The sequence below is a fragment of the Athene noctua genome, chromosome 2 (assembly GCF_965140245.1).
Source record: "Athene noctua chromosome 2, bAthNoc1.hap1.1, whole genome shotgun sequence".
NCBI classification, from domain to species: Eukaryota; Metazoa; Chordata; class Aves; order Strigiformes; family Strigidae; genus Athene; species Athene noctua.
Genome location: NC_134038.1, coordinates 139136417 through 139208505, shown reverse-complemented (window position 1 = coordinate 139208505; position 72089 = coordinate 139136417). Strand labels below are relative to the sequence as shown.

At 40.4% G+C, this 72089-nt stretch overlaps 2 protein-coding genes across 2 annotated transcripts; both read left to right on the top strand.

Annotated features, from left to right (window-relative positions):
* The first annotated feature begins 30610 nt into the window (after window positions 1-30610).
* NPVF (neuropeptide VF precursor) lies at window positions 30611-32686 on the top strand. The gene is made up of 2 exons (XM_074897503.1): window positions 30611-30751; window positions 32264-32686. The coding sequence occupies exons 1-2, from the start codon at window positions 30611-30613 to the stop codon at window positions 32684-32686; spliced, it is 564 nt and encodes a 187-aa protein (XP_074753604.1).
* Window positions 32687-41903: 9217 nt separating this feature from the next.
* On the top strand, window positions 41904-71871 carry SPMIP4 (sperm microtubule inner protein 4). The gene is given in 11 exon segments (XM_074897502.1): window positions 41904-41999; window positions 43498-43906; window positions 44001-44138; window positions 58450-58519; window positions 61126-61238; window positions 68321-68406; window positions 71047-71158; window positions 71306-71371; window positions 71374-71457; window positions 71460-71786; window positions 71789-71871. Coding segments are annotated over 11 exon segments (1584 nt in total).
* Window positions 71872-72089: the final 218 nt, after the last annotated feature.

Genomic DNA, 72089 nt, shown 5'->3' with positions numbered 1-72089 from the left:
GAGGGCGATGAGGTCTCCCCTCAGCCTCCTCTTCTCCAGACTAAACACCCCCAGTTCCCTCAGCCGCTCCCCGTACGACCTGTGCTCCAGACCCTGCACCAGCTTCGTTGCCCTTCTCTGGACACGCTTGAGTCATTCAATGTCCTTTTTGTAGTGAGGGGCCCAAAACTGAACACAGGAATCGAGGGGCGGCCTCACCAGTGCCGAGTACAGGGGTCAGATCCCTTCCCTGTCCCTGCTGGCCACGCTATTGCTGACACAAGCCAGGATGCCATTGGCCGCCTTGGCCCCCTGGGCACACTGCTGGCTCCTGTTCAGCCGGCTGTCAATCCACACCCCCAGTTCCCTCTCTGACTGGCAGCTCTCCAGCCACTCCTCCCCAAGCCTGTAGCGCTGCTGGGGGTTGTTGTGGCCCAAGTGCAGCCCCCGGCATTTGGCCTTATGGAAACTCCTCCAGCTGGGCTCAGCCCATGGCTCCAGCCTGTCCAGGTCTCTCTGCAGAGCCTCCCTACCCTCGAGCACATCAACACTCCCACCCAACTTGGTGTCATCTGCAAACTGACTGAGGGTGCACTCGATCCCCTTGTCTAGATGATCAATAAAGACGTTAAACAGGAGTGGCCCCAAAACCAAGCCGTGGGGGACACCACTCGTGACTGGCTGCCAACTGGATTTAACTCCGTTCACCACAACTCTCCGGGCCCGGCCATCCAGACAGTTTTTTACCCAGCAAAGCGTGTGCCCATCCAAGCCGTGAGCAGCCAGTTTCACCAGGAGAATGCTGTGGGAAATGGTGTCAAAGGCCTTACTAAAGTCAAGGTAAACAACATCCACAGCCTTTCCCTCCAATAAGCTGGTCGCCCTGTCACAGAAGGAGATCAGGTTTGTCAGGCAGGACCTGCCTTTCATAAACCCATGCTGACTGGGCCTGAGCATACCTGGTTGTCCCCCATGTGTTGTGTGATGGTACTCAGGATGAGCTGCTCCATCAGCTTCCCGGGCACCGAAGTCAAGCTGACAGGCCTGTAATTTCCCAGATCATTCTTCCAACCCTTCTTATAGATGGGTGTCTCATTGGCCAATTTCCAATCTGTTGGGACCTCCCTGATCAGCCAGGACTGCTGGTAAATGATGGAAAGCGGCTTGGTGAGCACCCCAGCCATCTCCTTCAGCACCCTCGGGTGTATCCCATCCGGCCCCACAGACTTGTGTATGTCTGTGTGATGCAGCAGGTCACTGACTGTCTCCTGGAATGCGGGGCGGGGGGGTTGTTCTCCCGGTCTCTGTCTTCTGGCTGAGGAGGTTGGATTCCCTCAGTGCAACTAGTCTTGTTATTAAAGACTGAGGCGAAGAAGGCATTAGGCACCTCAGCCTTTTCCTCGTCACTTGTTGCCATGTTTCCTCCTGCATCTAGAAGGATATGGAGGCTCTCCCTGGTCTTTCTTTTGCTGTTGACAATGGAAATATAAAACCTAATTTTTGTCTCCTTGTTTAAAATAGAATGGGGTAGATTTAGGTGACCTCTCCAGGCCCTTTTGGCCCAATTTTCTATAATTCTATGAAACCAGGTAAACATGAGACATACCCAAAACCACAAACATGTTTTTCCTACTATGTTACAAATGGGTCAATACTTGCATATAGATTGAATCATGAAGGGCAATAGAGAGGAATTTAGATTTAAGAAATGAAAGGAAAGGGAAAATTACAATAATTAACCAGTTGAGACAAAAACTAGAGTCACTACTGAATGTTTATGTAATGCAAAAAATCACTTGGAACAGCCAGAATACTATTATTTTTACCATCAAATGTCATACTTGGGAAATGTAGTTATTAAAGTCCTGTGTATGTAAAAATTTTTTAAAAGCCAAGAAAAGGTTAAGAAAAGCTTTGAAACCTCTTCTCAAAAAAAATTACAGGAAAAAAATTAGATGCTAAACTAGCTCAACTATTACTGTGCAGCTTTGCCACTGGAGTACAAAAAACAATCTCCATGAATTGTTTTAGTTGCAAAGAGTTAGATCAGCAATTGTGATTATCAAAATCCAAACCTGTGAACACAGGGAGCTTTTTAGCATAGCAAGTGAAATCATTACGAATTCCCCACTGCCAAAATGTATACTTCAGCATGTGTGTGAGCATGGCCTTTCACGTAGGTTTTTCTTTCCCAGTAAGATCTGGTAAAAAGCTGCTTCACTAGGTTTTAAAGCCCACTAGAGGTGCTGTACATTAACTGAAAAGACTGATCAACCTATACAGTATTAAAAAGACATTTGTAGACTCATTTAATCAATAATGTACAGTATTAGTGTGCAATTTAGATCGAGGGAAGACAGCTGTAAGACTATGATACATCAGCTAATGAAAAAGCAAAGAGAGTGTGATTCACATAAGTAGAGAGGCCAAGAGACAGCTCCTCAGCTGCTGGGAACCATGACAGTAGCACCCTTGGGTCTCTGAGACCATACCCCAGCTGAGGATTGCTCCCAGAGTGAAGGGTTGGGTGAGCTCTCTCTCACACAGAATCCTTTCCATGGGTATAAGCAGGAAACTTGCTGAGCCACAAAGGCACCAGGCTTCTAAAAAAGTCAGACAAGACAATAAAATGGCCCTATTTGACCTTGAAATGTTTTCAGAAGTTGACAGCCACCCAGCATATGCCTACATACATATGTGTCAGCCTGATCTGAAATCCTCTTGGATTTCAAGACTCCCTCAAGCAAGAAGGATTTCTGTGGGAAAAGGAGCAAGAAGAGGAAATTCTGTACTGTCACATGAATTACCCTAAAGCTATATAGCAAACCCGTATGGTAGCTTTCAGTGTCATTCTACAGAAACGGTTATCCAATCCTAAGGGCTGGGCTGTTCTTTAAGATTTGGCCCTTTCTTACTGCTAGAAAACTCACAGTTCCCTTTAGGTTTAAAATTCCCCCTCATTGGCAGAGGTGGCCTTATGCCCTCGTTCCTAAACCAGTTTGATGTAATGAGTGAGCTGCCATGCAGGGATTGGGAAAGTGTAGAGAAGCAGCACTTACCTGGGTCACCAGCCCTAATGCACTGTGCCTTGGGGTCAAAACCTGATTTGAGCTGCCCAGAAGTTTCTGCCAGAATTGAGACCAGAAAAAGAAGCAGGTTTAAATACCTACATCTGTGTCTTCTTCCCATCCTCCTTCCATCTTCTTCTTTACATCCCAGATATAAACCTCGCAGTCTGTTTACAACTTATTCGCAAGCATATATGGATTTTCATAGACATTCCCTACCCAAGTGCTTACTTCATTAATGAGGCAGATACATCTCAGCCTGCAAAACGTGCCAGGCTCTTGGCGGTGACAATTGCCTCATGGATGCACCATCTGCTGCTCTCTCGGTGTGACTGGTTACCTACTTTTCATGGCACATTTCTTTTTGCTGGCTGAATGACTCCCAAATCCACAAGGTGCTCTTTGGGAAAGCTGTGTAGAGTCTCCTGATGTCAATACTTATGCAAACACATATTTCCATGAGAACATTCTGCTTATCTTCATTTTCTCCTGTGGAATTGTGACACTTTTCCTGTCTGCAATTTTTGCTAACAGAAGTTCACTCCTTCCATCTGTAGGAAGGCACGGGTAAAAGACTATCTTCTACCAACAATGCTGAAGAAAGTAGCTTGATTACGATATATGAACTGACAGAGATGGGTGTTTGGAAAAAGGGAAGTCTTTCCAGATTTTCTTAGTCTTCTGCATAAATCACCACCTGTCTCACTATTGTGCCAAACATCATAAGTCCATGAAGGGTACCTTAAAGGGAGGTGGTGGGGAGGGAAGGTCAGCTGCAGTGAATGTTATTTGCTTGAGATGCCCAGAATTTGCTGAAGACAATGAAGATTTTTCCTGCATGAAGAAGCAGGAATTTCAACTGCTATTAATACAAGTTTAAAATAATTGGGAAAAAGAATCACATTCATAAAATTTCAAGTTTTCTGACATTTTCTGTAATCACTAATTCTTGGTAATGTTCACTGTCTTACTTTACATAAAATCACTGCTGATACAAGTTTAGTTTTATGTAATACTCCATATGGTGGATTCATAAAAACCTTCTACTGGGAATACCACCATAAACTACTATTTTCTGCTATAAAAAATAACCATTAAAGTCCAGACATGCACAAACAAGGTAATCTGCCATAAATTTTGAAATGGTAAAACACTACAAATGTAAATGTATTCAACTCCCATTGCAATGCATGTAATTTCCATAGCTTTATTAGAAATCCTGCAGTTGCAGTGGTTTGGCGATAGGTTATAAATATAGTATGAATGAGTCAGCATGCAAATCCCTTCTGTGGAAAACAATTTGAGAGATTTTATAGCCCAAAGCTGTTTATTATTTTGTAAGAATAGTAATGCAAGTTCATGTTCAAAACCTGCTGAGAGAAGAATGTTCAAAACATCCTATTACAGAACAGGCAGAAAAAAAGTATAAGACCTATGTAATAGCACTGGGCTAGAACATTTCCATATCCCCCATTTAGCTGTTTTTTTTTTCTCATGTACTTATTAGGGTCCTTGTGAGATTATCACTATAACACACCAATAAAATTAGAGTACATCTAAGTCTTGGGATTTCATTTTTCAGTTAATGCAACAGTCCTTAAAACCTGAGACACATGGAACAAAAATAAGGTTTCTGTAAGCCTGGTTTATATTAAAAGAGTTGAAATTCATTTTGAAAGATTTTTGTTTTCAAAATAATTTTCTGTTTCTGTGAATGATAATGAGAAAATAATATATTTCTGATTATTCCAAACCCCTTTATACCTAGCTGACTCAAACATTTCTCTGTTTTACATAATAGATTGCAATGAACAAATTCTATAAACACCATCTGATGATGTTGCCTAGGTATACTAGCAAGTGAAGCAAGCTATTCCCTTTCAAGGCTGTCTCCATTATGTGTTTCACACTGCAGAGAAACAATTACGATGCCAATGAATAAATAACAAGGCAGGTTCTGCAACTGGACTAGGGTTGGCAGCAGAGTCAGAAAGACATTTTCCAGCCTTCAGCGCCCTGTGCCAAGCAAAGACCTTCTCTGGTATGAGATCTGCTCAGGGCCTATACAGTGCAATGCTGGCCCAAGACCATATGGACCAGCCAGACTGGCCTTGACAAAGCCGGCTGTGTACAGCCACACTGTGTTACACACCTCACAAGCACAGAAATCTTAGCTACTCAGGGCTTTCGGACCTCTTGCAAATCTAGGCAGAGCATATGCATTCAGTAACTTTTGTGGATTGAATAGAGCTATCACTGTAGCTATAAGGATTACTTTTTATTTTTAAACAGGACCATCAGATCAGGACCATAAATTTGCTAGTAGAGGTGAATGAATTTTACCTGTTCAATTGGAATCTGGAGGAAGAAAGATAGTAATTACATCCAAATTTTTTTTTTAACATTTCAGTAACATTTTGATAGGAAAATGTAAGCAAAATGTGCAGTCTGGCAAGGGCAGTTTGCATGGAATGCTGTAGGGTTGTTTTTTACAATTCAGAAGAAAATATGCTATTTTGGATCAGTTTAAATTAGTGGGGGCTCAGCTGACTGCTACAATGCTTGATCAGAGTTGTCATTTGGGTTTTCCATATTCCTGCTCCTCTCTGTAGGCTGGACACCTTTGCTAAATTATCTTTCCTGTGCAGCCTCCCCACCTACCGACTGGCATCAAGGGAGTCAGACGCCCCCACTATATAATGACAGGCATGGCCTCAGTCATAGAAATCCACATTACAGACCTGATGAAATGCTAAATAAGGTTTGGAACATGACATACAAGTGGAGCCAGGAAAAAAAATTCTGATTCAATTTCATTTAAAATAAAAATCAAAATGTTGGGACTCAGGAATGCCCATGGTTTGTTTTCATCAAATATAGTCTGATTTTGAAATTTTGGGGCTATTTTGAAAACTTTCTTATTTTGAATTCCCAGACTGATTTGGGATAAATAGTAGAATTTTTTTTAAACTGCGTCCACAATGAACAATCTAAAATATAATCATTCACTTAGTCAAAATGAAGAATATAACCTAAGCCAGCTAGACAGTGATGAGGTAGAAGAAATGTCTATTTAGATGAAGACACTAATTTGGAATCCATGTATAAAGCAGTCATAGTTATCAAAAGGTAACTTAGCCAACACTGGAAAACACATTCCTATGGTATATCTGATTTCCACATTACTTACAAAAATTATTTTTTTACTTCAGAACCAGTAAGAAATTACCTCTTAAGAACTTTCAGTTCTGATATTTTTACTGTCTCAGAAGTATCATAATCATAAATCAAATCTAAATAATAATATTTGAGACTAAAATCAACAAGGGCCACATCTGTAAAATGTATCCAAAATGAAAGGGGCAGGAAGCCTCCATTTTCTATAAGCAGTTAACATTTCCCTGTCTAAATAACCAGTATCATTACTGTAATTTCCTTCTCCAGTTTAAAAGAAAGGCATATTTCCATATGCATGATAGAGTAAGTAGGATTTTTTTCTGTTAATAAGAATAACAGATTTTGGACAATTGCAGGCAAATGCTGGTCCCAAATTTAATTATATTATTATTTTTCTAAAAAACATAGTTTCCCAATAGTAGATAGATTTGCATGAAACTCTATTCTCCCTCATGGCAATATGAATGCAGACTAACCCCGTCACTACTAACAGGACAGGGAAAGTGCAGTAGCAGCAATCTACATTAAGAGCTGAAAGTCACTAAAATCATTGCCACTCAGTTTACCACTTAAACCCCAGCTCCCATATTCAATAAACTTTTGCCCAATCTTAGATCCATTATGCAATTCTGCACTTTGCTTATCACAGCCCCGGTATAAATAACCACATAAAATTCCTGTTCTCAAGCAGTAAAAGACATGAGGACACAGAAAGCTGCAGGTTAAAACAGCTCACAGATGATATTCTCCTCCAATTCCGTATTTTCTTCCATATAGCCAAACCCACTACAGCTATACGTAACCAATATCTCCTAGGTCTTAAATTTCTGAATAAAGTCAGGGTATGTTGGTGCTGACACTCAAAACTGAAACTTACGGAGCAAGTTTTGAGCTAATTGCTACCATCGAAAGCAGATGAATAGAATAGCAGAATTTAGGTTGTCCTCATCAGACATAAAACCACTTAAAATTACTTACTTATATTTCTAGAGCCTTTTGAGGGTGAAGTAGGCTGCCTGTGTAAAACATTTTAAAAATATAAGGCCTGTGGCCAAATCTTCAGCTGCATGAAACTGTCTTAGAACAGCTCAGGAAGAGAGAGAAGGCGGCAGCTTTGAGCCAGTTTTCACCTTTTTTCCCCTACAATATCCTGGACAGTTTTGTATGACGTTGTTGGCAGAGCTCCTCACAGGGACTGCCAAATTGGTGGAACACCAGGAGATGTGTTATGGTCTAGTCCTGCCTCGACCCTTGAAAACCACACTTCTCATGCACCTCTTGTAACCACTGCCCTGCCTCCCTGCAGGAAGAGAGGAAGCTGAGAGTGAAGAAGTGCCTCTACTGCCCTTCTTCCACCTCAGTGTCCTTCTGAACTGGGACCCAGCATGTGAGCTCTTCTTGAAAATTGTATCACAGGGTGTGCATTTGCAGGCAGACTCACAAAGGTACTGAAGTTACTGACACAAGCAACAGAACAATCTAGGCGCATGCATAAGGGTGCAAGATGCCTGAGGACAACTCTTTCACAGGTGTAGGCAAGGTTGCCTAGAGTTCTCCTGCAGATGTGGAAATGCCAACATACACTCAGAAATGCATTTGAGGATTGTCCTTTTAGGGTCTGCTATCAGCCCTGCTATCTATTAATGCTGCATCTTTCTACTGCAAGTCACTTTAGCAGAAAGCAAGCATAGACATATAGACATGAATCTGACTTAAAAATTTCATCTTGGTTCTCTGAGCTGGGCTCCACAATACTATGGCTTAGCAAACCAGCCTCTGAAATTGGCAGGTTTCCACCAGCCATGTATGTGCAAGTGTTTTTTCAGGCTTGTTTAACAAAAGTTGTGATTTCTCATTTCTTTCCTCTTCCACTGGATCATAATTTAAGATCTATCATTCAAGACTGCCTGATCTTGAGCCATGTCCATATATCACACAGAACATTAAAACCTGACCTTTATACACAGGATAATAAATACCTGTGAGTCGCTTACAAGGCAGTAACTCATGCTCACAGTTCAACAGAGAGTAAGGGCTGAATCTCAACACAAAAACCTTCAGTTGTTGCCAAATATGAGGGGGCTTATAATAATACTTTTACATTGGGAAGTCAATAAAGAAGACTAAATGTGTTTCAAAAGCGTGATGATACATTAGCAAATAGAAATGGGGCTGAGCAGTTGCCAAAACAACTGGAAAATCCAGGCTGCTGTAATCTCCACCTGCATAATGCAAGGAATTACTGGATTTGTGCTAGAAGCCGGGAGCATCTTCAGCCAACTGGGTTGATCTGACTTCAACACAACAGGCAGTGTGTCAGCCAACAGAGTCATCTGTCAGCATTTACCATCTGATTCAGCAGCCTATGCAGTGACATTGCTGCTGTAAAATTTGCAGAGCTTCTTGTCTCTCAAGCTCTGCTCCTTGACACCTGAGCCACGCCAGCTTTCTGAGGGGGTGGGTGATGCTCTGGTGAGCAGCCAGAGGGAGTCACAGGCAGTCTCAGAATCTGCAGATGTAGCCCTCAGACCAAAACAAAAGACGAGCCTTGCATTTTTTTAGGCTTCCATCAGGCAGCATACTCCGTGTGGGGCAAGTGCAGGCATAACCTTTAGAACACAGTGCAAGAAATATTATAATGATTTAAAGGGTTCACATCCCATGGCCAGGTCTCTTGAAACTCTCCTCTGCCTCTTGATAGCTATAGTTAATATTTATACAGAGACCTCTTGAATCAACACAGAGGAAGGAGAAAAAGAAGCCTTGATGATGTAATTTCAGCAACCAGGAACACTCAGTATGCTATTTTGTGCATTCATCAGTACCCAATTTCTATGTGACATTAACATTCTTACCTTTGCCCATTAAAAGGGACCAAGAAGCAAGAGGGCACAGACAGTACCTCTTTGCTCTCCAGTGCATTTCCCTACCTTGCAAACAAGGCAGTGGCAATAACAGGTACATGCCTTCTGTGACACCTGAGCCATCATTTTTCTGTCTTGTTCTTCTTCATGCCATGCAAATACAAGCTGAGATCACCAGCTAGTCTGCCATAATTTTGGCAGGAAAGTGGTAGAGGGGGAGTTACTGCTGCTCACCTGGCAGTGAATTACAAGCTTTTGCCTCATAATTTATGCTATCCTGAGAGAAAACTCAAGAAAAATTAATTTACAGAGCCTAGAGAAAAGACCGCTAAGGAGCCCCTGTCATGGGTCATGTACTGAATTCATTTACACTGGTGTAAATCCTACGTACCATGACCAAAATCAGGGGCACTATGAAAGGCTTATAAGTAAATGTAGACTTTGGTCCCTAAATACTAGCAGAAAAAAAACTTGGAAGGCCTGGAGATCGTTATTTTCAATATGGAAGGACAGAAAAGGAATAGCATAAAGTGAACAGAAGAAACCCTGAAGTGAAATAAAAGAAAACATATTCAATAAGAGGGATCAATGAGGGATTGAAATTACTTGCTGAGGGATGACATGAAACCATGTTTGTTTTGTTCCCTTCATTACTGGCCAGGGAACCTAGGAGATGCTCAGAGAATTCAGTGTTGACTAAGCCTGTGAGGCAGGCCACAATGCCAGCCTTTCCCTTGACTCACAACAAAACACCTCTGTCTGCTCACAAGGGCACTTGAGATCCTTGCTCATAGATGCCACCTGGTTGCTAAGGTGAAGGCAGCATGCATCAGGGACAGCATGCTGGCTTCCTCTCACCTATGGCGCCAGGGCTCTCAGGACAGACACCACAGGAGGGATCCCATCTCCTTTCAGACTGTTAACCAGCATTGCCTTTGTGCAGAACAAGACAGGCAGAGTCTCCACAAAGAACTGTTTTTTCACCTTACACAGTTTCTTTTCCACCAGCAAGGTACAAAACGTACCTTTTCTTCCTGGAGGCTTGAGCTGATTATTTCCTTCTGTGAGTGCCTTGCCTTCATTTTGTCAACAGAGTGAGAGCCTTTGGTCCAGGCAGGTATCATTTTGAAAAGGCAGCCTCTGGCATTAAAAGTTAGAGACATTTTAAAAACTAATGGAGAATTTTGCTTCATTAAGTAGCCCATAAAATTAGGAATTATTGAGCACCGAGGGGAAGATACCAGAACTAGTCAACATTATAAATGCCTGGTTTCACAAAGGAGCACATAAAGGTTTTAATACAGCTCTACCTGCTGATCTGCTGGCAGATATTTCTGAATGTGAACTACTCTCACTTGAGCGGGATCTTCATTCCTTTCAACACCACAATAGCAAACCTCTTTGAATTATAAAGGGCTTATTCTGCATCTAAGTGACAGTGCTGAACTTACTTATTAAACCTTAATGTAAGAAAGCCTTCACAGAGCTGCTCTTGGACTCTATCAAGCTGATGCCTTGCAAGGTACAGAAACTTTTATGGGAAACTGTGCTTATAATCTCCTGTCTTAAGAAATTCCATAAAATCCAAAAATGTATGCAGGGTGATTTGTTTCCCTTAGACTCAAAACAGAAACACTGTGAAACAGAAGAAAACCACAAATAAGACTATTACACACGTGCTTTTCAGTCTGCCAAAGTCTACTCTTTCAGTAGTCCCATAGATAGCTCTGCATGATGCTTTCAGCAGCAATGCTGAGGGAGGGACAAATATTTAATTAGGCATAATCTTTTGTTTCCTTTTTGTGTCAGAGAACTTATAAGAACTTTGCTTTACCCAAGTAATTTCACCAAAAAAAAGTATGGGTCCTAGTCTGCCGTGTCGAATAGATGTATATATACACAGTTCCATCCAATGCAACATAAAATAGCTTTCTTAAAATGACAGCAATATCTATTATTCTTTTATGGCACATAGTACTTAAATAAAGCAAAAAAAAAATCATTACCATTCATAATTCATTCTCTATTTATTCAAACTCTGTAGTAGTCTTGCTGGGCTACCATCTCTTTAGAATGACTCTTTTATAAGCTGGGATGCTCTATCTGCTGGCACCCCTGCTTTCTTTTGAGCATATAATGCAAAATAATAATGATCTTATGAACACAAATAACATTTACAGCATCAGAGAAATAGTTATAAAGCAGTTAAAAGAAAATGCAGACATTCCTTTTCCAAGCATGTTAGTCCTTTTCTATTCTTCTCTTCATTCTGTAAATTAACATTTTTTTCAGATAAAAAAGACAAATTCATAAATTACTGCATTTGGCAGTGGAATGTAGCAATGGTGGCAAGGCACAGCTGGAGAGTTTGAAATGTGGCAGCTTTCTTCGAGGCCATCATTTTCCTGCTCCTTTGGGAATTGCTGCTAAATGTGGCTACTGCTAATGTAATGAATATGAATCCATGTAAATCTCCAATGCAGAGCTGGGATCTGTTCCCTTGTGGGTAGAACAGAAAAATTATTTATTTCCAATGCAGATTTTTTGAGTGTGTATGTGTGTATAACTCTGACCTTACTTCAGCAGCTCACCTGCTCTTAAGTATCTAGGTACTGTCGAACTTCTCATTTTTCATTCTGCAGCAAACTAACAATATGCACTCCCTCCCTTTTGAAGATCCCTGGCAGAATAATACGCCACCTGTTCGGTCCCCCTCCCCACCCCCCTCCTTACTAATTAAGCTCTGAAACTGTTTCCAAACAAAATTGGATTTCTTTTCTTCTGCTCCCCCTGCCTTCATCCCCTGACTGCACCTTTGTAAACATTTTTGATCGGGCGTGAAAGGCACAGAAACAGCCACAAGTAAGAGGACCTGTCACTTCAGCCAAAACCATTAGTGCTGTGTGAAGAAAGCTGGCTGGGCTCATACTGAGAAACTGTGTGACATGCCCAGGGATGGAAAGCAACAGAGAGGGTCCCTAACTGGCATCCAGAGGGGTCGCAGAAATGATGGGGTGGACAGGACAGAGCTTCTTGGCTCCTCCTCTGCCCTGCAAAGGCTACTGGTTGACTGGCTCATTTTAAAAGTAGGACATATGAATAGCTGACTGACATTTTGAAGAGGGGGTGGCTCTGCAAGGTGTGCGTATTCTGAGTCTGTTTCAACCACAGAACAGGCAGCTGGAATTCTAATCTGTGTAACATTTGTCTTTGTGGTTGTACACTGCCTCACACAATGGGTCTTTGTCCGTTGCCAGGGTACTACTGCAATACATACCATAAATAATAACTGTAGTAACAGTTATAAAGCTAAGATTTTTTTAATGGTCTCTAGAGCTGGAAGTCTTTTCTGGGCAATTTGGCATTTTTCAAAATCAGGTCATCTAGTTAGGTTCCTAATTCTGAATGCAGAGTCTTAATTTACCATTCATTTTCTTTAAAACATAAGCCTCCAACTTGGCTCATGTAGATAAATATTAAGTGAGGGGGAAACAATGGAAACACTTGTCAAAATAAACCAAGAATAATTATTGGATTCCATTCACAAGTTTTTGGAGAGGAAAGCTCAGGCCAGCCATCAAATAAGAACAGCTCCAGCCAAGATCGACAAGTAGAGGGACATTGTTCTGCTTGACAGTTGTTCGCTGAGGTGATTAACAAGCCTGGCTGATGACCCTTTGGGCTCAGATGTACAGTTAGGGTAACGCACATCAGTTGAGCTATCAGCACACTTCCTATGTGCGTGGCCTTGCAAATATAAAAGTATGTGACTTGGCTACACCCCCTTCACTGGGACTAGTCAAAGTCATGTTGCCTTATATTTGCTGTCACTAAAACCATTCATGTAGATATTACAGGCTCAGCTGTGGTGCTGAAAGATAATACTGTCGAGTATTTAAAGCAACAGACTGAATACAGTTGGGATTCATGTAACCAAAAGTAGAGTTACTCCTGAGACAGTCTGGGTGCCATCCACCTTCTCCTGAGGTTCAAGTCTTGAAGTCAGAGGAATTGCCCCTGAAAAGTGCATATTTTTCTCTCCTGATTATGAAGGGAGACAAGTCAATCACCTCAGACAGACAACTAGACTGGAAGCAAATAGTGTTTTCTGGTATGAGTCCTGTCCTGTGTGCCTGAACTCTCAGACAATTCCTCTTCTTCTAACCCGAAAGTTCCAGTTTGGATTCCTATATCCAAGTTTATACGCAGCAATAAGAGCAGCATATAAAAAAGTGTTGTGGAAGTCCTTTGGTTCAGTCCAAAGAGAAAGTTCTTACTAGGTTCAAACTCCTCCAGGGAACCCCTCCAACACTTTTCTTTTCTGGACTAGGACAGAATTGAACTAGTGATCAAAGGAGAAGCCATGCAAAGGCAGCCTATTACAATCATCTCCTCTAACATATTTCACAAGAAGTTTTATTAGCTTAGCTAGGGTCCTGCTCTGCCTCACTTCCAAGCATACTAAATCATGGTTCTGCCACATCTTGATGCAGAAACCAATACAATCGATTTCATCTAATTATACATCCAACTTGTGATTTTGTAAAGGAGTTGTACAGAGCTCATGTCACCACGTATAGCTGGACCATTGCTGGAAAGCAGGGTTCTGACAAGAATATTTTGTGTGTGAAGACATGGTTTTAAATTTATTAATTTAGTTTAAATGTTTGTGGACCTACTTCTGCTTCCACTGAAATTAATAGCAACCCTGCCACTGAATTCAGCAGAAGAACAGCCGAGGTCTTCATTCCACAGAAACTCTAGCAGTAAAATACAAGAAATTCATTTTAGCTATTATATTTTGGAAGGCTGACAACAGCTGCATGAAGAACTGAACCTGCATCTCCCAGGGAGACACATAACACTTAAATCACTAAGCCATTTCCTTTGATATCCATGCTGTATTATAAAATTAATCTTTTGTGGCAATTAATTAGAGTAGTTATGAGGAAAGTCATGCAGTCTGAGACTCACATTTATTGCTCAGTGTGGCCTTGTTTGTTTAGTCAGATTCCCTTAAGCCATTAATAGAGGTTTATGTTAATTTCCTTAATGCTTCCGATCAGCATGCTCAGAGTTACAACTCCACTAGGGCTTCACAGATTATCCCAATACCTAGTACAAGTAAACAATAGATGCTACTTCCCTCTGCATGTCAAACTCCCTGGATACCCTAATGAGTTTACATCTATGCCAGTCAAAAATGTTAGAGATAAGTAAACAAAAGTCCTTGGGCTGTGACTGAACTTTCTGACACATTCAGCCCTGAAAAGGTTAAAAATAAAAAGCTGCCTGGGTTTGTTGCTGAAACCATGAATAAAGTAAAGAAAGCAAGAACATTCTTTAGCCAGATCTCTTTTCTCCAAAGGTATTTCTCTGGAAATGCTTGAAAAGCTGGGTATAGCACAGTCCCAATTTTCTTTAAAGGAAGTGAGCTAAGAGTAAATCTTAAAAATGCCAGACCTAAATACTGAACTGGAATTTATTCAAATGCCTTTCATGTCTAATGCATAAGGCCTGGTTATTCCATCAAAGTCGCTTTGAATCAACCCTAGGTGCTTAAACATGTGAAAAACCCTAAGCTCATGTAGGAGATTTTGAGCTTATGTATGTAACGTAACAACTGGGCCAAATCTCCCATTGGTCTCAGATTCCAGTAGTGATATGGAAACAGCCAGGCACTTGTCTCAGGATGACAGAGATCTACATTTCTTATGCTTTCCTAAAGAAATAAGCCAATGGAAAAATTATACACTACTGCGCTAAAAATAAATTATTGCACCCCTTAAAAACAATCAAACAAACAAAAATCCTGAGTTCAAAACAAGAGACAATCACTACACAGTGGCTGCTTAATGCACTTGATTATGTGTGTTTCTTCTTCAGACTCCAGAGCAGCTTCTCACAGCTGTAGAACTGGAGTAATGATCCTAAGTCTTCATTTCTGCAACTGTGACTGGTAAAAATGCCAAAAAGCCAGGAAGCCCTTGGAACAGCATGTAAATGGCAGCTTGAAGGCTGCAAATCTCACATAGAGACCAGGCCCTGCATCCCACAGGAGGCAGAAGGTCCCTGTGTAGACAACGTATCAGACCAGGGCAGGCCAAGCCCTCCCAAGCTGCTTCAGGCACAAGGACCATGGACCCCAGCATGGGCTAACTGACCTTCTCACCCAAGTATTTAGCCACTGTGTGTCTCCCCCCATCTCCTCAAAACCTGTAAGTCACCCACAACTGAACAGTCTCAATGTCCACTGATGTGTTTGTCACAGATAGTTTAAAATTGGGCATGTCAGCATTACTTGTGGGAAGAGGTTTGATCCTTAAATATCTCTTCTCTGATGAGCAGAGGACTAGTTCTTTTAACAGTCTTTTGTCTTGGCCCTGATTAGCAAAAGCAATCAGAAGTCAGTGTCTCCATTTACCTGCTAGCTTCTCTTATTATTATTTACAATGGTGGGTGTGGGTTTTTTCCATCTTGAAAAATGATTTTTACAGCCTCATTTGTCTTCTTTTTTTTCCCCCAAACCTCAGCTTCCTACTTATGGTCAAACTTTATACTCTGCAGATATACATATATGTTCACTGTAGTTCAAAGGCACTGCCTTTCCATCAACTTTTTGGAAGAGGCTGCACTGAAGAAAAGCTTTGGGATGCAGAACATACTACTGAGTAGCTCACTGAACTCTGAGATCTTTGCTCTAGAGATGAACCTAGAGAAGAAAGATGAGACATATATTCTGAGAGAAATGGATATGTGCATGTCAGTGGTATATCAGTTTCTAATCAATATTAAACCTCTAACTGCCAAGATCAATAAAAGCTGCAGGGTTATAGCTGTCACATAGTTTCTCAAACATATCAGCTAATAATGATTTTTGCTTTGTGTTTTTTATGTCTAGCAGATGAGAAATCTCTACTTTCATCTTTAATATTTCCAGTATTGAAATTCATATATGTTCTCATGATCAGATGTCAGGGCCATGAGTAAACTTACCCTCTAGCTTAACAGACAATAAACACACCACAAAGATCCTACACCCTTTTTGAAATGTAGTTCTGTGATGCCACGTTAAAGTGGAGTCAGAGACTCTTTTCAGTAATGGAACTGGTCCATAGCTTCCAGTTTGGGGAACTGTCTGCCGACAACCAAAGCAATACTGCAACAGCCCAGCATGATACTTAAACGGGAACAGTTGTTCTCTACCATACTGTTTCCTGTACCTTATAGAATAGCTGTCAAATTGTCACTGACTACAAATCCTCTGGAATATGGCAGCTGCATGTTCTGATAGTATCTGATTGAATCACCTACTTAAGAATCCTTTTCACCTATGTTTTTCCATCAGGAGATGTTGACTCCCACCATCTTACAGACAAGTGAAACAATTGCATTTTCTGGTGAAGTTGTAGCTTTGTTGTAGTTGCAAAGGTATAGAAGTGAACTGGGTCTAAGCAAAAGTGTAATATATTTTATGAGACTAATCACTGTTGTCAGAAAAAAAAATACACACTTTTGGGCACATGATTTTTTAAATATGAAGTTTAACTGGATAAGTGCAATTGTTGGACTGAGGAAAAAAGTAATTATTTCCATTGGAAAAGGGATGGATTATAAAGCTTCAAATTCTTCAGCTGTATAAACTTGGATTATTCACCCAGGAAATTCTAAGTTCTATATGGGTTTTGGTCTTTAGGTGCATTATTCCTAGGTATGAGAATATAGAGTTGCAGTGCACCCTGATGAAGTGGTAAGGGTTTTTGTCATGCCCCCAAAACAGAAAAGGAAATGCACTTTATGTATTTTTTTCTGTCTCTTTTCCCATTCTGATAATAATGTGTCTGTGAGGGCTCTGTTCGTTCACTGTGTAAAGTTTACATTATCACAGGAGCTTGAGGAAAAGCCCCACACAGTAAGATCTCTTTGCCAAATTATTACCCTCAATGCCAACCGCTACACTGTGAAGAAGATAAGACTTCCTTTATTCTGTTACGTCCAACCATGAAGGAAGGGCACAGATTTTGTTTAAATTAATCACACTAAAATTTGGATTTAAAAATGAGCTTTTTTTTTAGAGACCAATACTTTAATATGCACAGTATATAACTGGTGTACACATTATAGGAGCAAAGAGACTTGATTCTATTGTTTCAATTAAAAAATATATTACAGGAAAACAAACATGACCACCCCCAAAAGTGGGCAAGATCTTAAAAAATGAAGAGCTCAGTCTTTAATTCAATCCCCCTTTCTCTCTCTCCTATCTGTTTTAGTGAAAACCAAAGCTTACAGGAATGTCTGTAAGAGAGTGTTTTTGCTCAATTTCAAAAGTGTTTTTCTTTGCTGACATTCAATGGTTTTACAAAAGAAAATAATGAAAGCAAATAAAACCTGTAACCATACCCAGCAAGACAGAAGTCAAATGAGAGAAAGCTGATGTCTTTGAGCTGACTGAGCTACAATAGACAGGTCTTAACACAGTAAAACATTCCAGAGACTGCATTAGGGACTGTCAAACCTACCTCACTAACACCAATTAACTGGGAGATAGGGGGATCTTAGAGTTTGGATCAAAGCCTTTCTTGTCCAAATGAAAGATCACATCAGCTTTGAAAGAAAGCTCCAGATGTCTATGGAAAAACCCCAAAACAATCCCTCTTCCATTCAGCTTGTTTTTCAGTGAATTTTGAATTACTTTGTCAAGAAGAACAAAATAACATCCCAGCTGGAGAACGTGTCAGATGTTTCATTTAAAAACAGTATGAAGTCAGGAAGGTGGTAGCCAACTTAGAGGGACTGTTTGATCCTTTACCAAGATTCCATTGCTTTTGAGGAAGAGCAATATTAAATCATTCCCTCTAATCAGTTCTCCATTTAAGAACAAGCAATCTAAAAAAAAAAAAAAAAAAAAAAAACAACAAAAAAACCCCAAACAAACCAATTGCACTGTCCTCCTTCATACAAGGATCTCATGGCATCAGCATGTAGTGCATGATACAGCAAACCACATCCAGGAATAGTGACCTCACTATGCTGTAAGTTACTAAAAAGGTTACAGTGGTTATCAACCAAATTGGCTTAATAGTGTTCCATAAAAAGTTATGTGAATAGTAAATTCAAATATATTTGATGCATTAGTGGATCAGAAAAACTTACCGGAAAACAGTATCTGACACCATGTTCATTGCCTCATCTATTTTAGAGAGCATATAGATGAGCTGATAGCTTTAGAGATTAATACATGCAAGTGCTTCATTGATAGCAAGGAACAGACGTTATTAGGGAACATAAAAGAAATGCAATCGAACATACTACAGACTTGGAGGGGGGGGGCCAGAAACTGCACACTAGTGTCAGTGGGCATTTTGCCAGAGTAAGGCTGCAATATGGACTCATCCTCTGTTTACTTGTAATTCCTCACTTATGTTTGTGTTTTAATTCTGAGTGAGAACACAGTCAAAGGACACACGAGTTTCTTTGTTATACAAGTGGATCTACAGTCTCAAATTATTTTAGCATTTGCTGGGAGGAATTTTGAGGTGAACTTTCACAGAGCACTTAAAAATGCAAGATGTCAAGATTAAATGGTCGGAACAAACAAAATGGATCTAAGCCTAGGCACTGGCATAAGTAGGTTTTGTAGCTTAGGAAGAAATATCCAACAGTTGTAGTCTGATAGTTGACAGTAACAAATTCTGCTGTGCTGTACCAGCTACATTATGTGCAGAAATAGTTTTGCCTCTGCCTGCTATGACTCTGGGTATTATTTAGACTTTCTGTACAAATATATTTACCGCAAAGATGGGTTTATACCAAAGCCAAAGAACAAAGCAGTCCAAGTTTTGGTGAAGTATGGATTGAATTCAGAGGTCCTTTTCTCAGCTTCTTTTCTCAGAGGAACAGGAGGACGGTGTTAGATTAAGAATTCACCTGTGTGCAGTAATATTATTTGGACAGAGATCAGTATGTCAAAGGCTCATGCCAAAAACTGCAGAGTGGAAAGCACACAATGGCTCAAAATACAAGACCTAAATTTATGGTTCCTTTGAGCTGTGTGAGCATTAAATATTTGGATCAGAAATGTGCAGTACAAAATCCTGATTTTCAGTTTACTTTGAAAAGAAACAAGCTTTCAGGTACTGTGAGCACTTGTTTATATGGTGTTACTGCTGCTTGGTTTTGCTTTGATTTAAAATTACAGAAGCAGAAGTAAAAATATTCCACCCTCTTAAATACCAATAAAATGCACGGATTCTCTTATAAATAAAAAAAACCCACATAAAATAACAGACTTGGAAATATTCATAGAAATATTCTGCTGTAAATAAACCAGTTGACTGAGCAAAATAAATTTATAAATTTAGGGGAGAGCAACAGCAGAAAACAATGAGCATTCATTCCCTTTGGAAACCAAAATGGATAAATAGGTTTAGTCATCTCTGTCCCAAGAGAGTCTCAAAGCATGCATTTTTTTCAATGTAAAGTGCAAAGAATTGCATTGCATTTTGAATTCCATTTTAAAACTAATTAAAGGTTTGATTGTGCCACTTTCTCTGTGTTGGAATGCACTTCAATATGTACTCAGCTTAAGGCTTGTGCTCAAGGAGAACTACTCAAGCACTTAACATCATTAACTATGATTTTACGTGCTTTGCTGGATCTGGGCCGAAATGTATAGAGCATATTACTCATCTTGCAAGTGAATGACAAAAACTAATGTCATCTAGGCAATTAATGAATGGATTTACTTCAGATCTAGGTTGCTATATCTCAGAGCAGCCTCCTCATCTAATTTAAATGTTCACGTTATTTAAGTCAGATGTGCTGGGTTATATGAAAGATTTCAGATTTTGTTTACAGATGCACCAAAATAGCATTATAAAAATATATTTAGAGGCCAGGTTAACTAATGGGAATATTTAAAATCTGTTTTGATATTCTTTTCTGTCCACACTATTTTTGTTTGTTACTATATTTTAGGTTAATGTCACTTGCGATAATTGTTTGCTAAGTATTTTTGATTGCAAGCAAAGAGCTAAAAGCGCAAGTGACAATTCTGATCCCAGTTCACCAGTACGGCTTCCTACCGTCATATATTTCCCAATCTTGTGCCTAAAAAGCTTTCTTAAATAAATATCTCATGCCCCCGTGTGGTTAAATTGAGAGACTGCTGAATAAATCCTTCGGAATTACTTTTCTGTTTCTTTTTATTTGCATACAGCATTGTGTGCTAGGAAGCAAAGGAAGAATGATAACCAGACTGCGTAATAGCCTAATTTAAATACTTTACCAATAATGAGGGTCTGCACATAAGAAAAATCTAGAAAATGCTGAGCTGTTTTAGGGACTACCATGGCCTAATGTAGGATAGAGTGCACAAAAAAATGCTTCATGTGAAATTGCAGTATGTATTGCATCAACCGGTGCTTATGAGGGCACTAGCTAAAACCCACTTGTTAACTTCTAGGCATCTTAGGTTTTTAGGTACAGTTTAATTAAAAATACACCCTGAAAATTCCAACTTATGATCTTAATAAGTAGATTTAGTGTCAAGGAGGGGGATGTGTAGGCTTTTTGCCTCAATAAATGTCCTATCTTATGAGTCTTGGCAAAGCAGATATCAAGATAGATTTTTTTAGCATATTTCTTCACATCCCTGACTGAAGAATAAGACAGAATGATTATCATGCATCACATCCAGCATCTTGTTGTTTACAACAACAACAACAACAAAAATTCCCCACATGCAGCTGATTGTATTACACTGAAATGGTAATTTTCTGGGTTAGAATTGGAGATAACTCAGTACTCATAATAAAACTCTCTTTCAATAATTTGTGTTCCTCTAAAATCGCAGTCCTGCAGACATGTGTATTATACACCCATTAGTCTGCATGTGGAGATAGAGATTCAGTTCCTCTTGGCCACAGACATACTTTTTGACCTGTAGTAAAATCACTGAAAGTTGTACTGAAAGATGCTGATAGAGACACTGTGTTTTTCTAAATGCCAAGGTCCGTTACTTCCATCAAAATCTAAAGCTTCTGGGCATCCCCTACCTCTGTTCAGAGGCTTTTAACTCTCCTAAGCAGCTCCCCAGCACTGCCACCGAGTTTGTGATGCCTCTGCTCTCAGTGCTCAGGGTACAACGGATAGATTGCCCAACTGGGCTGTTAGACACATATTTATTTATTTGCACTAAGTAATTGGCACAGTTACCTGTGGAGCAGAATACGGCTGTGACGCTACAGCAGCCGAGCACATGACACTTAAATTAGCTACCTACTGTGCTCATCCCCTTTTGCTGTGATTACCTCCCTGCCACACTCACCACTAATCAAATTAACAGTTACATCCATCTGTTCTGAACCAAAATCCATGGCATGGTGTTAGGGTGGGATCAAGCCCAAGACCTGCCTCTTGCTTAGGCCTGGCGTCTGCCTGCGATGTACCATGCTGACCTCCCCTCAGCCTTCTATTATGGTGACATCCTGTGTGAGAGGCTGGTGAGATTAACTTTAATTGAGAAATTAATATACAGCAGGGAAGCAAAAAAGCAAAAGGTAAATATGTGAAACTGGGAGTCGTACAGCTGTTTGTCATACAGAGATATGAAACTGGTAGTCATTATGCCCTCCTGCATCTGGACAAATACACCCTAAATTGAACAGTCTTTAAAGAGACAAAGAGAGGCAGAAGTTTCCCCCTCTCCCCCAAGCCTCTGGCAGCCTGCTCCTAAAGAACAATTTTACTTTTTTCTACAAAAACAAATGCAAGAGTATAGGGAACTAGGTGACTGTTATCTCCAGTGATGTACTGTTTGTAAATAGAAAAATAAACAGTTCACTATTGTAAAACATTACAGGGCTGTAAATCCACCAGGGGACTGCGGTGACATCATATACTATGAGAGCAAAGCTCAAGTGGCCTTATACAGTCAACTCTATCCAGCAATGGAATTATAGCCCTATAACTCCAAATTTGCTTAGTTCTTACACTTTACAGAGCAAGGAACTGAGCTTTGGATTGACACCCTGCACAAACTGTCCAGGCTTGCTCTTCTCCTCCTCTTCTTTCTGCATCTTTCTTCCTTCACAGGCACTGCACACAGCTCTCATTGCTCCTAGCACTTCCTTTATATTGCAGCAACTGCCATCAGAGCTGCTTTTCTACCAGGACTAAAACTCCTTGATTTTGTCTCTTAGAAAATCTGTGCAAAGTTCAGGGAACCGAGTAGCAAACGAACTGACTTGGCATCTGATAAGGATTTTGAGGAACGGTGTCATATTAAAACTTCCCCCAGTATATGTTTATCTCATGCCCAAGACAATACATCAAGAATTAAAAAGTGACTCTTACAGGCCATTGCCAGCCCATTCCAGAAATGTTGGGCACTCCTGATAACTCCTAGCATGATCAGTAAATGTTCTTTACTCATGAACTAGGGACACACTGTGGAAGTTTTTTAATGCTCTCTTTTAAAACAAAGTGAGGTTGCACGGAGCTATTTCAGTATATATGGCCCTAGATCAGCACAGCAATTAAACTTGAGTAATCCTGCTTTTTTTCATCTAGATACTTTCAGTTGAAAATGGCATGTCCCATCCTGTATTCAGGTGATAGATTTGTCCTCTCAGTCTTTTTTTTTTTTATTTCTTCATGGGCTTTCCTTATTCAACTGCTCTGAGATATCACAGAGGAGTTGCAGAACAGCCAGCGTATGGGCTCCAGTACTCACTTGCACTTCACCACTCCTAGTCTTCCCATTAGAAACCTTCTCATCTCATGGTCATACCCTAGGGATCAGATCTTTACAAGATTCTTTATATTTCAGATAAACAGGGATTCACAGACAATTTACAACAAAATAAATAAATTGAGAGGGAAAGTAGTGGAGAAGAGTGACTCTTTTCACAAGAACGTAAAAATTTCAATACTAAAGCAGCCAAGGTGTCCAGCTAGCCTAGCATGCTATCTCAAGCAATATCCAGTACCACATTTCAAAGAAAGCCACACAAAATCTGCAATAATCAGACAACTGCCTGCATTGTTAATCTTGCCTATTTTCAGTCAAGGTGGTACCTCTCTTCCCAAGCCCTACTTCAACCAGCTGAGAAGCCCTGGATCCTCTCCCTGGGAGATGGTCCTGGCAGAAGGTTTGCTCCATGGCTTCCTGGCTCCTGACTGGTCCTCATTTCCTTCCCAGGTGAGATGACAGCAGAGAACTCTGTCAAGCAATTTTCTGGCTCCAGCTTATTTGATGAACAGCAGTGGGAGCTGGCAGGAGCTTGGCAGGCCTCTGGAGCTAGCAAGCAGCGCCAGGCTGCCTCTTGGTGGCCTGGTTTGTCAGAGGTGAGCACAGCCCTGACACTGACACAGAGGGATGGATACCTGAAATGGGGCAGAAGTCCATCCCACCTCTTCCCCTGCTCATGGTGGTGGGATAGGGACCTTCTGAGCTAGAACTGTGAATTATTTCTATACAAGCACCAAAATAATCCCAGTCATGGACCACGGCCCTAGGGTGGTGGCTGTGCCACTTCACATGCCCTGTCACTTTTCCACAATGTAAAGAGATGTTACAGGCCTTGTAGCTAAGACTCAGCTCAAGATTAAGTGATGGCACAGTCAGCTCCTTCACCACCACGTGCAAAGTTCAGTACTTCCCAGTGAAATACTACTTCCCTTTCCAGGATACTGTCTAATGTCTTGTAGTTAACTGTCGTTAAACAGCAAGGACGAAAAGAACGGATTTTGCTCTACCTTTTTCCCTTTAAAAAGCTACATTAAGAAGAAAAAAAGAGAGAGAGAGAAGCTTTATTTCAAATAAGCTGGGCCTGCTTCTCCAGCTTTGTCAGTAGTAAAATGCTAGCCTCTTTCTCCTTCCAAGAAACATAGGTGTTTTCCTTTAATTTTTTTTCCTCTCCTAAAATGCTTACATTTTTTTCCTAAAGGGAAAATCAGACTCTGCAACCCACAGTTCAGCTAATAAATAGTGTAATTTTCACACTCCTCAGTGTTTATATACAAGGCATACGGGAACTATTAAATAAGCACAATATTTCTAAGAAAAAAATCATTCTGAAAAAGGGGAGAACAAGGAATGAAGGTATCAGTATCTATAACCAACACAGGTTCTAAACTGAAAAAGAGAAGGGGAAACATGGAATAATGAATCTATTAAGAGTCCCTTGGTTAATAGTTACTTGAATAAAAGCTGCTAATGATTTTTTAAAGTCCTGAAGGAGTTTTTAAGACATAATTTAATGTTGTATTTTTTTCTCATGCACTTTCCATTTCTGCCTGTGGACCCTAGATTTAATCAGATTTCTCTTTCTTCTAAGACTTTATGAAGTCTTTCTTGATTTGCAGCCAACCAAAGCACTTTTAATAATGTATGGTAAGAGGGTTTAATTTTTAATAGACAAGAATGTGCTAGAGCTACTACACACTGTAGTAGATTGGTAAGTACAGTATTACACTCTACAGAGTAGTTAGTAAAAAAGAAGAATGTATTTATATCCCAAATGTTATTGAAAACATGTTTATTTTATTACTAACATGTATGTATAATTGAAGAACCTGTCTAATCCAGAATTATTGTTCACACCTTATTTACCAAGAAGATAAAGTCATTTTCAGCTTGTTACCATAATAATTCAAGCCTCTCATTGTGTTCTGTCTCTCATGCTGTTCTGCTGCTCTAAAAGCTCAAGGAAAAAAAAAAAAAAAAAAAGAAAAAACAAACAAACAAAAACTATTAAAATGTGAAGTTACACATTCATATCCTGGATTCATCTAATCAAGGGGCAAAATATCTTCTAACACTGGAGACCAATTCATAGGCGTTAACCTTAAAATAAGATTATTTGTACCTTGATATTTGCATGCATTTGTCCTTTGTTTACTACTACCCAGATAACAGGAAAGCTCAGAGCTACACACAGATGAAAATCTAGTTTAAAACTGAAGGTCTGGTTCTGCAAATCAGAGATGGCTGGTTTGTAAAGCTTGTTTTTCCTTACCAAGCTATAGTACATAAAGAGGGGGGCTTTCACAGTAAATTCCTCTATTCTGCAAAATCCCAAAAGCTGAGCTAATACCTCATTAATCAGAATAGAAACTGTGCCCACAGTAACTGTACAGATGTTGAGGCTTTATACCTGTGGTATTTCAGCAGACTTATTCCTGATTTAGTATTGTTTTCCTAATGAAATTAGGCAAATTTGTTTCTCTGTGCACAAACATGTGCCTGTCAGTCACCCTTGATAACTTTCAAGTCTAGAAGCCAAGTTCAGTTGAATTTGGCAGGGAGAAGTCTCGCTGAAATTCCATTTCATGATAACAGGTATGGCAAGAGAGGATATACACGCTGCTCTCACAGGGATCCTACAGTAAGGTTAATCCTTAGTGGACCTCAGAGAACACACACTGTCGTTTACTTTTCAGTCACAAAGTCTTGAGAAATCAAGCTTCACTGGTTCCCCCGATCACTGAAATATTTATTGTCAGTACAAGAGGAACACCAGGCCTACATCTGTTCAGACTAGAGAAGAAAAGGCTCCAAGGAGACATTATAGTGGCCTTCCAGCACCTAAAGAGGCCTACAGGAAAGCCAGAGGGACTTTTTACACAGGTATGTAGTGATAGGGCAAGGATGGCTTTAAACTGAAAGAGGGTAGATTTAGCTGGATGTAAGGAAGAAATTCTTTACTGTGAGGCTGGTGAGACAGTGGAGCAGGTTGCCCAGAGGGACTGTGGCTGCCCCCTCCCTGGCAGTGTTCAGGTCGGATGGGGCTTTGAGCAATCTGGGCTAGTGGAAGGTGTCCCTGCCCAGGGCAGGAGGGTTGGAACTAGATGATCTTTAAGGTCCCTTCCAACCAAAATAATTTTATGATTCTATGATATAATATTGAGATACTGAGTGTAGTGGAGGTATGACGATCTGCTTAGAGTCATATATACTCTGGGCAAATACACCTTGGATTGTGCGCCAGAACTGAAGCACAACACACCAAAGCCAGCACAACTCACTACATGCCATAGAAATGGGTGAAAAATGAACAGAATTGCATGCCAACAAAAGAAATTACACATTTTTAAATCTTCTTACTTCAAAATGAGCCATAGAATAGGTCATATAATACATAATAGCAAAATGAATATATTATGAATGATTTATCATTATAGAAATACGCAGATGCTTACTAGTGGCATGAGTCATATAACATGCAATTTTCACACAATATGTTGTTAATAATGGATAAGGATTTATCAGTATATTCTTATATGAAGAAAGAGTAATATTAAAACTTGTTCTTTCACTGGAATCAAATAACTTACTCTGCACTGAGTTGCTTATGAAATTGAGCTACTCTTGCCATTACTACTAATTACATTTTAATGTTAAATGTTTAAAGTAGATATACATCAAGTCTCTGCAGTAACTCATCACAGATCCACTAAGCCAAAATAAATATTCTTTCCTGTGTCTACCTACACTAAATGAAGAGAAAAAAAGAAGCAAGCACTACATTATTCTGGTTTGTAGCATGCACCTGTAGGAAAACTTTTTAAATTGTCCCTGCCTGTGAGGCTTGTTTCACATGTAGATGGGAGGGCTCGCTTCTGTTTAACTGGGGAATTTTCAAAACAGATTTCAGTTATGGTCAAGTCCTCTGAATAGCTTGGCTGATGAGTGATATAAGATAGCAAGACAAAACAAGTGTGGGACAAGAGGCTAAGAACTCAGATGTATTTTTCAACAATACTCAGAGCCCACTCCCCTAAATATGCCTTCATCAGATCCTTTGTGGATCAGGCTGGAACAATTCAAGAACAGACAGCCATTTTCCCGAACACTGTTTGCTGGACCCAACAAATGTGTCTTCCCTCCACAAATAAATAATTTTAATAGATCATGCCAGGATACCTCAGCTGCCTCAGTTTGAATACACTGGGGCAGCTTATGCTCTTACTGAAGGTGGTCTAAACACAGCAGAATTTGCAGTCACAGTGATGAAGAGTGCTCATACTAACCATTTTGGTACTTGAACGCTAGGGTCTGACAAGTCCTTCCTCGGGAAGGATCATGAACAATCATTGTAAGTGCTTGACTTGAAATTTCCAGAGTTCCTGCTGTAGAGACATCAAAGGTAAATTAATCCATAAGAAAGTACAGGGACATAAAACCCTCTGACTGCCTGGCATGCAAAACACCTGAAAACTTCACTTTATGTTGATTAGAAAATCAACATACATAGGAGACAAACTGAATGTAAGAAAGCCTGACACAACTTAGACAACAGCAATACATTTTCCTATTCTGTCTAGGGAAAACAGAATTTGTATTTGTGCCAAACAATGCAGGAGAGTTTTTGGATGTTGCCAAATCCATTTAATTTAGAAAGCAAATATCTTCACACAGTTAATTGAAAGACCATTGATTAAGAGAGGTTCATAAACCAGCAGCTAGATAAAATGAAAACCCAATGGTAAATGACCACATGTTAGATAGATATTAGCACATGAATGGCATTCATTATTATCTTTACTGTTACCATAAAGAAAAGGATCTTGGAAAATCCATCTGTTTCCACAGATGGAAGCCCCCTGACATGAGGCTCCAGAGAGTCAGGAACCCATACTCAGACCTTGGTGAAAAGAGAAAATTGCTGCCCCTGACCTGCCAGAGCACAAAGAGGACATGGGCTTCTTTTAGAGGTCTTCTTCACTGACATCCTTCTTTTATTCCCTCTGTTTTCCAAATAATTTGGCCCAGATATGCAAATACCAAAATTTTGGCATCCCCAAAATTCTGTCTCCTGGCCAAGAATATTTAGTATTTTCAAAAAAAAAAAAGCTCTCCTACTCTGAGAGGAGGGCTAATACCAAGGCACTCTAAGGGCAGATGATGCTTTCTTACTTCCTACATATATTTGTTTATGTATGCACACACAACCACTCTTCATGAGTCATTACTGTTCCAGTATCTTTTCCCTCCCCATCTACCACATCCCACCCTAAAACATCATCTTGTAGGACAGTCTTAGAGAATGCAAAATGGAAGCATTGCCCCTTGAGACTATGCAGAACTGAGCTTATTCCCATCATACGTCACTTTTTCCAGCAGTTTTCTGAAGGAAGCACCAGATCTTTGAACCCAATCTTTTCTGTTGTCAGCCAGGGCCAGAAGGATTACACATAGCAAAGAAACGAAGAGGAAATTAATGTAAATAATGTGTGTAACAACAAGGGAAAGCAGCACACAAGAGCCAGTGACTGATTAAAATGCATTCTTTTCTCACAGGGTCTCCTAATTAGCTTACTAATTCCATTCTCATCTATTTTAACAATTTAATGGTCTCCTGTCACATAAAAAATGAGCAGAATCTTTCTGCTGATTCCTTTCCATCTGGGGATGTTCACCTGAGAGAAACTGTTCCTTTTTCACTTCCAGCTCTGTCAATGGGATTTCCCTCTCCCTTGGGAAGGGAGGTGGATCCCCACACACACTGTGCCAGGCAGGGTCACCTCAGGCACCAGTAACAAGCTATATGGGTAGACGCTACCCTCCCACCTCACACTCAGCTCCCCTCACAGAGCTGTGCTTCCAGATGTTATCTCTACATCTGGCTCCCAGGTCAGCACTCTCATCTGGCTGACCCCTTAGTCTGAGCCCCAGTGGGTTCACTAGAAAGTGTAAGAGTCTGGTAGTATGCACTGTGCAACATCTCCCCAGGCCCTCATGTCATCCTCCCCACAAGAAGCTTCAAATTCCCTCTAACATGGCTTACCTTTCTCACCTTCAAGGAGACACCCCCAACAGATTGTCTTCCTATCCTCAATGATCCCCAGTAATTATAGGAGTTGGTGGAGACAGGAACCATGTATCTATGGGGAATGAGGGCAAGATGGTCCAGGCCTGGAGAACAGGGGCTTGCTGCTCCTCCTGCTATTGGATAAGGACTAAAGTGTGGAGAGGGAAAGAAGTTGTTGTTATTTCTCCTAAGGAGATCATTTATTGGAATATATTTTTCTTCTTTTTTCACTTTAAAAAAGTAAACCATTTAGGCAATAGGTTTAGTGTTTCCTGTTATCTTTGTCAAGTTAGAGTAGCAGTCGTGTCAGAGCAGTTTCCAACACACAACCTGCACTTCTCATGAGTCTGAGAGGAGGTTTGAGTATCTTGTTAGCTCTAATACAAAGCTGCTTAAGGCCTTCAGGATCTCAGTTTCAGAGAATCTGGGGCAGAAATGACTCCATGCATGCCGCACAGCTTTAAACCCATAAAAACAGCCAAATTGATCTCCAATGAGGTTACTTGCAAATCCTTCAGATTCACAGGGCAGTAAACACAGTAGTATACTGTCAACAGATAAACAGTCCATACTATCCATACTGCCCAGAGCATAAAACATGTTCTCTTGGGACAACTTTGCCAGTGCTCTAATGGAATTGACATTTTACAATCCTGGTGCTGAATTGTAAAATAACTTGTCTAGAGTCCAATTTTCCAATGTGAGTATTTACCATGAGCAGACAGATCTTCTTCTGTGTGGCTGATTTTAAGTATTACCATATGAGATTTAGGCAATCATCACAAGAATTTAAAAATAACAAATAGAAAAACAACAGAATATGTTGGTTTTGGGTTTTTTTTTAATGGCAGCCTGGGTCACCAGCCTATCTAGCAATCAAATCAATGTGCACCTTAAGGGCACATTTAGTGTGCACCCTGAATCCCCTTTGGGACAGAACATGCACAGGCAGTCCTGTGCTTTCACCAGGTGCAGCAAGGTGGAAGATGCCTTTTCAAAAACTGCTGGTGGAAATTTGGCCTTAAGAATATAGATGTAATATAACCTTTGAAATTTCTAAAAACTTAACTGATGTGCAGGGTCTTAAAAGCATGTTCCTAATTCAGTCTGAATGCAAATGAACATGTTCTGTTTGGAGCATAGATGCTATGTACATCAATAGATCTCATTGATGCATAACATCTCTTATGACCTGATCAACAACTTCAATAGACAGCACTTGATTTCAATTGGACAAGTGTTCCTGGTTGTACATAACGAAAAACAAACATTAAACAAGCAGGTCCAGAAGGATCATTTAAGAAGACTACATACATGAAGAAACCTTCCTTTCACAGTCCTTCTGAGGACACTGATACAAAAGAAACAAGATGGCTTTGTCTACTGGTGATGGAACATTGTGACTGTTACAGTTATGGCTCTCAAATTTAGCTAATTAAGACATATCTCAGCAGAAGAAAATACTTGTAAAGTCAGCGTGTCCCTAACAAGAAGCTACGTTGGTTAAAAAGGTTCACAAAATAAATTCCCAACATTCTTCAAATATATTCAAATTACTTCCCTAATTAATATTAAGAATTGAAGCTTTTGAGACTGATGTCATAGGGAACAAAATCTTTTTGTTTTCTGAACATATAAAATGATGGCAGTTTTCTTTTCTGTACAGATTCTGAGCTCTCTAAGTAAGCTTAATTTGAGAAAAATGGAAGTCATTTCAACCATTAAATTTATTCTCTTTGCTTTAATTACAGCGGTCTTTCTAACATCAAATAGTATGTGCCTAGATGAACCGATGAAGTCCAGTCTGCAGAGCAGAGAAGATGATGACGATAAATATTACGAGGTAAGATCTGTATTACTATGACATTATCTGGGGGACTGTGGGTCAGATCCTAAGTGCTTTGAATTTTTTGGCAAAGGCTCTAACCTCATTGCACAGTATTCAGCATTACAGCACTAGCAGTATGAAAAAAGCTCATTGAAAGAATTTTCAGGAAATCCATTTTCTCGGACACACATTCTGTGCAAATCAATTCATGTTTCAATTTTCTTGCAATACAGCCTTACGATTAGGTTAAGACTTTTCCTGAAATGTTTCTTATTTACACAGTGGGGCCTCAATTAACATTCCTGTCAGGCATTTTATGCACGTAATATAACAGATACATTATTAATCCAAAATTAATAAAGGTATGCTTGTAATATTCAAAGAATAATGATAAACAGAGAACATTTTAAATCTAATATAGCTAATGGTCTTAAAATTCTACTCTGGAAATTGACTATAAAAATATCTTTGCAGGGTTGCACATTTATTATGTCTCAATAGATGCCAAAAGAAATTTGCACAGTTCATCTGTATTATTTTTCTTGTCTGCCCTGCAAATACTCCCTGGGAAATAAGAGCCAACCTCTCCTTTTGACTCATTATCACTGGTGTAATAAAGATCTTTCTAACCACAATACAACTTTAATTATGCTAGTGAAATCCTCTGGTCTTCAGCTCACTTGTCTTCTATATACTTCAGAAAGGCTGTGCAGGTGCATCAGAGGGATGTTTTAATCATGGGAGTATGAGCTAGAATGGTTCATTCCCCTTCTCTCACAGTAGAAGCTCCCAGGGAAGTCACCAAACAGGGACAAGGAACTGAAATTAGGATTAACAGAAATTGTGTCTTTAACAAATTAAAAAACACATTTGCACATGTTTGCTGTTAAGGCTTGTAAATGTATTTTTGTCACAAAAATAATTGATTTTCAATCTGCCCAGGGAAGGAACACTGCTATATAAGAAAGGGTCATGCTGATATAGCTATTTTTCAGGCAACAGCTGCCCTTTACATCATGACACAGGTAATCTACTAGGCTCGGTTCTGCATTGTGTGCTAGCATAGACACAGAAAGTAGATTTTGTGCTGGTTGCACAAAAATTAGGACCCCAGGAGCTCCTAATGCATCTTGTGTACTAGTGGAGGACTAAAGCAACTTAAAGCTCAGGGCAATCTATGCTGCAAGGCCAGAGCAGACATGATGTGGAATTGACCCAAACGCTTGCCATTCGTTTCCCTGGCTGTTAGCCTGGCAGAATATTGGGTCAAAAGCATTCACCCAATGCTTAGGAAGAAATGAGCTATACCTTCAGGTAGGTTGTCCCATCCTCCTGTTCATCCAGACCAGAGAAGTAGTTCACATTACAATGCAGTTTAGCAAATATAGTTGAAAAAGCATTAGCTATCCAAAAAAGATTACCCAGCAGCTCTCTAAGGAGATATGAAAGTGAATACTTTGTGTGATTGGTAGCTGGAGTAATGCCCTGTAAAATGATAGTATCCTTTTTTAAATTATTTTTCTTTAGATTAAAGATAATACCTTGGAAGAAAAGCAGAGGAGTCTCAATTTTGAAGAAATGAAAGACTGGGGATCAAAAAATATAATTAAAATGAACCCTCCTGCATTAAGCAAGATGCCAAATTCCATTGCTAATTTACCTCTTAGGTTTGGAAGAAATTATCCAGAAGAAAGAAGCATTAAACCATTTGCCAATTTGCCTCTGAGATTTGGGAGAGCTTTTGGAGAGAACATACCTAGACATGCTCCAAAGGTATCACACAGGCTTGGGAGATCTCCACTTGTTAAAAGTGCCAGTCAGTCACTTCTGAATTTGCCACAGAGATTTGGGAAGTCACTATCTGTCGATCTGTCTCAAGACATTCAGGAATCTGAACCAGGTAATACTACACAAGTATTCGAGCCGTTAAAAATGCATATTAAAGCATAGGTTAGTGGTGATCAAATACAAAATTTCCTCAAGGGATATCCCTATGCATTTCGATATGAGTCCAGTGTGCCAAAAGAAATATTTGCAGTTCATCAAATCAAAAAATCTCACCACAAGAAGTATAGTAGAGAATCTTTTTATGAAATCTTTTCTAATGAGAAGATGACAAATAGGCAAAGCCAAAAATGTTCGTATGACAAGATTAGGTTTGAAAACACTTTTTTAGATCAGATTTCATTTTGAAAAGTTTAAAGCTTTGACGAAAAAGGTACAGAATCATTAAAATATCCAATTTCAGAACTATAAAATGACCAAACAAAATTACCTAAAAATTACTCTTCCATTTTCTAAATTTATGCAAATTAGAGTTAAAAAAATATTTTAAAAATCCAAGATGAATTGCAGCATTTTGAAAATACCAGGTTTTCTTTCATCCGAACCTTTCTTTTTCCAGATTGTTTTACTGAGGCAAAGTTTGAGATTTTCATTCCAAGTTTGTATGAAAATTTTTTTCGACATCTCAGAAATTTTTTCAGGATTGGATAGATATTTCCTGCCCATTACTAAGAAGAATTTAAACCAGCTCTTTAATAACAGTCCTTCTTAGTGTATCTGTGGATTTATCTGAATATGCCTATTTGTCACGGAACAAAGTTTCAGTTGACTACCCCTGACTTGCATCTGACACATACATAAAGTAGTTCAGGCCAGGAAAGATTACTCATATATCAGAAGCCAAGATTCTTTCTTATTTAATTTGATTCCTTTCATTCCTTTCTCATTGTCTTACCTAATTATAACAGATTTTGTTTTATTTGTCTGATATTTTTAGGGATATGAATTCTAACAGTTATGTTAATCCTGGAACGAAATCATGAAGACAGAATCTGAAAGACTTGCAGTGTGTTTTCAAAACTAAAGGTCATGAAGAGGAAACATATAACTGAAATGCAAACCTGTCGTCATGTTATGAATAATGTATTTATTCTGTACAAACCCTTGATGTATAAGGCAATGATAATTGTAGTGACTGTTGTAGTAGTTCACTTCAGTGGCAGTGTAGTATAAATTCTATTTACTCCTGTGCAACTTACGTCCTCTTGGCTGTAAAACCTAGTTTCAAACAATGGCTGTACAATTGAAAGCATTTTAAGCAAAATTAAAAGCAGCATAGTATGAATAAAGAAGCATGACACAAATAAAAAGAAGCCTATGATGTGAATAACAAGCAGAAGCAGTATCAAAACCATCAGTACCCTTTGTGTCATATGCAGATAAAGAAAATGAAGAAAAATGCAGAGAAAGCACTTTTCCTGTTGTTTATGAGTCATGTTAGATATAAATCTGAAAGGTGACTTGCCAAGAATTTACGACAAATAAAACCTAGCTTCTTTGACACCACCACCCCACCACCCCACCCCCCAAGGAATAACTTCTAGCCAATGTCATATTGTAATGCAATCATCTTGGGTTTTATATCTGAGATAATGCCATCCTTAATGTCCTATAAGATGCTATGCCCTGTGGGTGTCCTCATTCTTCTGTTCATGTGAATGACATTACAGCTACCAGATATACATAAGCCCGTATTTCCATTTTGTATTTCTTATGAAAACCATTCCCTTCTAAGTGGAATGTTGTGTGTTTAGGCTTCCTTCAATTTTTCAGTGAATTGTTTTCAGTAAGAGAAGCTGAATTCACACCTGTTACAGGGAAGCCAAATCTGGTGGACTACAGGTTCTGAAGGATTCTTTCTTCCAGCCCTCAGATGCTGCATTATCTTGACACCATGTCCAGCCAACGGTAGGTGAGGCATCCCCAAAAAAACACACCACACATGTACACACACTATACAGCTACAGTTGACTACCAACAGACAAGAGAGCAGCACCTTTACAGTCTCCACATACACACCAACAAGCCTGACATAAACATAAATGGGCTGATCCTGTTCTCATTCACAGGCTAATCACATCAAGAGCTGGCTAGCAGATCTCCCACCAAAACACAAGCAAACAAGTCCCTCCAGTAGCTGTTCCAGACCTGTGGTCTCTCCAGCAGCTGGCTCTCAGACCCTTGGTCCCTCCCTTGTCCCAACCTATGGTCTCTCTGGTAACTGGCTCCTACACCTCTTCTCCTGTTCACCAGTTAGTCCAGCTTTAAATTCATATTAGAATCACACACACAAATGGGTCCCTTTGTCAGCAGCCCTTAGATGGTCAATCTGTTCAATAGCTGGTATCCAGACGATCTGTCTCTCCAGTTGCTAGCCCTCAGAGCTGCAGGTCCCTTTGACCCTCTGTCTCTAAATCCAGTGGCTGGCACTCAGACACTCACACTACTCACCAGCTAGACTGGCTTGAAACTTGCTAGCAGATCACACACACACACACACACAGAATAGAGAGCACGCTCACATAAGAAAAACATTCAGTTATTGAGTTTAACAAGAAGATAAGACACTGTGATGATCAGGCACAGGGCATAGCCTGACAAAAAATACTGACAGCAGCTGGACTGCATGCAGTCAACCTCTTTCATCCCCCCTCTTCTTCATTTTCCCATGCTTGTTCTCCCCCCATCTATCTTGATCCCTCCCTTTGACAGTCTTTGGTTCTCCCCTAAACATCCCAAAATAAGTTTAGCACTTTCCCACATCCCTTAAAACATCCCATAATAAGTTTTATGTGATCCTACAAGCCCTCTCAAATATCCCATTGTAAATCTGCTCTTTCCCATGAGATCCATGATAACCAGTTACAGAGCTCTGGCTGAACCTCCTCAAGGCACTGAGTGGTTCCTTTAAGGTCCCATCAATCAGTGATCTAAGAGTTCTGCTCTTTGTCACTGTCTTGTTATCTCCTCTTCCTCAGGGTTTGAGTATCTGAGAGTTTAATTTATTATTTCTCCTGTCTCTTGTCTTAGTCTTTTATGCTGAATAACCAGTAACCAGATATCCTTACATTCCATATATCTTTAGAGGAACCTGGAAAAAGCCCTAATCAAATGGATCCTTTTTATCAGAATAATTCATAGCTGGGACAAAGCCCGAGTTGCCATTCATGTGCAAAGTTAATGAGACGACTAGAAACACAACACTATTCAACCTGTGGCTGGAGAATCTAATTCAATCCAAAGTACTAAGACCACAGTCCTGAGAATATCTAGTCTCTCTACTCACTCAAACTTGAAATATCGAAGAGATAGGGACATCTAAACAGATTATAAACAATGAGATTGTACCCTTTGAAAGTAAGGGTCCCAAACCAATCTTTGGGTTTCTCTCAGTCTCAGAAAACACTTTACCTAACAAGTGCTGGTGAAAGACCAGTTTTGCAGCATAATACTTGGATACTGCAGTCAAGTCCATGCTGAAGGACACCGGTCAACAAATTGTGTGGGGCAAAGTCCAAGACCCAGCTGACAAAGTAGAAGCCTTGTCATTGCCTGCTGCCAGAACAGGATAGTATTTTTCCTTTAGTTAGGAAAACTGTGGGATCTTTAAGTGATTTACAGCCAGATGAACAGCAGGAGGAAATGCCCTGAACTTTGAGTTGTGTTCTGATCCTGTAAACCTCACTGCACATCATGTGAACCAAGAGCAAACAAGATTTGTGAGAATCCCTGAGCGGCAATAGAAGCTGTTTTTATAAGGCACATATCACCTAGCAACAGGGAAGGGGTACACATCAGTTGGCATTAATGATGGCTGCTAGGGGAGGAAAGCAGAAGCCCCAACACTGGCCCAGCAGCAAGTACGATTAGGTCTGCCCTGCAAGCTCCACAGCACAGATACAGGAGATGGCCGTTGATTTATTTTCCCTCAGCAGAGGAAAAGCTAGGTGAAAAGTACATAAAGGAGGAATTATGCTGTGCTGTGCAAAATTTCTGTTTGGCTTGAGAGCATATGAGCCAAGAAAACAATCACTGGATAGTGCAACAGGAGGGGAAGGGGCACAACAGGCAACGTACATTGCTATAGCTGTTACTCAGCAGATTATTTATTATCCATGCACAGATATTATTCATGAATTGGGAAAAAGCAAGGAAAGGACTCAAGTAAATCAAGTAACAAACTATCAAGGCTTACCAGTATGTATTCTGGTAGGGTTCAGGAGCTCCCAGCCTTCCTTGCCATACACATAATATTTATGTCCGTTATTAAAATCTTCATGTAAAAACAACACTAGGCTTATTTTAGATTCTGACTTAAGCTTATAGAGAGGACAGCTGACAATCTACTGATCAATTTGTAAGTCTGAGGGCTCATCACATTGTTGATTTCAATGTATCATTGGGACAGATTTAGTGGAATGTAAAGAGACATTGCTGTTTTACCCTCAGAAGGAGCCGAAGACTTGGGCCTCTGGCATTTGAAATCTGTCAGTCTTAAATTCACTTCAACTGCTTTTGCAACTGTATTTCATGTTTTCTTCAACAAATGACAACTGGGTTAGCCTTGGTCATCACAGACCACTAGTAATTTCCAAACACTAAACAAGCCATTTTAAAAATTGCTCCCTCTTGAAAAGTACTCATTAGCAGGAATTGGAAATTTTTTCATTAGTTACACCCATTAAAGTACATCAAGCACAGATGCATGAACACCCATAGATATCCAGTTCACACTTGTGCTGCTCTCCTGATGATGAAAGGTGTAGAATGCCCTCAGCTAGTGCCACTCAGCTCCTTTGTAGCACAAAATATGGATGAGAAAAACCTGTGCTATTAGGAAGGGGAAAAGAGGCTTAAGGTATCCTTACATGTACTTTATCTCAAAGAATGATGGATAGTGTAAAATACATTTTTTCTTCTTTACATATCTATCACAAGGATCCTATGAAGTGATTAACCAGAATTTCAGTGCTATGGCCTTACCCAGAACCATATCCAATTAAAATTTTGGTGAAAAACAGCAAAAATGGTTTTCTTTTACAGATGTCATCCCAATGATCCACTTAGAGTCCTACAGTTAACTGGTGGAAGAAATATTCTAGACAGGCTTTCAGAAAACTCAGATATATTAGTAGGCTACCACTGTACTTGCATTGTAAGAAAAGTACATGGTTATAATAGTTTTCTAAAAAGAGAAGGTATTAAATGCTATTCAAGTTCATTCCATCTCTTTATGACCATCCTCCAGCTTTCTGATAGGGTACAAAGTAAAAGGAAAACCAGAAGGCTACTTCTATTGTTAAAAAAATGAGTCAGGTGGTTAATACAGACATAGGTCAGAAAAAACCTTGCACAGGAAAATTCATTTTGCTACATCCCAGATTTTCAGAGGCACCCAAGTACTGCTTTATCTCACACAGCAGCACCTCAGCAGACAATTATTTCTTTTAAGCCTAGCATTCAACAGGAGGTTGGACCAGATGATCTCCGGAGGACCCTTCCAACTCAGACTTTTTTGTGATTCTACGGTTCTTCAAGCTTGGAAGATGCAAAGCTAAGACAAAACTGTTACTTCACAAAGAAGTCTTTATTTCTATTTCCTTATACATCTTTATATCTTTGACCCCACGTCCCTTGCCAAGTATAGGTCACTTGCCACAGCAGAAGGTTTCCTAGTCAATAGCAGCAATGGTGCAGAAAGATAGGAGCCTTTAACTGTTTCCATCTTCTAGAATTTGCTGACCACTTCACTCCTTCCCCCTATTTTGTCATATTTAGGGCACCTGTTCTGGTTTTGAAGCTTTTGCACTTAATATATTTATCTCATCTCAGATGCTCATAACAGTTGACTTCTACCATACTTACCAGTTACCATGTTCATTGTCCTTAGTACAACATCCAGATACTTTGTCTCTTGCAACACACTGAAAATTATAGGCACAAGCAGAAACCAAATGGAAGTCAGTTTATGATTCAACAGAGTTGAAAGCAAAGCATGTATCAGAAACTCTCCTCTTCCACTTCTTTCAGAATTCCTGCAATTCAGATGGACCCAGAGGGTTGATCTTACATATATAGCTAGAGGCAGCCAATAAACAAATAAGGAATATTTTCAACCCTTTCAGTTACAGCTTCACGTTCTACCTATTACAAAACATTTATTCTCCTTTCTCCTCACATTTACAACACCACAATTACAACAACAGAAATTCCCCATAATCATTCCACTTTTTACTCTCTAGCTGTGTTCGGTCCGTTTTGCCTGTTACCTCTCCCGATTACTACCCTTATTCCAAATTCTTCATGTCCCTGTTGAGCACCAAAAAGGACTGTGGTGGGTTGACCCTGGCCGGATGCCGGATGCCCACCAAAGCCACTCTATTGCTCTGCTCCTCAGCTGGACAGGGAAGAGAAAATGTAATGAAAGGCTCGTGGGTCAAGATAAGGACAAGGAGATCACTGAGCAGTTACCATGACTGGTAAAACAGACTTGACTTGGGGAAAATTAATCTAATTATTTCCAATCAAATCAGAGCAGGGCAACGAGAAATAAAAACTAAATCTTAAAATGCCTTCCTCCCACCCCTTCCTTCTTCCCAGGTTCAACTTCACTCCCAATTTCTCTACCTCCTCCATCCCAGCAGTGCAGAGGAACAGGGAATGGGGAGTTTGGTCAGTTCATCACAAATTGTCTCTGCTGCTGCTCCTTCCTCCTCAGGGGGAGGACTCCTCACACTCTTCCCCTGCTCCAGCGTGGGGTCCCTCCCACAGGAGACAGTTCTCCACAAACTTCTCCAACATGAGTCCTTCCTAGAGGCTGCAGTTCCTAATGAACTGCTCCAGGGTGGGTCCCTCCCCTAGGGTGCAGTCCTTCAGGAACAGACTGCTCCAGTGTGGGTCCCCCATGGGGTCACAAGTCCTGCCAGCAAACCTGCTCCAGCGTGGGCTCCTCTCTCCACAGGTCCTGTCAGGAGCCTGCTCCAGCACCAGCTCTCCATGGGATCAAAACCTCCTTCAGACGCATCCACCTGCTCCATTGTAGGGTCCTCCCCAGGTGCAGGTTGGGATCTGCTCCACCATTAACCTCCATGGGCTATGGGGCACAGCTGCATCACCAGGGTCTGCACCACGGGCTGCAGATGAATCTCTGCTCCAGCACCTGGAGCACCTCCTCCCCTTCCTTCTTCGCTGACCCTGGTGTCTGCAGAGTGGTTTCTCTCACATATTCTCACTCCTCTCTCTAGCTGCAACTGTGCAGGTTCCCCCCTCACCCCCTTAAATATGTCATCCCAGACATGCTACCACTATCACTGGTGGGCTTGGCCTTGGGCAGCAGTGGGTCCATCTTGGAACCAGCTGACATGGACTTTATCTAACATAGGGGAAGCTTCTAGCAGCTTCTCAGAGAAGCCCCGCCTTGTAGCACCCCTCTACCAAAACCTTGCCATGCAAACCCAATACAATGTTGAAGAGAGTCAGTCTCATGAGCTCCATGTGCTGTTCATTCCCAGCAAGACTTAGCTGGTCCATTTGCATGAATTAGTGAAGGAGAACAGAGAGGAACTTTTTAAAATCAGCTGTTTCTCCTAGCTGCTTAATATCTGCATCTTGGGGTAATAAAAGTGTTTAGCATTAACTATATGAGCAATATGGAGAATTTTATTTGTAAAGGAATGGAGACAAACTTTCTTTGAACCCTGCTGTTGAAGAGAGAGGCTCAAGATAAAATTAAAAACATATGTTAGGTGCTGAGCTTGTCTTTGAGTGTGGTTACATTTTTGACTAAGTACCTACTTGCCCTTAGAGACCATCATCAATTCCAAGAGCTGCAAGTCTGCCTCTCCCTCAAGAGGCATTTCAAATGAAATGGTACCACCTAGTTTAGCAGCTGATTTATTTTAACAGCTAAGAAAGAAAAGTCAAATTTAATTTAGATGCCTGTGAAGAAACTAAATATCAGTGAAGATACACCGGAGTACCTATAGTGTAGTTATACTGGCATCATATATGGCTTATGGAATCCTGAAAGGTGTGTCAACATGGGTGATTCTGAATTGCTCTTGAACTAGGAGTGTCTGTCTTGTGTGGAAAGAGCAGAGGAGGGGAAAAGAGCAGACTGTCTTCAGGAGGTACTTTCTGTGCCAGCTTAGCCACCATCGTATACTTCTCAAAGTTCCATATTTCAACATCTTTCCTAACAAATTTATTCTTGCACATATTTATACTGCATATGAGTTTATGAATCCCCAGGGGCAGCCTGGGGGATTGCGGAGACCACCCCCATCTCAAATGTATAACTAGCGATAAATTCTTTCTGGGTCTTATTTCCCTCTCCTGCTAAGTGCAGATGGTGCACAGTTTGGCACTGGCACAACAGCAGCGCAGGCGCAGTGGTGATTTTCCTAGTTACCCCATAAATCACAGAGATGAGGATATGGTAACTTGGGCGACTGTGAAAAGGGACATGTAGTCTGCAGGTTATGTATAAAGTAATAGCTTTCCCCTGTTTTCCAACATATAACAGCAAAATATTCTCATTCGTTAGTATTATCTTGACAATGAATAACCTATTCTTGATTTGTATAATACTGTTCTCTTAAACCACTATTGCATTGTATGCTCTCATGTCTGCTCCAAAATTTTTTGTTCAGCTCACCAGCTAACAAGCACTAGAGATGTCACTGTGCATGCATGTATACTTATTCTGTCTCTGTACACTTGACTGTCAGAAAATGTGATAAGCAGCAGCCTTAACTGAAACAATACAAACCTCTATAAGCCTTTATTTGATAGCATTATTCATACAAGGGATACATGGTAACCCTTAAACTGTATAAGATCTTTGTAAAATATAAATTGGCATTGTGGCCTGATCCTGCCCTCAGTTTGGGATAAGTCTAAAGTAACTCCACTGGAATCAATGCATTTATTGATTGATTGACATGACATGGAAACTGAGTGCAATTTAACATATAAATAAATTCAAGAATCACAGAAGGTGTGAAGAAACTGCCGTGTGCAATTATGCAACATTTTTCATGTGAACAGGTCAACAGTGAGGCACAGGAACTTGAACCTTAGTGGCTAGAAATTAAATGATCCTTACCTGTTTCTTCTAACATGCAAGTCACATCTTCACATTCTGGGTTATAAGGTAAAACTAAGAAAATTATATGTAATTAATTCGATAGTCTAAATAGTCAACTGCTGTATTCAAATGAAAGATATACGTAAATACATTGTATATAGAAAAACTGTCTCGGAGGTACAAAATTTTATGTTTGTTCTCTAAAGTAAAAGCAAGACATTTGGGATTAGCGAAATGCAGTCTGAAATTCCTGTAATTGCAAAACTGGTCTGTGACCACGAGAGGGCAGAAAGAACATTCCTTGTAAAGCTTGATTTTGGGGAGAATCAGGTATTTCTTTATAGAACCTGGGCTGTAAATTGCCGTAAGTGGCTGATGGAGGAGTTAGGAAAATGCAAACTACACAATTAGCATTACAAAAGCTATCTCATCGACTTTCAACGTTAACAAAATCTGGTCCACCTTTAAATAACTATTCCTAAAACAAGTAAAATAAATTAAAAAAAAAAAAAAAATCACAATGGCATTTGACAAAAAGCCTGAAAATAGTGTTTCTTGAAGTGTGTATTAAACTGTCTATCGGTGCTTTCTAACTTTTGCCTCTTAGCACCAGTTTAAGGATAAGAATATGTATAATATCTCACTTCAATAAGCAGCTTGCTTGTGCACTTTTTGGACCCAAACACATGTGCAGTTCTCACAACACTGTGGCTATCAAAATCAGTGAGAAGTCCAGAGAATGACATCTCAGTCCTCTTCACTGAAATGCTCACATCCCTCTATTTTCTCCACCACAATTAGAGGAAAAATATGAATTAGAGAAATTACTTTTCTCCCTATTTAGCTAAGCTGGACTCACCTTTTCTCAGCCGACTGCCATGTAGGCAACAGAAACACAGCTCTAATCAGTTAGAAATTATCTTTCTATTTTCTGTTTCCACTGGCTACATCACATTATACCAGCTGAAGCACATTCAGTTTCAGCATGGAGGGGGTACTGGTTCAGTAACTGCCTCTGCAAATCTTCATCTTTTCTGCATTAGTCAACAGGAAGGTTAAAAGAGCTCTGACGGAGATCATACATGTACCAGAGCTGAACACAAATGACAATATATTTTATCTGTCTGTCAGAGCCATCAAGTGACTTAATTCCCTGGGAGCTGAATATTTTGCTGAAGAAGGCAGATCACACTTCCAGTTCAAGAGGTGCCTTGTTGCAAGGCTCCTTCCTCTCTTTGCCCCAGCAAAAGGGACAGTTTTCTTTATCCCACTTTCCACATAACTGCCACAGCATGGGAACACTTTTGACAGCCCTTGATTGTGGGACTGTAGAAGCAAGTAGTCAATAGGGCACTGGGGTAAGAGGGAAACTGTGAGCAAGCTCTCAAGAAAAGCCATAGAGAGGTAGAAATGGAAGGACTACATGAGGAACTCACTGCAGAACACCTTTAATATGCTTCGGTAGATAGCTTAGTAAAGTTATCAGGCTTCTAATTGTCATTTTTATGACTGGGTTGAGGTCATCTTTCCTAAGGTCTGATGAATAGCCTGGGAGGAATTCTTAAGCACTCACTTCTTAATTGCACTTCATTTCTGCTTTTGCCTTCTGACTTCCACAGCATTTTAGAAGTACAATTGGTTGTGACAAGCTTATTCTCTATATTCTTCACAACACAAGATGGGATGAAAAGCACAAGGGTGTTTCACTTAGCTGTCTTTGAAAAGCTTTTAAAACACACATACACAAGTCTATGGGCCCTGATGGGATGAGTGCTGAAGGAGCTGGCTGATAACATCTTGAGACCACTCTAAATCCTGAACATGGCAGCTGAGAGGTGTCTCAGGACTGGAAGAAAGCAAATGCCATTTGTATCTTCAAAAAGGGCAGGAAGGAGGACCCAAGGAACCACAGGCTGGTCAGCCTCACTTCCATCCCTGGGAAGGTGATGGAACAACTCATCCTGGAAACCACTTCCAGGCACATGAAGGACAAAAAGGTAATGGGAGTAGTCAGCATGGATTCACCAAGGCGAAGTCATGCTTGACCAGTCTGATGATGTTCTACGATGAAATAACTGACTTAGTAGACAAGGTGAAAGCACTGGATATTGTCTACCTTGATTTCAGTAATGCTTTTGACACTCATAAAACCCTCATAGAGAAGCTGATGAATTATGGTCTGGATGAGGAGACTGAAAACTGGCTGTATGACTGGGCCCAGAGGGTGATGATCAGTGGTACAAGGTCTAGTTGGAGGCCAGTAATGAGCAACTGAGATACTGGGGCCAGTCCTGTTCAATGTCTTCATTAATGATCTGGATGATGGGGCAGAGTGCATCCCCAGCAAGTTTTCTGATGACAGAAAACTGGGAAGAGTGGCTGATACACCAGAGGGTCATAATGCCATCCAAAGGGACCTCAACAGGCTGAAAAAATGGACTGACAGGAACCACATGCAGTTCAATAATGGTAAGTGCAAAGTCTTGCATGTGGGGAGGAACAACCCCAGGCACCAGAACATGTTGGGGGCTGACTGGCTGGAAAGCAACTTTGCAGAAAATGAGCTGGGGATCCTGGTGGACACAAAGTTGGACATGAGGCAACAACATGTCCTCACCATAAAGAAGGCCAATGGTAGCCTGGACTGCATGAGAAGGAGTGTTGCCAGCAGGTTGAGGGAAATGATCCTTCCCCTCTGCCTCTGCTCAGCACTGGTGAAGCCACACCTGGAGTACTGTGTCCAGTTCTGAGCTCCCCAGTACAAGGGAGAGATGGCGCTGCTGGAGAGAGTCCAGTGAAAGGCCACTAAGATAATGAAGGGTCTGGAACATCTCTCATTTGATCAAAGGCTGAGAGAGCTGGGACTATAGAAGACTAGAGAAGAAAAGGCCCAGAGGGGATCTCATCAATGTGTACAGCTATCTGAAGTGAGGGTGCAAAGAAGATGGAGCTGGGCTCTTTTCAGTGGTGCCCAGTGACAGGACCAGAGGCAAGAGCACCAACTGAAACACAGGAGGGTCCACCTAAACATAAGGAAGCACTTTTGACTATGAGGGTGACTGAACACTGGCACAAGTTGCCCAGAGAGGCTATGAAGTCTCCCTTCTTGGAAACATGGTTCTAGGCAGCCTGCTTCATGTGGCCCTGCCTGAGCAGGGGTTGGACCAGATGACCTCCAGAGGTCCCTTTCAACCTCGACCTGCCTGTTATAATTCCATTATTTTGTGATACCCATCTCTGCCTGACCCCCTTGTCTCATCAGCACACAACACCCACAGTAGCCTTGTAAGGGAGCTATACAGAGAGGTATCAGGGACCTTAATCCTCCCAATCATTTTTTTTCCCAAAGAAACTCACTAATCTGGAGATACAGGTGGCAGAGATACATCCAACTTAGGTACTGATAGATTTACCTGTGGGGTGACCTCTCTGTGTGAAGATTTAGAGTGTTGAAGTAATGTCCTAAAGCCTTTTTCCTCCCATCAGTACAGCCTCTGTAATAACAACTCAGGCAAGTAATTCCCATAGTCTCTTAAAACCACAACTCTAAATCTTCCATAGTATTTTTTTTGAAGGAAATAACAGAGTTTTTCAACAGCTGAGTAATTAATGAAATGAAGGAAAAGATTCTGCTGAGCCTTTCCATACATTCAGCTCTAGACTAAGATGAAGCATGAAAAAGAAACATTAAAAATATTTTTTTTCAGAATATATTAAACTTGTGAACTCTGGGAATTACTGATACAGCTACATCACTTGTACATGGCACAAACATTAAAGCGTAGTTCACTTTAATGTGATGGCCAAGACATCCATGTTAAAAACAAACCAGCAGTCCAAAATCATAATAAACCAATTACTGGCTCTACCGGATAATAATAACACAACAGTGCATTTTAAAGGTATTCAGAAAAGCTATTTTTATATTATCACTTGCCAAAAGACTTGATTCCAGCTTTTTTCACACTGCTTTTCCAAGAAAAGTAGGACCTCCAGCTAATTTTGCCCTGTCTGGTGAAAGAAACAACAGAACAAAACCACTCTTTTCAAACGCATCCATTTATTTTGATGCCAATTCAACTCAAACAAAAACCACATTGAGAGAAAAGAAAAGGTCAGCAGGAGAAAGTAAAACAGATCAAAATCTATCACCAGGTCTGCCAAACACAGAAAGACAGAAACATCCAGCATGCCAACTAAACAGAATCCAAACTCCACCAGTGGCCATGTCCAACTGTTTCGAAGGATGGTGTGAAAATCCCACACAAAACCTAAGCAGAAAATATTGGTATCTCCAAGAATGGGAATAAGAAGTGGCAATTCACAGAAGTCCTGCTGCTGTGCTGCCTGCCTTATTTGAAATGTTCTAGGCTCAGACAACTTGTCAAGAATTGAACTGACATCCACATGACTTCACTTAATTATTCCCAGTCAAATTTTCTGTAACAAACTGGCTTTTGGCTTTGCTTGTTGCTATGTTTACTGCTTTATTCAGGAGAGGTAAAACAGCACCTCACCTACTTTTGTCTTGGACCCCAGCTCCCAGGCATGCTCTAACATCCTTCCCCCTCATGCATTAGATAACCATCTGCTGACATCACCAGCTGCCTCATTCTGTGTACCACCCCCAAAGATTCCCAACACCTCTCACTGCGATGTGAAATACTACCAGAACACAGGCCAAAACATAGTCACAGTGCACTGCACTGAACAAGAAGTTAAGCTTAGTTCATAGTGCTGTGCTACAGTTTCCTATTAACCTTTTCTTCTGAAAACAGACAGACAATAAAGCTTGGGATGAGAGGGGCTACTTCCCAGATATTGTCTCCTGTTTTGGAATAATAATCTCTTTGGGCTTCAGTAAACACAATATTTGAAGGTTTATTACATTTAGAAATTAATTTTTCCTTACATATTGTTCCTCAGAACATTAATGTATCATTTTCCTGTGGCTCCCTGCCTTCTCCCACCGGAAGATTTTCCTCATCAAAAGGCCCATAGTGAGACAATTCATTCTCTTAGCCATGGATTTCTGAAAGCTCTGGGACTGAAATGTGAATGATCATGTTTCCTGCTTTGGAGAGACATCATCCTGGAAACCAGTGATTTCCTTTATGGGTAATTTCCCCTGGATCAATAAGGACTTGGGACTTTGGTCCTGCCAGCACCTGGCTCCACCTGACTTTATCAGCTTTTTCCTACTGTTATCTTCCCCTATCTATCCTCAGCCCTCTAGCCTGAGTGGCCTCACTGAGCTATAACCCCCTTGGCTTCTTCTGCCAAGGAATTGGGCTAGTTTTGCCAGGGAACAGAACTGGACAGACAGTGGGTGTCCTTCTGCATGCACTGGACTGTGTCCAGAGAGCATTGTTCATAGGAATGCCTTGACCCTTCGTCTGGATCCTGCAGCTAAAGGTAGGTGTCAAGAGCTGGGAACTTGAGGTTCTCAAGCCAGCCACCTAGAAATGCTGTATGATGAACTGTATATGTTTCTGGAGCTGAAGCCAGGTTTTAGGATTTGTGTGGTGTCTTTGGACTAGTGCAGTTGCAGGGACATGGGCTGTGTATGTTCAGAAGCCTTTTGATGAGGGGGTATAGACTACTACCTCTCAGTGGGGCTGGTGTTCGTTGATGGGTAAAACTGCAGATAGGCATAACTCTGTATGTACATTGTGGATTTGGAGCTGAATGCAGTCAGATCACATTGTGGTGCTATGGATAACCACTGAAATGCCAAGAGACTGATGAAGTAAAATTGGTGGCATAGATTCATTCCTGCCTCAGTGGGCAGCTTCTGTCATGAAGCTACAAAGAGAAGATGTGAACAGTGGCATCTCCCCTTATGTGCAACAGGCAGGACAAAAAAAGCTACTAGTCCCAGATATAATTCTGTCAGACAGAAATACATTTTCCAGAAAGGTTAATAAAGCTGAATAGAGAGGAAATTCTGCTAGGTCTGAATAGCGTGGACTCAGAAGTGCATTACATTACAGAACCTTTGCTGGAAGGAAAGTCTGGCTTCTGTTTCTTGCCCACTTGCAGATTGTGAATCAACAACTCTGAACATTTTTCTCTTTGCAAGTCAGTGGTATTTGAATCTGAGTCATCAGTATAAGATTCCTATGGTGCTCATGTAGATACCATAGCAGACCACCAAGCACTAGAAACTGCCAGCATGACAGAATTAATTTGAACTTTTTTCACTTGAACATGCTGTATCAGCTTCTTTTCTTACAATACATATGGCCCAAACCCCTACACATCCTGGAAGAATAACATATTTCAAATATTTTCAGATTAGTTTCCTATTTTAATAAGGCAAAGCAAAATCTTTTCTATTTCACTGACATCTGCTTGAGAGAAGAGGGCTTGATCAAAATATCCCTTCTGTCAAAGCTTTGCAAAAGTTAGGATAGTAAACATGTACCGGAAAGATGAATATATATTGCTCCTTTCTCCTCAGACTTCTCTTGTCATTGTAAGATCCATATCCAAAAGCTAGCAGACCATTAAGTGTAGAGCCATACAGAAGTGGCTTAAAGGTACAACTCAAAACGTAAGGAGGTAAAACAAAGGCCTCTCAGCCTTCTCCATTCGATGAGCCATTGGGTTTTAGTCAAAAGGAGTCTTGTCACAGCTTGCAGAGAGAAAAGTGAATTCAGTGCTTCCCTTTGTACCTGTTAACTTCTACTAAACGTTATTACACACCCCTACAGGGCTTGTCATAGAGCAAATGGGCTCCTGAGGGCTTCCTCGGAAAACCGAAAATCCCAGAAGAAGCAGGGCACAAATACAAGAAAATGCTCTGCTGGCTCCTGCTGGACACAGAGGAAGCAGTAGTCCTTCATGTACTTCATCTAAGAAGTTGCTAGTGGTTTTTTGAGAGAAGACTCTTGATGCTGTGAACCAGAGCTTCACTGGGTTGAAACTACAAGCCCTGATGTTTTTCTCTTGCACAACAGAGCAGCTCAGAACAGAGGCAACTTGTTCAGATATAAATGCCTGCATGACGTTCTAGAGAGCAGAGGGGTTTATACCGACCTAATATAGCACCCCTCATCACAAAGAACTAGTCAACCAGTGTTGAAATACAACTTCACTCAAGTGAAAGGAGGACTAAAGCCTTTCCTTTCAGCACATAGCAAAAAAGACAAAAATCATGGCAATTAAGGAAAAAATTATTTTCTATGAAAAGTATCTTGAATTTAATATCATCCTTTTCAGAGTGGGACTGAAACTTCACAATGAATCCAAATTCACACTTTCACAAGCGAAACTTTGTGAGTGCAAGTCCAAACTTCCTCCTCCCATTACATGAAAGTTTATTTCTAGCTCTGTTCATCAGTGACACAAAGCAACAGTATCACACCTCTTTAATCTGCCTCCTTTTTTTGTTTATTTTGTAACCTGGTACAAATAACCAGTAGCAGTAGTAAAAGCAACCATTGTTTCCTGTTGACACTTGCCAGAATTAGGCAGAACTCATCCATGTTTCCTCCTTAGCATCCAGATGCACTAACAAAACCCTTAGTATTTGGTATTTTATCCCTGTATCTTCCCCTAGAAGCTCAAATATGATACATGATGCTGCTGCACGACCTGCCCCACTGCTATAGAGAAAATGAGAGAACTGAAATCATATCAAGAATCTTTGAGTCCAATGAGGTATTAACTCCACTTCAAATTCTTTCTTGTCCAACTGTCTCATAAGACAGGTAAGAACAGAACTCGACAAGGTAAATGATTCTGTTAAAAGTATTTGATATCCATTTACTGTTACTGAAAGTGTTTTCTAATAGTTGGGTTTTCCTGGCAAGACACCATTTTTTTCTTTTTGTTTTAATGAAACAAAACATTTTCTACTTTGTGTAATAGTCTGTCAGTTCCCTGGGAAATATGCTGATTACAGCTGAAAAGAGGACTGCTAAATACATTATACTGTGGCTTTAGGGCTCAAAATATCCTGAAATAATTTTCATAAAGAATAAAACCAACATGTATATTGTATTTCTAATCTGGAAAAAAATGAGCATATTTCTCAAACCAGTCACCAACATTTCTCATGTTATTCTTTGATCTACTCCTGTTTTGATTCTTTTTTTTATTTTTTTTCTCCTAGATTACAGGCTGACCTAGAAATACTGAGATAAACTTTAGAATTAAAATTTAAAACGATAGGAAGCCTGCATTTTGCTTTCCTCATTACCAATGTACAACCAGGAAGTTCCAGGAATATGCATTTTTACTGTATTTTACAGGCCCAATTATACTCTTACCTAGGGGCAGGATATGGCAGAACTCCTGCAGTTTTTAAAGTTCTGGAAAGCTGAACCTCCATGCTGCTTAGTACTCATGGCAACTTTTTTTTGACCTAAATTTCTAATTTTTACATACGTAACAGATTCCAGAGTTAGTCTCAAGTCCTCCAGTGTTCTTACACGTGAGATTTTATCTTTTTTGTTACCAAAATCAGTTCTTAGATTCCATTTTACTGGAAGCCTCTGGTTTACTACTACTGCTAACTTTTTCCATTATTTGTAATGTCTCATATCCAACATCTGAATTCCAGTCGGAATATTTTGGTATTATTGGATTATCACACTTGGCAAACTGTGTCTGACTCCCACTTCTGTATCTTCCCTGAGGCAAGTTTTAGTTGCAATCCTTGCATTACAGGAATTTGGGTGAATTTCCATCTGAACTGTTTTAACTATTGACAGACTTGAAAGTTTACTGAATTATAGGCCTGATCTAAATTTTAGTGAATGTGCAAGAAAGATTCATGTCAGCTACACAGGATACCTAGCAAAAGAAAAAATTAAGCTCAGAATGGGCTGCAACGTCAGAATCTGATCACACCAGCAAAGCAACTTTCAGATGACAACTATGTTAGACCCAGCTCTGAAACACAAAAAAGAAATAAACATGGCCAGGTTGTAACATTTCTCTTCTCTGTGAAAAGGAAAATCCATATTGTAACACAGGCAGTAAGCATCAGTTTTCTGCTAATGTAAACACTCCCTCACATGAACCCACCAATTTATACCTGTAAAGAAGGTGGCTGCATGTTTTACAATATCATACATGTTTTTTAAATGGTGCATTTTTTTTTCAAGTCACATAGTTACAAGCAAATAAATAAATAGAACACAGTTGTTCTCAGCTTTTAAAAATAATATATCCATGAATTTTATTACATTATCATCTTGGACAAAAGTATTCATTACCAATACTTGCACTGATAAAGAGCACTCCTGAATAACCAGAGTCATGTATGTGTAATTTGTATAATGCTAGGTTTTATATATATATATATATATATATATATAAAGAAGGTACCCTAAGGACTTTACTGTATGATCAGATAGTCAGATTCAGTGTTGATATACTAAGATAATGTATTTAGTTATTTATATGTTTACTGGGCAAGAGTTAAAAAAAAAAAGTTCAGCCATTTCCACCCCCAAAAAAATTCACTGAATTCCAAATCAGTATGTTGCTCAGTGACTATGTCTACATTGGCAAGTATTGTGGACTACAGAAGATGTGTAGAGTGAAACAGTTGGTGCTGAGGATCTGAGGTCCAGGAAAAATGCATTTCAGGTGCTCTTTACTTTGGATTACCTCTACTGTGATTCCAGGATCTGAGGGTCCACTTGTGGCTGAGGTGCCCTCCTGGTGCATTCCTGGAGCACATCTTCCAGTTAATTTCATCCAGAAGGAACACAGTTCAAGTACTCCAAGACCAAGGCACTGCAAAATAGAGACCATTGAAAGATTCACGTCAAAAGTGCACTCCTGGTCCCAATTAAAATGCCAGTGTGAATGCGCCCTATGTGAACTCACTCAGAGGCAGGTCCTAATCCTAGCCCTTTAAGAACTCTATTTCCACAGACTTTCTGGAAGCTGTTGGCAACATCCTGCCTCAGATGTGTTGGCTTCATACACTGATCAAATCAGTTACTGGAGCTCTTCACAAACTCGCAATCTAAGACACTGTATTCATACACTTTGGTTTGAGCTCCCCACAACAAAACAAATTTGAAGGGAAAAATGTAACTTTTTAAAAATAAAGGAGGCACTAGCAAACTGATGTTCTTATCCCAGAACATTAGCTTTGTTGGAACAAAAGAGCCAGAAAGCTGGAAGTTGGCTGGCAGAATTCAAAATAAATCTATAATTGTGGAAGTTAGAAATGGTAATAGCCTCTGTTAAATCATTGACTATATTGCTGAGACTCTTATGGATTGTTCATGACATATTCTTTAAAACTTTGTTCACCCTAGCCCTCTTTTGATATTCTCTGGGCAGACACATTTGTTTCTGTGTCCTTGAGATCTTCAGTATCCCGCTATCAATGTCAACTATAAATGTTTCTTTGTGAGAAGGAGACTTGGAAATATTTTACACTTAACAAAGTCCTGTTTGGGCTGAATGGATGATCAGACCTTTGTGTAGCATGCTTCTCTTTTCTGTCTAAGGTAAAGTGGTTATTCTGCAACTTAGTAACCTATAGATAGCAGTCAACAGGAATGATTTATTAATGTTTCCAGTGAGTCAGCTTAATGAATACAAACACCACAGCAACACAGGTGAATTGGCATCTGCCTGCCTTCTTTCAGAAAGGGCAAAAAAGGCTTTAGACCAAACTTAAGAAATGGATGCTTGAGTTCCTTCAGAAACTTAAAAACAGAAAAGCTTTCTGATAATCTGTGGCACATCAGTTGTTTCTTATTTTGGTTCATCATACAATACAAACATATTGCCTGTTGGGATTCTAGAGGGCTTTCTGTGAGAGAATGGCCATGTGAGCAATCCTGTATGAGAACAAGACTGATAAGAGCCTCAGCCGAGCAAGAATGCGATAACGATGTGACCCTGAATGAGGGGGGAGAAACAACGAGACAAACAACCCCCAGAAGGGGCTGGGATGGAAGAGGAAGTTCCACAAGGCAGGAAGCCTGGCAAGGCTGATGTGGCACTTCTTATCCAGTCATAAGAAGGTTTAAAGCGTGGGCTAAGTTAACTGTCCAATCTTGAGGACTTGCACTGCATGTTAGTCACATGTGCGGGAGAACATTATAAAAGGGCTTTCTTAGTTGTAATAAACGGGCATTGCTTGATCACATTGGTCGTGTGCGTGCTCAGCTCTCCCGCAATTGCCCTTTGCACCCTGGCAGGATAAAAGAACAGCATCAAGCAGCAGCACAGTAGTGCTGAACCACACAGAAGGAACTACATGATAGAAGGGCACTGCACTTCCAAGAAACCAGAGAGAACAAAACACAACATGGCATGACTGTGTCTTATAGATCATGATCTCTCCCATAGATTCTCCTAAGATCTATTTAGATATTATCTAGGACTCTGCCACACTTTGAGTCTAAATGTACTCTGAGAAGAAGTTTTTGTAGCCATTATTTTTTCTTTCTTAAAAGCTTGTACTCATAATGAAGGTCAGGACTGTAATGCTCATAGCTGTATAATAAATAAGCCTATTTCCCCTCGCATTTTAGGAGATGTGGGCTCAGGGATGTTATTCTACCCTTGAATCCATGTAAGATGAAGTCAGAATTAGGGAAACCTTACCCCTGAAAAATATCATAAGCTTGAATCCAGATAGTAGCTGCAGAGTGGCACTTCTTCCCCATATAGCTTAATAAATAATACCCTCTCCCTCCATCTCCAAAACAGTGATCAACACTAGCAAAGATGAATAACATCTCTGCTTAAACAATTTCTTTAGCTGATACACCTCTCTCCATCAGAAATCACACATCCAGAAACTTAGAGCAACACCATACTTTGGAGCACAGGGCAGAGAAACTCAATGTATTACAATTGGGAGCGAGTTGGAACATCTGCATGATTCACCACAGCCTCTGCTGTGACAGCAGTGCAGTGGCTACATGACAATCAACAAAGGCACTCCTACTGGTCTGCAGTCATGTCCAGCTGCTTCATGGATCCATAAAAAGACACCCAATATCAGAAAAATATGTCAGTATAGGTGAGGTCTAGCTAAAGCAAGAATCAGGGCCACTCCATGATGGAAGGGCTGACAACAAACACAGACATGCCTGGTGGTTCCCAACACATTCCCCTAAACATCACTCTCTGGTTTCATATGAATGAAGACAGCACACCAGTAAAACATCTGACGGTGACCATCCCCACCACATACAACAGTTCATTGCTTCCTTGATAGGATTTTCAGAAAATCCTGAGCAGCTAAATCAAATTTAAATCAACTCACTTTGACTCTCATAGAATCATAGCATCATAGAAGATCTCACTTTGGAAGGGACCCATGAGGATCGTTGAGTCTGACTCCTGGATCCCTGCAGGACTTATTAAGGAGATAAGACAGTTCGCTGTGCAGGTGTTCTCCTGACTGGAAAGCTGCTGCCACCCAAAAGAAAATGAAGCTTTAAATTTTCTGTGACTTTAGCGTCCATCTTTACAACACTAAACCAAAGCTATGTAAAGTGAACATGCAAACACGTCGAACTGCTTGATTTCAAATGACACAAATGTATGGAAATGTACTGAATATCCTCAGCCACTAGCACATCCATGTGAGGTGCCTGACACAGCTTGTATTCACTATGAATTACAGCTACTAAACAATAACATTTCTCACCCCTCTCTAGAGACAGAGAGGGGAGGTTTTCAAAGGTATAAATAACAAATTCTAAAATCAGTGGGAATTAGATGCTAAAACGTCCATCTGTGCCATTGCATATATTTGCTGTCCATACGCCGCTTATGTAGTATTGAAGGGACAGTGCAGATATCTACGTGCTGGCACAAGACTCAAGTACACTGTAAGATGTACATGTTGCACATATCTATCTTCCTCTCACTGATTAAAACATTCATTAAACAATTCATTAAACAATTGCCAATCACCATTGTACCTACTTCTCCTAGTGACAGTTCACCATGATAGCATTACCCAGAATAAGGCTAACTCACAGCCAAGAAAATAAAGCCAAGTTGTCATTGTTTATAAGATTACAAGTAACCATCACTGTTGCTGCCATTAAATATTCTGGTTGGTTTGTTGGTTTTTTTTCCTTCAGATGTATAAAGACAGGGAATCCCTTCACTGCTGCAAGCTTCCCTGGGGAAAAGAAAGGGAGCATGAAGGAATTGCACTACTTGTACTGCCAGAAGACAACAGGGCAAAGGGTAAGTCTTATGTACATTTGTTAAAGGATATCCACCTTATAGTAGTGGTGTAGACCCTTGTCCAAGGTAGGCTACACATATACTTCTCACAGACAAAATGTTTAAGTGAAATGCTTTTAACAAGAAAAGCAACAGACCAATAACAGGTTAGACAGCAATGTAGACTGAGTTGTGCAAGTATCTGCATTCCAAAAATGGGCCGTTTAAGCTTCTGCTCTTTTTACAGTGACCCAAATATTAACATATTGGGGGAATATATTGGTATCCGCATATCTCCACACAGTGTTTTGCTGAAACACTTAAAATTCCAAATTTCCATATTTATATTTTGCTTATCATCTGATAATTATCTACTGTTGGCTGTTATCCCAGACACCCTTCCTGACCTTAAAAATGTCACTACCGGCATAATTACGGCATCCACAACTCCCATAGGCATAAACATGAAAAGTTGGTGCTCAGCTTTGTCAGAAAGCTGTTGTAAAAGAAGAGATCTGTCTAGACAACAGCTGAGGGTAAGAACTCTGGGGTATACTTTCTAAGTCAGGGCTCTTCTCTTGCCTCTTACCACAATTAACTTCTTCTTTAGAACATACCAGGGTTGGGGCTACCTCTGCTGAAACCAGTTCCCAAACATCTTGTTTGTCATGATAGCTTTTGTAAAAAAAAAAAAAAAAAAAAGAAAAAAAAAAGACTGACTAGCTGATAGATAGGCAAACAATGATGCCAAATCTCTGTTCAGACAGACACTCAGGTAGGTTTCAAATCACCATTACTGACTTACAGGAAAGCTTTGGAGGCTGAACATGGTGCTGCTTAGGGCTGACTTGGAGAAGTTCAAGGATAGCCTTCAGTCCTGCAGGCTTCCCTGGAGAACATGAATGGAAGATGTAGACTAAGCATCTTGCATGGCTGTCCAAGAGTTAAAACATGACTCTAAGACTGGAAACACATCTTTCTGTCCTTGCTCTTCTCTGCATTATCATGAACTAGCCTCTCTGTAAAATGATGACAGAATCATAGAATATCTAGAGATGGCAGGGATCCATAAGAATCGTTGAGTCCAACTCACTGCTCCTCACAGGACTACCTAAAACTAAATCACATGACTGAGAGCGTTGCCCAGAAGCTATTTGAACTCTGACAGGCTTGGTGCCATTATCACCTCCCTGGGCAGCCTGTTCCAGTAACCCACCACCCTCTCAGTGAAGAACCTTTTCCTAATGTCCAACTTGAACTTCTCCTGACGCAGCTTCATTCCATTTCCATGTGTCCTGTCGCTGGTCACCAGGGAGAGGAGATCAGCATCTTCCCCTCCGTTTCCCCCCTTGAGGAAGTTGTAGACTGCGATGAGGTCACCCCTCAGCCTTCTCTTCTCCAGGCTGAACAAACCAAGTGACCCCAGCCGCTCCTTGTAAGTCTTGTCCTCAAGACCTTTCACCAGCTTTGTTGCCCTCCTCTGGACACATTCTAAGAGTTTGATGTCCTTCTTTTATTGAGGCACCCAAAACCTCACACAGTACTCGAGGTGGGGACACACTGGTGCAGTGTAGAGTGGGACAATCACCTCCCTCAAGGAGGGAGCTAGCTGTGCTGTGCTGTGCTGGATGCACCCCAGACATGGTTGGCCCTTTTGGCTGCCAGGGCACACTGTTGGCTCATATTCAGCTTGCCATCAACCCAAACCCCAGATCTCTTTCCGCGGGGCTGCTCTCCAGCCTCTCATCCCCCAATTTGTACATATAACCAGTATTACCCCTTCCCAGGTGGAGAATCCTGCCCTTGCTCTTGTTAAATGATGCTGATGGGACTTCCATCCCAGGAGCATGGCAAGGTGCTATGATGCCACAGTGGCAGGATCAGTACATGAATATATAACGAGTTTGAAACAAGAAGTTTCATTACTGCTGTGTTTTTCTTTTCTGAATATGCAATCCACTGGACTATTTGTTGTTCAGGCACACTAGTGTAGAGCCCCTGATCCATACAAGTAAATCCCACTCTGAAGAGAAAAAGAGGCCCACCAAGTAGAAAATGCCTAGGTGGCATATAGTCTGTGTAGCTGTCTTTACATTCCTACCCTCATATTGCAAGCAAGTGAATATTTTGTCTATCTCAGGCATAGTACCTAATGAGAAGGTAGATGAGTCACAGTGACTCCCTGCCCCATCTCAGAAAACCAACTTAGCAGTCAGAAAGGGAGAAGATATTTGCAAGCTACTTTATAAACCTAAGTTCATGACATCCATTTGTTGTTTATCTTGGGCAGCTCTCACAGTAAAGTGATACTGCACTGATCATCTGAAATCAGCATTCAGACCTCCTAAATCCCTGAATTTGGTTCTAAAATCACTGTTGTTGCTCCACAGGAGCACCCTCCTGTGGCAGTCTGTCACAAGGGAGCACCCTCAGCACCAGCTGTTGAGTACTACTGTGGTGTGATGTCTTAGTGACTTTAGTTTAAGATGAAGGTGCCCAGCACTTCTGAACACACAGCCTTGCACCAGGTCTAGAAGGGTAAGTCTGACCATAGATGCCCACGTTGCTCAACTGACAGTACCCACGGCAGAGAAGCATGCATTACACTGGACAGTGGCAATGTGGGGAAGTGCTTAAAGAGGAAAGAGAAGACAATAACCATTCTGAACTTGTGGTTAGACCCAGAGTATTATGAGCATATTCCTGTTGGACTGTGCTATAACCCTCAAGCCTTGGGAGCCCATTGAGCCAGTCATAAATGTCAAACAGTCCCTTCTGATTCAGCATCATTTCTCTCCCTTTGTCTCAGCCAACATCTCTTCTTCAGCCATGCAATTAAGGCCACCCATTCCTTTTAGCAACAGACATTTGATTAGATACTTTGGATGAAACTCAGCTTTAGCAAGGCCAGGTCAGAACTATAAGGTTATTTCTAATAACGGGAAAATATTACTAATTATGGCTGATTTTTCCAACTGCATTTCCCTCATTTTGGCACTCGCATTTGCTCTCTCTTCTGTTGTGGGTTTTGGTTGGGGGTTTTTTTGTTGGGTTTTGTGGGGGTTTTTTTACTCGATGTCCCATATACTAACAACTGATTGTTTTCTGATGTTTAAACTCAATGACAAGTATGCTGCTATCTTCACTTCAGATTCTTTTCAGTGAAAAGCATCACGCAGTTTGGCTGGATTCTGGGAGCCCTTTGGCATCAGAAGGAGCTGAAAGTGATCCTCATAATGTAGGAATAACTTACCTCCTTATAAAGTAAAAATCTGGAACCTGCACCGATTCAAGGCATTTCCACAGCTCCTACTGAGTGTTAGGTGTGCATGCTGAGGGGCTGTAAGGCCCAGGCTTTCACAGGGTGAAATGCTCAGCATTCCCAGGAACCTTGGGTTCAGGCCCAGGTGCTTAGCACCTCTCAAAATCCAGCCCTGCATGACTTAGATTTTGAAACCCAGAATAGATTTCCACACTGGCAGCATCTATGAATTTTGATATTACAGGTTATCTGAGAAATCATGACAAAAACATATCAATATATTTGGATTTTTATAAGCAAATAGAGCATAAACTTTATACATTTGTGCTTTCTCTTTGCCCATAGGCCTTCCCTCTGAGCAACATTATGATGTCACTCAGCGGAGAAAAAGTGATGGGCGTATGAATTATGAACTGTAAGTTTAGTTCGTGCATTAACCAGATTGTGAATTTAGTGAATAGAACAGCAAACTGAATATTCATTCCACGCTGGTGATATTAAGCACATATGATATGAAGTGCAGATATGATATGAAATCTCAGGGCCATGCTCTGTAAAAAGGGATTAGCTAGTAACAAAGGAGGGCAAACACAGTTGGGAAGGAAATTCAGAACACGGCATTGTGTTCCTTCAGTTTAGTGGCTCTTCAACAAGTGTCTATGAGTTTGCTTTATGGGTTGTCTATATTTATCAACTTGTAATACTGAAAAATGTTAGTCTTTCTACTAGTTAGAATCCAGATTAAACTGAAATAACTGAAGTAACCATGACACCATGTGTATTTCAGTCCATTTTTCTGGTATATATGTATATATGTATTTTTGGAGGAGACTTGCCAAGAATTATTTTCCTCACTGCTGCTGTTGAAGATAGATTAGTGAAGTTGGATGCTCCTGGAGTTCTGCAATCCAACATTTTGCCACTTGATGGCACCAGCAAAACATTTAAACTTGATCAAACAACCGAGATTTTAGATTAAGGTAATTTAAAGTGTAAATTCTTCAAAAGCAGAAAATGAACAAGTTAGACCTCTCATATTAGCATTGATAACTTGAGCATATTAGAAACCTGAGAATAATTCTGCAACGATTTATCAGTTATCTTTATAGGGCTGTGAGGAGCATTGTTTGCTCCCACTACTCCCCTTTAGCCTCCCTGTATGTGAGGTACCTGCTCCTCATTTTGTGTAAATGGGTAGCAGGTGCCTCACATCAGACACTCTAGAAAAGCAGGAGAGATAATTGTAAACAGGCCACAGAAGCTACACAAGGAAGCCTGCAACCCTGCTCTTCGTAATCACTGCTTTTTGCAGGCTTCTCTCTTCATTACCTCATTGCAACATGCAGCACAAGCAGAAGCAAGTGTGAAAGTGTAGGTTACCTATAAGAATGTACAAGGCAAACCACCATTTTACTGGAACAGTTTATGGCCTTTGACTAGCAACGTACATTAGAGGCTCTGGATGTGTCGCTTCTGCAGAATTTGATTACAAGCTACGAGAAAGTAGCAGGTTTCCCTGCAAGTTCCTTCCTACAAGTTTCCTAAGGACTAAGTGACAAGAACTGACCCATGCACTTTTGTAAGATAATGGGGCACTTTTAAAGTTGTTTTAAAACCAACATGCAAAGTGAGCACTCTCATGTCGCACAGTCAAGCTCGGTGGTTCTGTTTTATTACCTAAGCCATCGCCAAGAAAACTCTATTGACTGCAGTGGAATGATGCTGGGGAACAATTTGGTCTGCTGTCAAATAAGTGTCCTGTTATGTGTCATTTATATTGGTATCCCTGAAACCAGGGATAGACAGCAGAAACACTGACAGATTGTGGAGAAAAATTAAAAACTGCCCTTTGCATTGGGTAGAGGCCTGCTGTGTTTTCAGTAATGCCTAGGCTGGTCAACTTCAAATGCCTCTTGGTTACGGATGGTCTGGGATCCATTCACTTCACAGCCAGAGTGTTCCTTGTGCCAACTCCTCAGCAGAATGGATCATACGTGTACACAGGCTGAGGCAGAGATAGCGGCACCTTTCTGGGGATTTGCTTCCTTAAAAGGAAGCAGCCAGGGTCTGCTGGGACTCGATGTCCTTGTGCTAGCTGTAAAAGTAGGAAGGAGGTTTTACACGAGAGTAGACCAAACTCTGCCCCTGTACATACTGAAAAGTCATGACCTTGGACTCTGAATATTTGATCAACAGCACATTGATGTACTTTCTCCATTATTTTGCACTCACCTCTTAACCTGAAACATGCTGGGTTGCTATGCTTTGTCCTAGATTGAGCATTTTCTTTTCCTGTAAGGTCATATTTTTTCAGTCTTTGAAAGACTTTTAAATTGAAAGAAAAAATGTGTAATTTAAAACAAAAAGTGAAACACACACACAAATCTTCTGCATTCATAGTCCAAGGTCTTTCAGAGCAAATATTCTTCCTGCTGTCAGGGACTATTTAGCAGTGACAGCCACATGGAACCTTCCCTGAAAAATACCCTCCAAGTGCTGCTCTGCAGGCCTACCTGGGAGCTATTAACACTCAGTTTATTTACCTTATAGCCTGTGAGGCCTCCTTTAAGCCATTACTGTCTTTTGTGGGAAATGAATTACTAGGAATTTGCAATAACTCTGTACACTTTCATGGAACAACTATGCCTTTGCCTTAAGGATGAACACTACGTATCCTTGTCCAGTTTTGCACTGGGTTTGTGCAGATGTGCATTAGCAGTGGGCCACACACATGTGCCCTTCCAGTTAAATATACTGGAAAAAAATAGTTGCCTCCTCCCATCTAAACGTGTAATAAGTTCACATCAAACAAGACTGCAAAACCCTGAAAGGCCTTAAAAAACACCCTCAGTCATTGCCAAGAACACTAGTTATACACACACACACATTACATCAGAGTAGAGCATTTGCAGCTGTCCTTCCAAAGACAGGTCACACCAATGAGGTTTTTAGTGGGTTCGGTGACAGTACAGAATGAATGAAAACTGGCTTTTTTCCATGTGGGCTTTAATCTGCTTACAGTGTTTATCATGCCACGCAGCACTTACATTCCTCTGGCTGTCCCCCAGTCCTCGAGCCCTGGTGGTTCCCTGAGTTGCAGCTCCCTGACCAAGCAGGTTTTAAGGTTAGGCAAGGTAAGTCATTACCTCCATTTGCAAAAATAAAAGGCTGCAGAGAAAGCCAATTTACACATGGTAAACGTTTTATTCTCCAGTCATAATTTCCTTCCTGCTAAAATTGGCAAGAGTGATACATCTTATCTCAATAATTTATTAAGTACATAGGAAATTAACAGGAAAGAGCAGCAAAAAGTTCTCTGGCCTGATCTAGAAAAGAAGGTCATGAGGATCCCCACACTGCATCACTTTCAGGCCAACACCACACCTGAGAGAAGAAACAGATCTTTAGAGGCTCCTACCACATGTCAGAGAGTAGAAAAATAGTGGTAAGTGGGAACCTCATGAAGGTCATGCAGGTTCCAGTGTGTCTTTTATTACCATTACTGAACAAGTGTGTCTCTGCACATAGCACTCTGCACTGCATCAGGAGGCAAGCTGCAGAACTGCTGCAGGTGAAGCTTGTGTCTCCATAAGGATACTCTCTCTCACATGAAACTTGGTTTATGCCTGTTTTATCAAAAAGTGTTTGAAGAGTGCCCACAGTGAACTCATTGCTAGGGAAATGAGATGGTGTCCATCTGGACCGCTCCCTGGATTTGTGCTACAGCTTTCCAAACTGGGAGCATAAGTTCCTTCAGTTTGATTCTGACTTCTTTTCAAGAGACTGACAGACTCCATATCCTCTGTGGACTGAACATAAAAGGGCAGATAACATAATACTGAGCAACTGTTTCTTGTGTGATACTGGCAGATTCCAGCAAAAGTCTACTAAAATTCCAGTGAAACCATCTCGATGCCAAATTTGGAAAAACTGCTATTCCTTTCTTCCTTTCCATCCAGATCTCTACCTTTCAATACTGCCATCCATTCTGAGTGGCTTCAGGCATGATTACCCAGTTTGAGTTTTAAAAGTATAAGTAACACTCTAAATAACTGTCCACGTTTGAAAATGCAAAGCTTTGCTGGCTGTTACAACCTGAGCTCACAAAGCTTCTCTACATCATGGCAGAGTCATGAAAATGCATGTTTGCCCTCATTTCATTGCTGCCTTAAGTTTAGATGTTATAAAGTGCTCTGCAAAGGTACTTAAGTAGTGCCATGCCAAAGCACAAAGCAGACTGACTCTCCTTACTTATGCATATTTGTATCAGGAATATGTTCAATGAATGCAATGAAGAATGTAACAATTCACACAGTAACACAGTGTGAATGGAAATGGAAATTTAAAATACTTCTTAGGGTTTCTTTTCAATTTTACAATGGTAATATTGTAACACAATGTGAATTGAAAAGAAACGCTAAGAAGTATTCTCCTTCATGTCTACAGCACCAGTAGACATACAGGACCCGTTCTAACTGTAGAAATGGAAAATCAATTAGAAGTATCTGTGGAATAAACTTTGCTGTTCTGTAAGTATGGCTATTTCTGTAAAAGCTTTCCATTTTCAAGACAGACACAAAGTTTCAGAGTTCCAGGCCATTATAAATGTAACAATATACAAATGTTCGTCAGAATACAACACTTAGAAGTCCTGTTATCTTTGTAGCATCACACATTAAAAGTAGATCTTTTGTTCATCTCAGCTGAGGCACGAGTTACTCTGGCATGGTAATTTGTGAGATATCACACCTCATGTTGATTACACCGAGTCCCATAGCATCACAGCATAGATTTCACAATAAAATGTACGGCTTCTGTATCAGAACGTGTGAACAAAACTGATCTGGCACTTGAAGTTTATCTTCAAAACACCCATGTCAGTTTGGAAAGAAATAAGCATAGGGCTGTATTTAAACTCTTTGAGCAAGGGGGCATATATCCTCTTTGAAACTGCACACAACCTATATTTACGGAGACTAATTCAATGATGGGAGCGGCTAAGTTGCAGATCTTGAGTCACAGGTGACTTGAAGAGAGCTTGGGTGCAGCTCCCATGCCATGGCTATTTTAATTAACCAGGTTACAGAGTAACCCCCAGCCGTGGGAGGAAAAGAGTTCCCACAGGAACTGCTAAGGCCGAAATGACGGAGTCCCCATGGGGCCTAGTAACATCCCACATGGCTCTGTCCTCAAACTGAGCAAGGGGAGGAGCCCTGAGAAGTTAGCACCATCTCCTGCTTGGGAATGAATCCAGGACATCCTTCTCCTCACTGAGAAAATCAAAGGGTTTTAGCAATATGAGGATTTTGGTATACGGCTTGTAGAATCAAGAAACTGTGTGATTACTGTAAAAATAATAAAGCTTCAAAAAAAGACTATCATCAGACAATCTCTCCTACCCATATATGGTAAGGATCCTTTTAAGCAAGACCTGGTAATGAGTGAAATTAATGACATACCTGAGATTTTGGAGCTCCAGATGAACCATTTAGATGAGACCAATAATACTGTATTTCAGAAATTTTAAAATTTTTTTCATTATACCACAAAGAACCATTAAGCAAATTAATTATTTCTTTTAATCTTAGATACTTTTCTGACTTGGTACAATAGCCAAGAGACTCTTAGCTAGACTCAGTGATGAAATTCTTGCCCTTTAAAGTTACTGTTTTCTTTTGACTGCTTTTTTAAAAACTGATTTGAAGCATAAAGTAAGTCTCCACAGCAAAATATAAATAATTTATCAGCATGGAATGAATAAGTATTTTCTCTGCAAGTATAAACAGGATATGGTTTTGTTTTGCATTACTGAAAAGGGATATATTTTTACTAATAGCACATACCATTGTTAATTAATATAGAGCTTATGATGCAAAAATGTAAGAGGCTAGTTTTTTCCTCACTCCTTTTAAAAAGACATTCTGCACATCACTTGTTCCCAGTGTCTTTTCAGTCTTTGGCACCTGGCAACACAAAACATTCCTCATGTAATGAGTGGTATCAGTAAGAATATTATCTGCACTGCTTACACATTGATTTGTCCCTAATGTATATTGATTGCACTGATTCAGATAAAGTGTAGGAGGTGGAAATGAACATGGGTCACTTCAGGTAACTTACTTATTATGTTTCTTCCCTAATATAGGCTTCATAAACCACCAGACAGTTTGGCTAAGTCATTTCACCTATATTACATCTTATCTTTTCTTAATGAAATAAAAAGGCAAGTTCCTCTTACAGCCATAATTGCAGAGTGCAGGTTCCTTTGCAATAAGCAGCAGCAACACCACTAGGCAAAAGCCCTCTCTTTTGAATGAAGCATGTAATGATAGGGTTAGCAGTGTTTGCCTAGCACACCCACTCTCCTAACAAATACTGATCTTGCTGACTTGCCTATGGGCTAATTGGGTTTTCTGGACTGTGTTGTTCATGGCCTCTTTATCTAATGTGAATTAAAGTGTTTGGGAGCATCTACCAAGCACAGTCAAAGGATCTAGAGTATGCATAAAGCAGATTCATGGATTTATGAGAAAGAAGCCTCAGAAATACCTAGCTTGATAAGACATCTGCACAGCCTCAGGAATGGAATGAATTTGGCTCCTGTATAAGGTTGTAATTGTGTTTTATGCAGCAGTTGGGGAAAGTTATTTGCTCTCAGTAAGATGCTGTATGCAGTTGTGGTAAAGTATAGAAGAATCTGAACAGGGTGCTACTCTCTCTTAATGGAATAAACTGATGCTTTTATTCTTCTCAAAAGATTTCAGGATTCCCCTGGTTTTATATTATTCTATCATCAAAAGCTGAAAGCTGCAAAGAACAGCTACAGGAATATGGGCATTCCATGAAATCCCTGTTCTCAGTATCCTGTAAAACTCTCCAGTTTAGCTTTATCCTCCTTCCTTCCAGAAATAAACATTGTCTAAGAGACAAATTTTGATTTCACAAGCACAAACTCAGTTACTATTAACTGAAGCTGTGCAAGAATCAGAAGTCCACGTTTTCCTTCCCCTTGAGCCACATAGAAGTAAATATGAATTGGTATGACTGATTATGTACAAAAACTACAAGGGAATCATCATTGTGAACTCTTTGCAGGGTGCAAGCAAGAGGGGATTAAAGAAGCAAGATACTGCTTTCTGATTCTCACATCTCTCCCAGTTCTTGCAAAGTGTTATATTTAACAGTAAAATTCCGTGAAATGAGAAATGAGGACATTTTCTTTCTTTCTGTCCTTCTTCCTGACATCTCAAACCAACCCAAGATCACTGTGTCTGCCATTTCCCACCTCTCACACATCTCTAGGTACATCATATTCCCAAACTTCTGATCACCTGAGGATTAAGACACTAGAATCGATTCAAGCAGTCATCAGCCTTTCCATCCCAATATCCAAGCCAAGGCTTTTGATGTAGTTGTTCTGAGGAAGACCAGGGGCAAGACACCACTCTGTGGGTTTACCATTTATTCTTGAAACTTACTTAGTAACACTACTGAAGTAATGACTCCTTTCTACTGAATCTTAACAGAGTCAGAATCTGAATATATCAGTGGTCAAGCTCAGCATCTTGGCTCAAATTAGAGCTCTATGTGCTGAGAGTTCCAGTCTCCATGGAGGATACCTCAGCATTGAGAATGATGAATAAACCTGACTTGTGTGAACACCTTGTAGCCTCAGAAGCCAACAGAGCTATTAACATAGCTGCTAATCCCCACAAAAGCAAGGTGGATCATTTAGTGTATCTGGTATCTTCTGTCAGACAAATAATTCTTCACAGTCCAAAACAATGCAAGAAAAAAAAAAAAAAAAGCATCAGTGGGATCAAAAACTAGCAGTTTTGGGGCCAAAGTCATGACTGCCATACCTTTGCTAAGGACAACAAGAGGTACCCATGAAATAAGAGTTGATTATTTAAAAGACTTTATCACTACACAGATGGTAGAACAAGGTCCAGGGAGAAAAAGCAACTCTTTGTATCCTTTAGAAGACAGAGATGAGGCCCTAGATATTCATTATTTACAGAATACCATGTAAGCCATCATGAGTTGTTTGGTTTTAACCCCAGTAGCATTTTACCCTGAGATTGTTTTACATAATATATTGGAGGAAAAGGGCATGAAAACTTTGTTCTTATTTTGCTTTTCCCTGGAGGCATTCTGCTACATTGGGATTTTGACAGATACTTACTTCATTTTGGAAAACTTTAAAGATCACATGCATGAATTGATGAGGAGTCCTTGGCAGCCAATGACCACAAAGGGTTACAGGGAATTTGGGACAGGAGAAAGCCAGCACCTCCGTGTGCCATGGCAGTGCTTGCCAGGAAAGGTTTGACCATAACTGTGTGAAACATAAAAAGCTACACTGGCATGGTTAAGAAGCTTTTCAGAGTAAAAGCCAATAATAGTGGTCAATTTGCATTAATTAGCTGTCATTCCCAGTCATCAGCATAGTGCTGTAAAGTTATGTATATAAATTTAGGTACACAAGACCTTTTTTGTGGAGTATTTGTCCATCTAAACCCAAAACCTTTCCACCAACTATGTAACACTAGGAGTAGTCATTTTTAGTCATTTTTCATTGATCATTGGTCAATCTAAGAAACACTGCTCATCTGTGGTGGTGAGTTTACAAAGCCAATTTTGCAAAGCAGGAGGATCATTGGAGGCCAAGACCTATTTCCAGCAGAGCTTAGCAGGTTCAGAATTACCAGCTAAGGGGGCAGCTACCACCAGCACTTAGAAAGTTAAGTTCATTTTCTGTTCCCTCCATACAGTTTGACTTCCTTTGAGATCAGGACACCCCAGTTCTCAGTGACTGACAGATAACTCAGACCACACTCAGGTGCCTTTTACCACTGTAAGGCTGTATTTAAAAGCTTTGTGCCTTTTCTACACCTCACCTTTACAAAATTCAGAGTAGCTATTACATGGTTAATGTTGACAGCATCGTTATGAGGTAAATAGGGAAACTGAACTGGAAAGACTGAAGTGAAAAAGCAGTGATAGAACCAGGGTTGGAAACTAAGCTCTTCCAAGCATGCACTGCAGTTTTATTTTTATAAGACATCTAGTAGCACTCAGTTCCTCTGATGGTGACATTATGAGTACAGAGGCAGCTTCACAATTCATCAAGCTTTATTGTTGCTGTTTGCAAAAATCCCACACAGAAAATGCAGTAAGGATCTTCCCTGCCGGTGTGTGAATCAATCCAAATCTCCTGCAATTGGCCATAGGCAGATGGCCTTCTGCAGAGGCAGCTTTATCTGGTATAAGATCCAGCCCTCAGCTGTTTGTCGTCACCTCTCTGCCAGAGACAACTAGCCCTGCAGATCTGCTGGTGCAGACAATCACATTGAGTGCTTCCAAAAAGACAGCTGGGTTAATTTACACTGATTAAATGGGTGATCTGATTTAACCCTGCTGATTTTGTAGCAGAAGAGTGAAGATGAGTTTTGTCTGCAGATCCATGAGATCAGTCTCCTAACATAGAAGAAATATTAGCAGCAGCAAAGAAGGATACAGCCTTTATAGACATGCAGTCTTATGGATGTGGCAAGAGAAACAATAAGCAACAATCCATTTTAAGGCAGTCTATAACTGTGACTACAAAAGAAAGCTTATATAGCACATAATGTTCTGCCTAGACGTGGCTACCATGGAGAATTTGATTCCAAGTTATCTGAATTGAGGTCAGCTGAATTGCATACCTGTTGAATCTTCCACTTGAGTAGTAATACTGTACTGAAGGTATTTTTTTCACCACATTTTAAATTTTATTAGCATTTACTAAACAGATAATTGGGGAGGGTGCTGCCACATGTGTTATTTCAAATGTTTAAAATAGTCTTTTCTATCCTGCACAAATATCTGGTTTATACCTTATTTATTTCTTCTTATCCTTCAGCTTCCTAAATTTACTGAAAGGTCAAATATACTATCTAAGCAATATGCTACAACACTGAAAGAGCTCTAGGGAATCACAACATTCAGTTGGGACTTCATAGGTAAGCATTTTTTGTTAATTTAATTTCCTTGGGATAGCAATGAAAGACCATGAAGTGATAAACTCCAAATTTCTCAAATTATTTTTTTGTCATTTAGTACAAAAGGCCACACAAACTATAAAATACCTTAAGGTTATTCAGAGGAACTGTGCATTAATTCCGATTTTCCTAACCAATAAAAACATGTAACAGTAAAGTATGTCTCCATTAAGGTCCTATGTGTCCCCTTATCCTGGACAACTATTACATGAAAGCAGTTGGCAGATTAACAGGAGAACTAGGTCAATACATTAAAATAGTAAGTACTGCATTTATTATGAATTTCATGCTTCCACAAGTAATATTGGCAAGAGTATTACCAGATTCAGCTAGCAGAACTAAGCCTTTCCTCTGATAGTACTTAAGCACAGGGAAAGACTCACTAAAACAGAAGCAAAAGTTCAGTATACTAAATCAGTCCTTACACAGCTGGTTGACAGAACTTCCGTAATGGATTAATGACTTTTTCAGGGTTTGCAGAGAGAAAAGTTATTGTGATTATCTGCTTATTTTTTTATCTTATCATTTAAAGTTGCCAACAACACATGACAGCAATTCAAACGACCTTTTGCCTTGAGGAGTAGGAGTAATAGTCTCCATAAAACAAGTTGGCAGCTGTCATGTGAATGGTGCAGAACTGCAGGGACTGAAACATAATGGCTAGATGTTCACTTGGTGTTAATCGGGACAACGCCACTGAACTCATCAACTTAGGTGTTCATGGCACCTTGTTTGGTAAGTGACCTATTACCATAGCAGACTACCGCCTCCTTACTAACTATACCAGTTTAAGTGCAGAGTTTCTATGATTCATCCTCATCCGTTTGCATGAGTGGTTTGCCTTTCTTCCTTAAGGCTGCATTAGTTATATTATGAGATTCTATTTTAATGCAAAGATTTACTCTAAAGAATGTATAAAACTATACTGGAATACTCCATGTTTATTTTCTTCAATAATTTTTACATTGTGGGGCCTGTATAAAAGTGAAAAGATAATATTTATATTAAATGCTACTCATGCAAATGAGCATAACATGGTATATAAGCATAACAAATGAAGTTGAGCTGTGTTAGCTAATGTACCACTCATTACCTGTACTAGCTTAAGCCATTCAGTGACACCTGCACATTGTCATGCAGAGTACATACACAGGTCTGATTGTAACTGACAGAGCAATTCTGCAGGTAAAACAACAGAAGGAATGGAGTCCTGCTCTGCTGGCTTTACAGCACTCCTGGGTTCCAACTGCACACACACACAAGAAGCTGAGCAATGAAGTAAAATGCTGTGTTTTTCTTAGTTCAAGTCCAAAATTGGCCTTATGTCATGATTTAACCCCAGACAGCAACTAAGCACCACACAGCCGCTCACTCACTCCCCACACCCACCAGTGGAATGGGGGAGAGGATCAGAAGGGTAAAAGTGAGAAAACTCGTGGGTTGAGAGGAAGACAGTTTAATAAGTAAAGCAAAAGCCGTGCACACAAGCAAAGCAAAACAAGGAATTGGTTCACCACTCCCCATGGGTAGGCAGGTGCTCAGCCATCTCCAGGAGGGCAGGGCTCTCTCATGGGTAATGGTGACTTGGGAAGACAAACATCATCACTCTGAATGTCTCCCCCTTCCTTCTTCCCCCAGCTTTTTATTGCTGAGCATGACATCAAACGGTATGGGAAATCCCTTTGGTCAGGTGGGGTCAGCTGTCCCAGCTGTGTCCCCTCCCAACTTCTTGTGCTCTCCCCATCATCCGCACTGGTGGGGTGGTGTGAGGAGCAGAAAAGACCTTGGATCTGTGTAAATGCTGCTGAGCAAAACACCCCTGTATTATCAACACCGTCTTCAGAAGAAATCCAAAACACAGCCTTATACTGGCTACTATGAAGAAAATTAACTCTATCCCAGTCAAAACCAGCACACCCTGGATAAAAAGTCCCCAAATTGTCCTGATTTATTTCCATTGATTTAAAAAAAGTATCCAAGTAAGGAAATCCCTTCTGAAATGGCATTTACAAGTTTCTGATAATTGAATCCCTGTATCTGAAACGGAAAAGCTGTCTAGCTTTTTCTCCAGTGCGATGAAGAAACAAACGTTTCACTTTATGATGATGAACACTTTAAAGAACACTTTTAACAGCTTGTCTCTAGAAATGAAAATCCAAACTAGCAGCTTACATTAATTCAAAACTGAGCAGTTTTATTGCCCTCTAGCTTCCAAAGTGTGATTGGCAGAGGCCTACCCTGAGCTATGCTGATTTATCTGAAGATTATTCCATTTAAAACATACATACATTAAATATCAGACACCCAGATTGTTCAGCACAGTAACTGCTGAAGTTCATTCTTTGGCTATAGGACTAAAATGTACTTTATGTTTGAACAATTCCTATACAGTGTGGCTTTGACGCTGCACCAGTATCTGAAGGCTCAACAGTACAAATGATTAATACAGGGTAACAGTATTCAAGCAGTGGGTCAAACCATGGTTAAGAAAGCTAAAAAGTCACATGCCAGTAAGTATCCTCAGTCCCACCTGCAACAGTTCCTGAAAGAAGTTCAAAAAAGTTAAAGTCACCATTTATATTATCATATTGACTATGAGACCACAAATGGGAAGACAGATGCTTACAGAAGAAAGGTGAAGAGAGCACAAGACTCTACATCCATTTATTTCTTATGCATTGGGGTGGAGTGGAATACTTTCTTTTCCAAAATATAAAGACTGACTCTAAGCTGCTCCCCGTATGGCAGGGCAGTAACAAATGGGCTGCTTCCCTTTGCTTGGGAGACCCCTAACTGAGCCATTTGACTAGTCTCAGGCAATGGTTTGCTAAAATAAGCAGTCCCTGATAAAATAAGAGACTTAGATGACAGTGTAGATTCTGTTACTTCCTCCATATAGAAGGAAACATTTCTGCTTAGTCTCTCGCAAGTGAGACCTCTTGAAGGGTGCACTGTATGTTTACTTCAAGGTCAATGTTTCCACAAATCAATTCTGCAAGAACAGTACTCCTCCAGTGTTCAGATGCTTCTGCCTTTATTCAGGGTTCCTACTGTTGTAGCCAGCTACTCAGGCACAATGCTGAGTAAAATAGAAACAGTGGCCAGTCTAGGTCAGCAGCATAAAGTGACAGAAAGCACAGGCTAGAAATGGGATGTGAGCCAAGTGCAGGCTACTCTGTCTCAGACATGCTACCTGAAAGTTCATTATCTGGATACAAAGCTGCCAGAAACAAACTTCAGGAAATCCCTGATGTATTGCAGACAGCAGCATTGTACAGGCGGCAGCTTTCAGGAAGGCCTGAACTTGAATCCTTTCTGCATGTTCCCTCTCCTACAAAGACTTCAAGCCCAGACATTTGGATCAACATACAATCTGGGAAAACCCAATTAGTCTACGTAAGCCAGGGTTACCACTGGATGTAAAGAGTGAGAAAAGTAGACTTTTGTTGCACAAGCTTTGGCATCAAGAAGCACGTCAGCCTGCACAGAGACCAGAGGACAGGCCAAGAGAGACAGCACTGCCTGAATGCGCAGTCTAGCTCCCTAGCTGTGAGGTTCCTTGGCACCAGATAGCACTGCTGGAGCTGCAGCACTCCTTCTCTAAGACAGCAGCACAAAAAGGTTTTCATGATTCCTAAGATGAGAGACAAAAGACCTCAGCAGTAACATCACTAAGGGAAAGAGACACAAATTCTATGGTTTCAATGCTTTTTATTTCTTTTAACTGACACATTACTTGTTCTTTAAAAACAGAGTCACAAATAAAATTACCTTAATACAAACTGTCTGTCCTTTCCTAGAGAGCCACAGTAAATTCAAACAGTAAAGAGAAGAGCAGCTAGGGTAGCCCAGGACATGTGCAGCCTATTCAAGACTAGAAGAGCTTGTCTTGGTCTAGAGACTGTGGGAACATGACTTTTCTTGAGAAACTCATTACTGGGA

Bases quoted from the DNA above. Each gene is read 5' to 3' on its own strand.
- NPVF (XM_074897503.1), top strand. From the start codon at position 30,611: ATGGAAGTCATTTCAACCATTAAATTTATTCTCTTTGCTTTAATTACA. The intron at 30,752-32,263 runs GTAAGATCTGTA...ATTTTTCTTTAG, and splicing joins ATGACGATAAATATTACGAG to ATTAAAGATAATACCTTGGA.